General features: G+C 35.0%; 1 pseudogene; it reads right to left on the bottom strand.

The window, feature by feature from the left end:
* Positions 1-43,060: 43,060 nt before the first annotated feature.
* Positions 43,061-44,892, bottom strand: LOC100454027 (afadin- and alpha-actinin-binding protein-like; annotated as a pseudogene).
* Between the last annotated feature and the right edge of the window lie 27,197 nt (positions 44,893-72,089).

Raw genomic sequence — 72,089 nt, 5'->3', positions numbered from 1 at the left:
TGCAGTGATATTTGGCTGTGCAACAGAGGAGACTTAAAATATCTAGAGCCAAGGAGTCTCTGCAAAGTCTCAATAAATTCTTTTCTCTTGAATTGAATGAGTCTAGAGTCCTTTATTCAATTAATGCATATTATTTGTTACTGGAAAATTGTCATACATACAGCAGAGCAATTGCTGTTTCAAGAGAAAGTAGGTGAATACTATTACTATGTGTTCAAAGATTAGAAAGAAGACTTCCCAGGTTTATGGACAGTAGCAGTTGTGGGTTTAATATTAATAATACTGATAATGCAGAAAGCTTTCTTCATCAAAATGCTCAAGATGTTACTTTCTGGTCTCCTATATTCCACCTTTATTTGGGTCAAAATCTTTGTTATTTTAATTCTTATATTATCCCATAAACTAAGTGTCAAAAAGCAGTACTATTTATTAGAAGTTACTAATTTCTTAGTGCTGCTGTTTCTCCATCTTTACACTAGAATAACAACATTTAATCACTAAAAACATAGAATATTAGAACTAAAAACAATCACATGAATGTACACTCTTTTTGTAACCAAAATCTGGGCAAAAGAAAAATAGATCATTGAGTGCTGGCTTTTAAGACTGCTCCTCTGTGTTATATTGTCCCATCTGCATCCTATGCTGTATGCTTCTGAGTGTCACCACGATCCATTTCCCACTCCACCCTGTGTTACCTCAATGAGCATAATTTCAGATCTGTTACAACTAGAGTGTTTTGATGAATAAAAAATATCTAGAGAGAGCATAGAGAGAGAGGAAAAAAAAAGAAAATCTATGTTCCACTTAAAGAAATGCCTGCCAAACATTATTTAAAATACCAGCATTTCTCATCCATAAACCAAATACTTAAACTGAAATATAGATGACTTTAGTAAAGTTTAGTAAAGTTTCTTAATTCCATAAGGCAAGTAATGCTGAATTCACATTTAGTTTTGCAATAGGATAAACCACCGTATTGTGCAGGAGCATAGAAGTATGGTTGTAGCAAAAGATTTTCTAGTGTTTCTCTAAATATCTAATAGATTAATGTCACTGGTAATTGTGCAGTTAATCCTCAGGTGGCAGGAACTTTAAATACCTGATGTGACAAGTTATGCAAATACCAAGACGAACCACAGGAAATGCTTAATTTACTCAATTCTCTTAGAGAGAGGAATTACAGAGATCCATTGCTTGGGTTTCATAGAATTTTAAAATATTCTACAAAAATTCAATTGTATGAATGTTTTCTGTGCTAGCTGAATATAACCAATATCTTTATACCAACGTGGTTGTCAGAGGAAAAGAAAGTCAACGTTGTCTATAAGATTTTCCAGTGAAATTATGTTGATATAGGGACTGGAGCTTTCAATTGTTTTGGATTGTATTCCTTTGTTGTCTTCAGCTTAAAATGCTGAAGTCCCACGACCCTACCTGCTGTGAAACGTTAGGCTATGTAAAAAGGAAATTTCAAAATATGTTCTATTCCTGTACTTAGTCCTGTGGGACTGCCCAATTTGCTAGACTTGTTGAGAATGATCCCCCACTAATAGGATACCTCTTTAGCTACAGTAAATTTAAAACAGTTTCCTTTGGTCCTGTGGTAAGAAATTCAAGACCATGACTTAGAATTAAAGAATGAGTACTAGTGCAACCTTTACCATGCATTTTCTAACTCTGTCAGATGATTTGCTTTTGAAAGACAATTAGTTCTTCTAGCTTAATGATTTTCAGCTCTTTGTACCTGCCTGCAGCAATATTTTATAATACAGATATACTTTTAATGACATCCTCATTTTTGATGTTCTTTGACACCTCTCCCATAGACAGCTTCGTTATACATTGTACGGATGTGAGGACAGAACCAGAAGGCATATATTTGCTTATCCAATTTTACTGCAGCCCTTTATCAAATTTGCTCCTCTGGCTTTAGGTCTTCTTGCATGAAACAGACTCCACAAGTCACCACACACACTTGTGACGGATTTTCATTTATTTCATCTCAGCTCCTAATTCATTTATCATTGCAAAGAGGGCTTGGATTCTTTAAATCTTTTTTTAATTTTTTTTGTCAGCTGGAAAAATTGAAAACTTTTTCAATTTAAAGTTGGAAAGTGACATTATATCATTGACATTTTAAAACATAACTCAGAGACAATACAGGAGGACGAGGCCTCCGTTCCTGGTTCCTATGCATTCCTGGCAGACTCCTGCACACAGAAGTCTTCTTCAGAGTTTATTCTACAGAGTGCAGAAAGTTTTCTAGTGCTGGCTCTCCAGCACGAGAAGCTTCTCTAGCACCTAATGCAAGCAGGGTTCAAGTCTTCTCCAGCACCTGGCTCTTACATTGTGAGAGCACTTTTTCCAGCACCAGGCTCCTGCAGCACAGGTGGCTCCTTCAGTGTCCAGCTCCTGTAGTCCAGAGCAGTCAGCTACATCCAGTGACTAGTAGCTTCCCTGGCTCCCCTCTCTGGCAGTTCCATAGTGAAGTGCCTCCAATGTGACATAGATTTCTGTGGCAACATAGAGGACAGATTTCTAGTAAGATTCACGAGTGCAATAACACAGATACTTCTCTGCCATCCAGTGAGGAGTGGCCATTCATTCTTCAACAAGATCTGAATCTCAACCCTGGAGTAGGGATTTCTCTTTTGTAGTTGTTTTATCATAGTTCAAGTGGTACTGACTTCTCCTTATAGTTACTATTCTTACATTTCTTAGAGTTCTCTTTACTATACTTTCCTCACCATCATAATTAATTTTATGTGCCAACTTGGGTAGACTATGGTGACTAGTTGTTTAGTCAAACACTACTCTAGATGTTGATATGGAAGTATTCTTTAGATGTAACTAACAGTTGCAATTAGTTGACTTTAGGTAAAGCAGACTGTCTTCTATGATGTTGATAGGCCACATTCAGTTAGTAGAAGGTATTGAAAGGAAAAGCCTGAGGTTTCCAAAAGAAATTCTGCCTGAATTTTCTACCTTCACACTGAAGGCTGCAATAGTTACTCCTCTCTGAATCTCCAGACTGCTAGTTTGCTTTACTGATTTTGGATTTCCCATCTTCTGGAATCTGATGAGCCATTCCCTTAAAATAAATCAGTCTTTCTCTATATATGTCCTATTGGTTCTGTTTCTCTCAAGAATCCTAAGTAATACACTAGCCAGTCCCTCATTAATCAAATATTTTGTTAGAAGTAATAATTTTTATATTAAACTTTTCCTATACAGATTATTGTGTGGTTTCTGTTTCCTGATTGAATCCAACTGTTTCAATGTTCTTCCAAACCTACAGACAGCCTATAGTTCTGTGAGGGAAGTTTCTGGTAATAGAGTTAGGTTCCTAAAAGACAGCATTCAGTATCCGGAAGTGTTTCACAGTCTTCCTCAATATCCATTCCTGTTTGTCTTTTTCTAGGCTTCTGATCATCTTGGTTTGAGGTGAGGTGCTAAGTGCTACAGGAAACAAAATTCATTGACTAAAACAATTGTTACACCTATATGTTAAAATTTTATACGCCTGTTTTTTCAAGTGCATACCATTTTCCTTATTTTTGTCGTGAATATATTTCAAATAAAAGAGAAAAGATAAAGAACAGCAATCATTCACTAATTAGAAAGAACACCATATACTAATAATATAGATAATTAAAGTTATTAAAAGTAGTAGAAAAATAGGTCAGCTCACATTTAGAAACAAATATAGAAGAGAATAGTTCACAATTGAAAACAAACATAGAGAAGAGAATAAGTTTTATGGTGTTCATATTTCAAAGAGGTGATTTTGTGGAAAATGTAACTTGAGTTGCCACCTTCTTTTTCATCTGTATAAACATGCTTCCGGTAACCAGATACCTGGGAATGATTTTTTTGAATTTATTTCTGTTCATTCCCTCTAGCTAATACTTCACCAAGTTCTGTACTCATTGGCACCAAAATATATCTCAAATGAGTTTACTTTCCTCCGCTAGTACCCATTCACTACACTAACCCTTGGATTATTAGCCTTAGCTAATTCGCTATCATTTCTCCTCTCCATTACTGCATTGGTTTCCCAAATATCCTTTCAGATTTCACTATTCCTTCTTTCAATCCAATTTTTATAATCAGCCTAAGTTATGTTTTAAAATGTCAATGATATAATGTCACTTTCCAACTTTAAACTTATAGATGACAGCCCATGCTTTTGAAAATGAAAAGTAAATTCCTTAAAGTGAACTAAAGCAAAAAACTAACAACAATTGACTAATATGTATTGTGCTTTTATCTTAAGGCAGGAACCATTCTAAATATCCTGTACAGAGTACACAATTTATATTTCATAATAATCTGCTACTTAATATTGTATAGGAAATAATATTATTATTTTATAAATGAAGAAAATAGGCACAAGAAAAATAAATAAACCATTTGCTCCTGTGTCATATAACTAAAGACAAGTACAATCAGATTTAATACACAGAATTTCTGTCTAACTCTAGAATTGATAAGGCTAATCTGCATGCTTTCCCCAGATTTTTGTTCAGCATTGTTCTCCATAGGCATCAGATGTGGCTCCTCCACTTACTCACTATGCCATAACCACACTGGTATTTTAAACCTTTCTACAATGTACCAACTCCTTTCCTTTTCAGGCTTTCCCACATGCTGTTTTATCTTTCTGGTATGCTTTTCCTCCCACTGTCCGCACGGTTATTTTTATTCATCTTTTAGCATTCAACTTAAATGTCACTTCTCTAGAAAAATTACAGGATCACTGCCCAAACTAAAAAAAAAAAAAAAGGTCCTACATGTTATGTTACTCTACCATAGGATCTGTGTTTTTTATGAATTGCACTTAGGATAAAACGTGTATATATTTTTCTCTATTTGTATAATATCCCTTTTCTCAAATAAAGTTTGTAAGGACAAGGATTGAGTCTGTTTTATTCATCAAAAGGTTTCCAGTGCCAAGCAATAAATAGTTTATGGATGACAGATCAAGTGAGGTGTGGAGGCAGATCTCTTGATAGGAAGCTGAAGGGGTTTCCATCTGGCAGCTTCCTTTATTTCCGAATACAGGATCTTTTCTCAGTGAGGGATGAAAAATAGTCTGATGTGTGAGGAATATGGAAAAGTTTAATAACACTGTTGCATAAAGTGAAGAATGAATATATGGTGGTAGCAATCTGTCCTATGGAATGATTGATTTAAATATATATCAGTCACTTTAGGGAGCATGAAAAAAGAAAACAAAATGGTAAGTATTTGAGTTTGGTCATATTTGGGGTTTGGGCACATGATTAAAATGCAAAGACAGAGGTAAGGAATCAACTCTTAAGTGAGGAGCATTAGAACTGACACTGCATGTTATGGGTGTAATGCGGGTGCTAAGACAAAATGACCTGATGTTTCAGTCATTTTATGAAACAGTTGTAACAGGAGTGGCTGCAGAAACAAGCAGGGAAGAAATATTGTAAGATATAGAGATATTTGCATTCCTGAAAACAGTGGAGCTCTTTTGGATGTTGGATTGGAAGCAGGTGCCTGAAGTATAATGGAGATAGTCATTGGAGATGAGAACGTCAAGGAACTGAGAGGCCAGTGTGTGTGACCGACGAGTATACGGTGAGATTGAAACTTCCCAGGAGGAAGAGACAAGTTGGGATAGTGATAAAAACTATGAGGTAGAAAAGTTTTCCAATAATTTGATGGAACAGTGATCCCAAAGTGGCATCAAGGAGGAATTAAATCAGCAGTCTCAGCTTTGAGACCTAGGATAAGAAAATAACTTCCCTGATTTTCAAAGGGCTGAATCAGGAATAATCTTTGAGGTTCATGAAAATTTATTTTTGGCAAATAGAAGAAAGATATTTCTGAGCGATGTCATGGCTATAAAGGTCTTGGTTAATTAAAGAATAAGAGTTTTAGAGAGTAGAGTGGGGGATTTTGGGAGAGAAGGGAGAGAATGAAAGTTTTATCAGTATCAAAAGCCAGAGAATTGTGAAGATAATACAACAGAGAATGCTTAACTATCATGGAGTGGAGGGGTTTTAAACTTTTTTTTATTTATCTGGGAAAATAAGTATGCTAAGTAAGGTAAATTCCATCTTGACATATTCTGGTGAATTTATGAATCTTTGAGCATAACCTAATACAGGTCTAGTACATAATTTGAAGAAGTTCTTGTAACTGTGGTATAGGACTAGATATTGCCTTTTTCATAAACACAGATTCAATAGCTGTCGTATTTATGCATGTACCTGCACCTGGTATATGGGAGAGGGGAATCTTAAGACAAAAGGTCCAAAAATGTATCAGATTGGTACTCAGTGTACTTTGGTTGGCACTTTTGCCATACTAGCAATAAGGGACACTCTCTGCACTTTCTCATTGCGCAACATAAATCTTATTTTCACTAAAATATTCAGAATTTTTGGAAGTTTGTAATATTCTAAGTCTCCCATTCCAAAATGTATGTTACTTTTCTTGTATAAAATATCACAAATAGGCCGGGCGTGGTGGCTTATGCCTGTAATCCCAGCCCTTTGGGAGGCCAAGGCGGGCCGATCACGAGGTCGGGAGATCGAGACCATCCTGGCCAACATAGTGAAACCCCATCTCTACCAAAAATACAAAACTTAGCCGGGCATGGTGGCACATGCCTGTAATCCCAGCTACTTAGGAAGCGGAGGCAGGAGAATCCCTTGAACCAGGGAGTTGGAGGTTGCAGTGAGCTGAGATTGTGCCACAGCAGTCTAACCTGGCGACAGAGCGAGACTCCGTTTCAAAAAAAAAAAGAAAAGAAAATCACAAATACACCTGTTTCATCCTGTATCAAAAATAATTTTTAGCTTTTCTACAACATGATAAATCTATACCTACAAAGCCATGGTACTTTCTCACTCTCTTATTATTTATTCTCTATTAATAATTCCTGGCTGAAGGGATCAGCCACATTATAAATTATACTAGGAAAAGTTCTTTCAACTTTTCTTTCAGATTGAATCTACCTTTACTATTATTTACACCACAGGCCGAGTTCTTCAAATCCTCTGGCATCTCTAAGAAGGAAGATTCAACCAAATATACCATGATGGGATTGGTTAAGACAATTGCTGTGGTGTTCACGTTTTACTTCTCTGTAGTTGTTGTGGAATGCACTTTTTCTTTTGATGGAAATAGCAGTAGATACTAGGCCAGAATTCTTTTAATGCATTATTCGAAGTTCTTTCAAGAAAACCAAAATTATCAACAACATTCATAAAGTGTAATATGGCAATGGTGAATGTACCTTACATTATGTCAGTAGATATAACTCGGAAATCACAGAGGCAGACATTTAATAATGTAAACTAATTAATTAAATATTATTTGTTAATTTCTCATACTATCCATGTATCTTTACTACATATATTTAGAAGGTAAAAATCAACATTATATTAATTTTGCATATTTATGTAGAGTATATATTTCAGTATAATTAATTTAATGTAAAACTAACTTTGAAAGAAAATTTTGAAATTCAAAGCAAAATAAATTTTAGCATATTATCAGAAATGTATACAACATAAATGAAGACAACAGAGCTTATCATCTGTTTCCAAAGTAGACAGCTAGTTACCAGTAGAATAAATATGTCTAATATTCCTTTAGAATTTAGAGCTATGAGTATAAATAAGGCCATTTATTTTTCAGGACATAGGTAAATGGTCAATAGGAATAGATGTTGATGTTGAAACATGCACATGTTTACTTAAATTCTGGACAATGAATATGACTTAAATTCCATGTATACAATTTCAGGTTACCTGCTTCAAATCTCTATTAGCTAATATTGGGAGTTTACCCAAAATAATTTGAAAAATTTCTTTAATTTCTACTTTTCTTCTCACATCCAGTTTCTTTCATTTTCAGGCTCAATCTGTGAAACAGTGATTCCAAATTCCAGAAGCACAGAAAATGAGTTAGTTTATTATGTGATCTTCTAACTTGCAACATCAAAAAACTATTTTCAAGGTCACCATTTGAAAACTGCATTCCTAAGACCATATGGCTCCACTTCTTTAAAATTTCACAGAAACTTATGATCACATTCCACATTAGTAATTAACATCAGATCTTATGCCACATAAATGTGAAGTGAAGACATTTGGTTAACACCTTGGTTTTAATATAGTGTAATCTTTTGCCAATTTATTTAATCGTGAAATGCTTTAGTTTCCTCAGCTACAAAAAGTGACTAGAACTTCTAACACATAACTCTGTTGAGTATGTTGAAAAAAGGAAATGTAAGTTAAAGAACAACACAAATAGTTTTATTAGAAAAATGTTTAAACCTTACTACCAATGACACATGTCTTGGGAATACATTTGATTGAGAGAGGAGTTATATCTCACATATAAATCTTACTTAAAAGTGAAAAAGGAAATAAACACATTTGTTTTATTTATATTAATACTTCAGAAGAAAAATTCCAATGGCCCTAAAAATAGCAAAGAAAAGAAAGATTCTACTTAATTCAATGATAATAAAACTAAATTAAGAGCTTTGGGCTTCCATTTTGCATGTGGAAGACTAGAAAGAGGACCATTCTTATCCGCATGATAAAATAAGCCAGATAATCTGAAAATATACAATTTTTTTGAATTTACCAGAGAGCAGAGATCCTAAGTCCTAGAATAATCAAAACTGTTCCTAAGAACAAAGTCAAAGGAAAAACACTACAAAATTCAAAGGCTTATTATAAAGCTACAAAAATCAGTTGGTATTAGCCAAAAGAACAGATGCATATATCAGTGGAACAGAACAGAAAATTCATAAAGTTCGTCACATGAATATGGTCAATTTACTTCTGACAAAGGTTTAAAGGCAATTCAATGAGGGAGAGTATGCTTTTCAACAAATGCTACTGGAATAATGGCATATCCATATATAACACACAAACAAACAAATCTTAACATATACACTACAAGAACTAATTCAGAATAAATCATAGATTATGATGCAAAATGTAAAATTTAAATCTAGTAGAAAACATAAAAGAAAGTTCATGTGACCTCAGATATGGAATAAGTTTTCAGAAATAAAACCAAGGATACAATCAATGAAAGAAAAAAAGGTTGAAAAATAAATTAACTTTATTAAAATTAAAAAGTATTTTATCTGTGAAAAATATTAAGAGAATAAAAATACAAGCAATAGACACATAGAAAAATTTTATATTACATATCTGATAAAGTACTTTTTTTCTAGAAAACATAAATAATACTTACAAATTAACAATAAGAAAATGAGCAATTTAATTTAAAACTGAAAAAATTTAGAAGAGACTTTTTAAACAAAAGACATACAGATTGCAAATAAATATATTCAAATACTCCCAATGTCATTAGTTATTAGAGAACTGCAAATAAAATCCATAGTAAGATACCATCCCATATCTATTAAAATGGCTAACACCAAAGTAAGCGATAATATCAAGTATGGATGAGGATTCAAAGCAACCAAAACCTCCATACAGTGCAAGGTGGTACAGCTACTTTGAAATGTAGCTTGGAAAATTCTTATGAAGTCAAGCAAATACCATGAAAACCAGTAATTTATGAGGAATTACTCAAAAAAAGTATGATTTTTATAAAAACTGATATTCAAATGATTACAGAGTTTTTACTTATAAGTGCCCCAAACTGAAAATGACCCGAATGTCCCTCAGAAAGGAAGGATATACAAACTATGGTATAACCATATGATAGAATTCTACTCAGAAACATAAATTGGCAATCTATGAATCTGTGCAACAACAGGAATGTAATTTACATGAATTATGTGAAATGTGAGGAGACATTTTTAAAGTGACATTCTGTGTGATTCCATTTATATGACATTTTGCAAAGGCAAAATTATAGGAATCAGTAGTTTCTACAACTGAGGATACGAGTAATTGAGTATACCATGGCACACAGGATTATGAGGCCAATGGGACTGTTGTATATCTTTATTATGGTTGTAACCCCAAACATTATATGTTTGTCAACACTCACAAAATTATTCACTAAAAGGGTTGAATTTTGCTGTATATAAATTATGCCCTATTTTTAAAATAAAGTAAAAATAATTAGAAACAAAATCTTTCTATGTAATTAGTAAATGTACTACATGAAAGTCCATTTATTTATAAGGTAAATGAAACGATTTTCTAAGAAGCAAGAAAAACATAGAAAGAAAATGATGTACTATTTTTATAAAATAATCACAGCCACAACTAAAACATAACTTTGTTTATGGAAACAATTATGACAATGATATTAATTCCGGCAAACACAAGTAATAACACCTAAATGAGGTCTGTTTAAAAAGTTAAGAATACCTCTACATATGTTATTAACAGATACAAGAATCGGTTCAATTTGTCACAGTAAAGGATGAGGCTGTAGCAGTAATAGAAAATTTAAAAAAGTAAAGGGATAAGAAATGAAATCAAACTCAGAGGAGGAGAAACAAGTGGAAGTATTTGAATGTTCCTAAATAAATGGGCACATCTCCAAAATATGAATAACATAAATAAAATAAGATATGATAAACTAAAATGAAGCATAACTAAATACTGACATGTTTCTAAAACCAGTGTGTCCAAATGTTAACAACTAACAAAATAAGAAAAGATATGTTCTACAGTCCTCTAGATTTCTGTGAGAAGGACTATGACAGACCAGTACAAAAGATTCAATTGCAACTTCTGCCATTTCAGTCCAAATCTGGGTGCATGTTCTATACATTTCATGCATCTTCTCTAAGATTCATCAGTTCATAGGCGTATATTATCTACTATCTGTTGATGTCCTGTGCTGGGTGCTATGGCATAAACAAAGTATTACAGGATGTAAAGGCCAGAGTTTATGTTTGTGGGAATTTAAGTAATCTACAAGAGACACTTCAAATCCTTTCTCTGTAAGAAGAAAATACACGCCCACATCCACACACCCTTTCACTCTCACACACTCACATACATACACACACATACATATATATTCACAGACATATACACATATACAAATGTATAAATATGACCCATATCATCAGTTGTAGCATATGTATCAGATACAAAAATAATTATAGTATGAGTACCAAGATACTAACTATACCTTATTATATATTACATATTTAGCATTTTACTATAATCTTATCTGGTTCACATACATCATCTAATTTAATCTTTATAAATTTTCTGTATTTTGATCATTATTTTTGATAGTCATTTATTTTTAAAGGTCATCCAATAAACATACATGAATAACCCAAAATAAACCAAATACTGGAATTCTTAGTCCATTGTTCTCTTCACTCTGCTACTTAGCTTGATACAGGCAATAAGCATCATATGGAAATATGGAGGAGAAAACTGCAAACAGGAAATAGTGACTGGCTAAAATTTTGTCATTAGAAATGTTCAAATTTCTAACGGTATAAAAAAAGAGAAATATGAGGAGATGACAGATACTATAGCAGGCTTGGAAGAGAAACAAAACTGCTAAGCATTAGAGAAGCTATTGGAAAAAAGTTAAGAAGGAAAAAATATACTATTTAATGATGAAAATAAGTACAATGAGGAAAATGGAATAATAATTGGTTTTGGTGATCTGGCATCATTAAATATTTTTGATAGAGTTGTTAGAGTATTGGGGGAACCCGCCCCCAATATTTCCACATAGGTTCTTTCTGTTTTCCGTAACTGTCAGCAGGCTGAGAAATAAGGAGAAAGAGTACAAAGAGAGGAATTTTACAGCTGGGCCTCCATGGGTGACATCACATATCGGTAGGACCGTGATGCCCACCTGAGCCGCAAAACTAGCAGGTTTTTTTTAAGGGTTTCAAAAGAGGAGGGGGTGTACGAATGGGGAGTAGGTCACAAAGATCACATGCTTCAAAGGGCAAAAAGGAGAACAAAGATCACATGCTTCTGAGGCCAATAAAGATCACAAGGCAAAGGGCAAAATCAAAAACTCCTGATAAGGGTCTATGTTCAGCTGTGCACCTATTGTCTTGATAATACAACAACAGAAAACAGGGCTCAAGAGCAGAGAACCAGTCTGACCTCAAATTTACCAGGATGGGGGTTCTTCCCCACCCTAATAAGCCTGAGGGTACTGCAGGAGACCAGGGCATATTTAAGTCTTTATCTCAACCGCATAAGACAGACACTCCCAGAGCGGCCGTTTATATACCTCCCCAGGAATGCAATTCTTTTCCCAGAGTATTATCAATATTCCTTGCTAGGAAAAGAATTTAGCGATACCTCTCTTATGTGTACATCCATTTATAGGCTCTCTGAAAGAAGAGAAATATGGCTCTATTCTGCCTGACCCTGCAGGCAGTCAGACCTTATGGTTGTCCTCGCTTTTTCCCTAAAATTGCTGTTATTCTGTTCTTTTTCAAGGGGCACTGATTTCATATTTTTCAAACACACATGTTTTACAATCAATTTGTGCAGTTAGATACAATTATCACAGTGGTTCTGAGGTGATGTACATCCTCAGCTTATGAAGATAACAGGATTAAGAGATTAAAATAAGACAGGTGTAAGAAATTATAAAAGTATTAATTTTGGGAACTGATAAATGTCCATATTAAAATGAAATCTTCACAATTTATGTTCCTCTGCCAGGGCTCCAGCCAGTCCCTCCATTCGGGGTCCCTGACTTCCCACAACATTAGAGCAAAAGATGGTTGCCCAGATGATTTACTAGAATATGTGAAATGGAGGCCTTTGCTCCAAAACTAGCAATACACATTTTCCAAGTTTTTGGTTTCTATTTGGTATTTTCTTCTGATTTAGTGATTGCATTTAATATTTGTGTTGATTACATTTTATAAATAAAAATAGTGGTATTGGTGTTCATTCATATTCATAATATATGTAGATCTCTAGTCCTACAATTAACCACTCTTTGTTTCTCCATACAGCAAGATTCCTCCATTATCTCATATCATGTTTTAAAAGAGAAACTAAATGAGGAAGTTAGTTATAAGGGATTATCTAGAGCAGTAAAGATGTATAAGAATGCATAGGGATCATGTATGTGCATCAGGTATTTTTTTTTTTTTTTTTTTTTTTGAGAAGGAGTCTCACTCTGTCACCAGGCTGGAGTGCAATGGCGCATCCTCGGCTTACTGCAACCTCTGCCTCCCAGGTTCAAATGATTCTCCTGCCTCAGCCTCCTGAGTAGGTGGGACTACCAACATGCACCACCAAGCCCAGCTAATTTTTGTATTTTTAGTTGAGAAAGCATTTCACCATGTTGGACAGGATGGTTTCAATCTCTTGACGTCGTGATCCACCCACCTTGGCCTCCCAAGGTGCATCAGGTAGTTTTTAAAATTCCACATTACTAGTTCTCTTATCCAATATTCAGAAATCAAAATCAGGTTTGGAAGGTGTGAATACCACAGATTTTTATAAAATTGACTAGGTGATTCTAACACACAGTAAAATACTAGCAGCATTGCTCTACTTTATTTCCTCTACTTCCACAATTTCCTTCGGAGCTAAGAATGAGGTTGAAAGATCCAAAAGCATTATGAGAAATGCACTTCTGAGATTGCCCAAACGACTTAGTATGCATGAATAGAAAAAGTAGAGAGAAACTCTAAATATCCACTTTCTCCGTTGCAATCCCCCAATGTGTATTCTCTAAGCAAACAGTTATGGTAACCTTAGTGATTAGAAAAAATAGTATGCTCTGAAAATATTCAGCTCTTTATCTAAAATGGAATATGATGTTAAATTTGATGTTTGGTTTGGAAACTTGAATGAAAACGAAATGAAGCAAGTCTATGAAGATTTTCTGCTAAGGATTCTCAATCAGTGAAATATATCCTCCATGTTTCTCTTTTACTCCATTTTCTGTATTCAGTATTGCCCCAATTTAAAGTTTTAATGAGTTGATTGTATAAGGGAGTTTGAAAATATCATTATGATAATGGGGGACCAAAGGACAAAAAAAACCCGTCAGCTTTAAGGCTTATGTCTACAGGATGTCAGTAGACATAAGACCTCAAACTAATTTGCTGTTCTTTCAAGGTTTCTTTGTAATGAATCTTTCATAGACTTTTCCTGTCTCCTCACCCATCCATAGGAAGGAATTAAGCTGTTGAGACTAGGGATCATCTATGTTTTGATCTTTTCAAAAAATACACAGCAACTTTATATTATGACATGATATTAATAAATATGTACTTAATTATTGTTACTGTAAAATGTTTACCTTTGTCACATCTTGAGTATAACAATAAGAGGTAGAATAAAAAAGTAGGAATTTTAACAGTGCATTACTTCTAAAAGATAGAATTATAAATTCTTAAGCATACTGATTCGTTTTCTAAATAGGAGTTGAAGGGATACTATATTAATGTTAAGAGAGAGACGTTCTCAGATACTTTCAAACTTTCAGGTTGTTCATTAATAATTATTCTAGCGTTGTGACATATAAGAAAATGTTCAGCAACATTTTTGTCTTCATAATGGCTTGAGTACCTCCCAAGACTATTCATATCTTATAAGTGGATAAATAAAACCCTATCCCAAAGCATGGAAAAACAGCAAACACATCCTGTATGATTCCCCAAAAGATTCTCCCTTTACCAGTTTTATTTTTTAAATCTTGAAAGAAACAAAAGTTGATAAGCTGGTTTCATTCCAGCCTACATGTTACTGCAATAAACCCTACCAGGAAAGACACATCAACACTTGTGCTATGTGTTTCCCTGTCCAATAATAAAGATAATCTGTCTTAATTCATTTGTATTAAAGCAATGGTGAGCTCTGGAGTTTTCTGTTAACTAACTAGCTCCACAGATTTTTGCTATATCAGTGCTAAAAATAATTTGAGACCATCTTCTCCTACCATTTTGCATGTGGTGTAAGAAGGTGAAATTAAGAAATTAAGTAATTTATTCAAAACTTGATAGATAATCTGTGTTAAAGAGTAAAAGTTTATCAATAGAGATTTTTGTTTCCTCCATTTGTCAAAACGTGTCCATTTTAACCTACACATCTGGAGCCAATGAAGTCCCCTGTACTTATATTCTAACTCAAAGGAATGTATTCCTTCATTGGAAATGTCAGGCCAGTTAGAAAGAGAAGATGGTTATAACAAGCTGTTAAAGACATAATACCAGTAATCACCGAACTTTCACACTCGGCTGTTGAGAAGCTGTAGGCCACTGACATTAATTATTTCCTAGAAACAGGATTAATTTTCAACAGAATGCTAGAGAACAAGCTCAAATATGCAGAGAAATCACATTGTTTAAGGATACTTCCAATAGATTTGCCTAGATTCTCTGTTTCCTAACTTTCTGCTTTAGGCTCTTTGTCTTTCTTTTTCTTTTTTTTTTTCTGGAGATGGGGTGTTGATTCTGTCACCCAGGCTGGAGTGCAATGGTGCTATCTGGACTCACTGCAACCTCCACCTCCTGGGTTCAAGAGATTCTCCTGCTTCAGCCTCCAAACTAGCTGGGACTACAGGTGTGGACCACCATGTCTGGCTAATTTTGTATTTTTAGTAGAGACAGGGTTTCACCATGGTGGCCAGGCCTGTCTCGAACTCCTGACCTCAAGTGATTTACCTGCCCCGACCTCCCAAAGTGCTGGAATTACAGTTATGAGCCACTGTGCCCCACCTATCTTGGCCTCTTCTTGATGTCCATATTGTGAAAGTTATTTAACCTGTCTTAAATTCCTTATCTGGAATGTCAGCACAACTATATCTACTACATACAGAATTGTTGTTAGGATATAATAAATTTATTGAGACAAATGTATGAAGTTATTACCATAATGGCTAGCACATATTAGATGCCTAATAAATGTTATCTGTTGTGATATGTCTTAGTTCTTTCTGGCATTCAGCCCTTAGCATAATGCACACATTAGGTCCTGGCTTAATGTGCACTGATTATATGAATATATCTCACAACTATTTCTCCAAACATGTCCTCCTTATTTTCCTGTGTAATTTCTAAAAATATTTCTTTTATCTGGCAAACTGTTTTGTAATGAATCCTAAGCAAAACAGTCTGTTGACAGTCTTTATGATCAGGGACATTGTTTTAAAATTACTTTCATTCTGTGTGGTACTTTAGTTAGACATCCCATTATGTAATTGCTTATCATGAAAAGAATTCCAAAAGAGTTGAATTACTTCTGAAAAGATAATAACTCTATAGGAAAATATACTGTCAAAACATGTGTGTATGTATGTGTGTGAGTGTGTGTATTCTGTTCGCACAAAGGAGTATATTGTCTGGCTTACATGCTATTATTTTTGGGAAATTTTTGTTTGGAACTCACAAAATGTCATCTTTATTATGTTATCTAAATGTTAAATTTTTAAGTTAATTTTTGGTATCTTCTCATTGTACGTTTGCTTTAGCTAACTGCTCAGCTTTCTTTTTATTGCTTTTCAAAGCCCATTTGGCATGTTTCCATGCTCAGAGCTTTAGTTCTGTTCAAACACACATTCACAGTTCCATGTGTTTATTTGAGTTTTCCATAACATGAAAATATATGCCTTTATTCCTCTTACATAAAGCATACTTTTACTTCTTAAAACATATTAGGTTTTAGTTAATTTCTCGGTCTTTGAAATTTTAACTCCCAAGTTAATTGATCTTTATTTTCTTTTACTTTGTTTTTTGATCTTGAAAGAAGAAATGTATATGGATGAAACTATAATACAGAACATTTATCTTTCATTATCTCATTTCTTTCTTCTTTTCTTATATCATTACCAAATTAAATTAAAAATCTGTAACTTCTTTATTTTACTTTATTCAGAAATATTTCATTCACATTATGTTTATTATTAATTATCATAATATACTTATTTAGTATTATGATGTTATAAAAAGGACCTGAGATAAAATTATATTTAAACTATGGTAAAGGTTACAATTCTAGTCATCCGCACTGACTATCTATCCATGTACTTTTGAAAATATTGTAGTAAATTAAAAGCTTATTTTAACTGGAGGCATAGAGAAAGGCTAAATTATATCTACCAGCTTTTTACGACTATAACAACTTTTTAAAGGTTATATAGTCAAAGAATTCTGATTTCCTGCCTTCAATTCTATCATACGAGCAAATAAATAGACAGAAGGTAAAAATTCTATTGTTTCCATCTCAACTTACCTCACAGGGTTCATTCATCTTGCATTAAGGGAGTTATACAAATTAAGCATGATTGTGGTATGTTAGTCTTATAATTAGTATTTTTTAATTCTATTCAGAAGAGCCAACAACCTAGTGTTCTTAGTCACATTTGATCTACAAAGCAAGAAATTTACATGTGGTAAATGGCAGCACTTTCCAAAAGCAGTTAATCATTAAGGGAGAAGAAAACCTCTTGGCATTTATTGTTCACAGCACAAGAGAAAGGTATTAATATGGCTCTAATTTTTCCATTCCAAAGGAATTTCTCCACAGTTTAACACAGATTAATGTCCAAATGCCATTAAGTGTTTCTATACCTTTCTGTTAAAAATTGGAGCCATTATTATACAAACTGATGAAAGTTTTGTGCTGAAAATACAGGTCAGGTAACAATTGAAAGTACAAAGAAGCAATCAGAGATTTATAACTATTGCTTTGTTATCCTGCAGAGAAACAGGAGAACTTCTATGCTAGGAACTAATTAGCCACTAAATGAAAATGTCAGTGACAGGTTGTCAGTAGTACCTTCTGCCTCTAGTTACCTGAAAAGAAATGGTCATGTCAACCTTAAATAATGAGATTTTGAGAACATAATTAAATATGGAGTTTATTCAAGCACAAAGCTTGAGGATAGCTGCCCAGAAACACCAACTCCAAACGAATAGGTTCAGCATTTCAAAGTGGAGAAGTTAAGTTTCACTTATATAGGCAAAGACAGAGAAGCTCCAGCAGGATTACATTTTCCACAAAACCAGTGTATATGCCACAGCGATTTGATTGTTCACCAATTGCTACATTCCAAGAAATGTTACTTGATTACTCTGTGAGGAGAGGCAGTGATCTGAGAGGGCCTTGTCTCTGCCACCATTTGGAGAGGCAGTGATCTGAGAGGGCCTTGTCTCTGCCACCATTTGGTCCTCCTAATTATTTACAAGAAAAAAAAAAAAAAAGCAAAAGTGGCAGCCACATGTCAGGTGACTCTGGCAGTATAGCCACATTCCTCTCAAGGCTCAGAATAATTTAAAGTTCCAACAACTTTATATTAGAATTATTTTAGGTTTGTGTTATTTAAATTCACACCCATCATGGATGACTTTAATTTTTTTGAGACAGGTAAAGACCATTTTAGCAACTTGGACAAGCAGGAATTGCCCGATTTTTTCTGTAGCAGGAATTGAAACAAATGAAAGACTTACCATCAACCTAGCTATTACCCATGTATATAGCAATGTTAGCCATTGCCTTGTAAAATTAAAGTGGTAAAAGATGAAAGTAAGAGAATATACTGCAATTGGGAAGAAAAGTAAGCACTTCTGTAACAGTAAGCGATATTTTGAAATGAAACTGAAATCTGATTACTTTTCATCTCTCCAGGTTTCAGACTTTATGGTCATTTTCAATTGTAGTATTATGAGGCCAATTTTTTTTTTCTTTTCGTTTATTTTCTTTTACCACCTCTTGCTTTTTTTGTCTTGTGTCATTAGTCCCATTTTTTTCCCCTATCCAAATGTCTACATTCTCCCCAAAGTAATGTCAGTGGCAATGTTTAGGTATGCTACTCTGTGAATCTGTTTTATAAGTAAAAAGTTCAATCACACTTTAAATAATGGTGACCTCACATAAGTCATGTATATATATATATTATATATGTTATGTGTGTGTGTGTGTGTGTGTGTGTATAGAGAGAGAGAGAGAGAGACAGAGAGAAAGAACAGTTTGGCAGGTTGGACACAAAGAAAAGAAATGGTGGGACAAATTTTCATACTAATCAGCATTACTATTTAATGCTGATAATAATCAGCTTTAAAGATAAATATCTTTTAAAATCAAGATGTCAGTCTTCCTCCAAGGACTTTTTGTGAAAGTGCTTTAAAAGCCTATTTAAATATAAGTGGTGTAAACTCAAAATAAAATTCTAAGCCCCTAGTTGACTAAAGAGACCATCTCTTAGCAAAGGGAACCCGTGGAGTAACCTTGAAAACTGAGTCATCGGCCATGATGCAATGGGGGATCGGAACAACCTCATTATACCCCCACCCTCCCTACCTAACCAGGATTAGCCTTTCTTGCCTAAGGACTTAACGGAAACCAGCCCTTTCAAAAGACTACACCAATGATACTAACAAACTACCTGATGCCACTCCTTTTTTTGCCTGATAAGGGACCACTGACAATGGAGTGATCCTGGCCAGTCTGTAGACCACTGACCATGGAGTGGTTCTTGCTAGTCTGTAGCGAGTAGGGAGTATGCAGTAAGGGTTTTCATGTTGCACCTTTTTTTTTTTTTTTTTTCTTTTTGAGATGGAGTCTCGCTCTTTCGCCCAGGCGGGAGTGCAGTGGTGCTATCTCAGCTCACTGCAAGCTCCGCCTCCCGGGTTCACGCTATTCTACTGCCTCAGCCTCCTGAGTAGCTGGGACTACAGGCGCCCGCCACCATGCCCAGCTAATTTTTTGTATTTTTAGTAGACACGGAGTTTCACCATGTTAGCCAGGATGGTCTCGATCTCCTGACCTCATGATCCGCCCGCCTCGGCCTCCCAAGTGGTGGGATTACAGGTGTGAGCCACCATGCCCGGCCCATATTGCACCTTTTGATGTCAGAGGGCTGAATACTCCCCTCTCAGATTATGCTAACACCATCACTTTTTGTACATGGGATCTATGAAGGGGCATAAAACTCAATTGCAAATGCACACATTTCTCTTTTCATAAATATTCCTGAATCCTCCTATAGCTTATTAAATTAGTATATTTGTCCACCTTCTGCAGCATAAATTGTTGTTCCCTTTGTCCATCCCTTACAATGTCATTTCTGGCTTCAGGATGGAGGCTATGCTTTCCAGCCTGTCAGAATGTCCACCCTGCAGGCTGCATACCTTTAAAGCTCTCTTTTCTAAATGTATAAACCTCATCATTTTTTAGTTCAGAGTAGGAATGTACATGTGCTGTTTCTATTATTAGTATTATTATTATGTCCCCTGATGCAAGCTAAATATATGATTTCCTCCCTTTTAACCATGCTCCATTTACATGTTTTTCTACATTGTAATATCAACCAGTTTGTAAATAAAGGCAATAAGGAAGTAGCTCCCATCTTATATTTCAGTATTTTTGCAACTATTTAATAAAAAAATTAAAAAATATTAAAGCAAACTAAGAAGAAAATGAACATTAGATTAACCCTATGTTTTGGTACAGAAGTAAAGCTTGCTATTTGTGTTATTGAACAAGATATTTGATCTTTACAACCTTTAATTTCTTCATTTGTAAATATAGAAATTGGCAGAGCTCAGAAAGCACTACCCCAAAGGACGTTGAGCTGAAGGAGATTGTGACGGCTTCAGAAGCAAGAAAGTCACTCTGACATTTCCCCACCTTTCTCTGTAAGAGCTGGTCATAAAGGAAATTTCTGACCTACTTTTCCTGAAATTTAGCCATTCCAGAGGGACCCCGTGCATACCCAGAGGGAAGGAATGCTACACAGAGAGGCCAAGAAGAATCTGGTTACCATAGGCTCACATAGGTAAGGGTAGGCAGGGCGAAGGAAGGGATAAAGACAAGTTGGTTAATGGGTACAAAAATATGGCTAGGTGTAAGGAATATGTTGTAGTGTTCAATGGCACAATAAGGTGACTACAGTTAAAAATAATTATTGTATACTTCAAAATAGCTAGAAGAGAGGTGTTGTAATGTTCCCAACACAAAGAAATGATAAAAGTCATACATACTGGATATTACTCTTATTTGATCATTACGCACTCTATGCATGTATCAAAATAACACACGTACTGCCTACATATATACAATTATTATGGAGCCATAAAAAAGGAATAGAAATAGACAGGTCTTGCTATGTTTTCCATCCTCAGTCTACTACCATCAGATTCTAACTTTAGTCTAATCACATCTCTACATGGCTTTCCATTCTTCATCAATCCTAAGCATACATAACATTTTCTCTAGATCTTCGGGTCTTCATTTCTGAAGACTCCCATGTCAAGTAAAATTTTGATTGAATAAATTTGCTGTTTTTCTTTCGTTAGCTTGCCTTTTGTTGTATGAGTTGTGCAATGACCCTTATGATGGCTAAGGATTGGTATCACACATTTTTGCCCCTACAAAATAATACCTGACTCAAATTCCTATGAAGCAGATTACATATGTTGATTTTAAAATTATGCCAGACACATAATAGGTGCTTTATAAATACCACTAAAATAGGAATCAACCAATATTTTAATTTAATATATGCAATATCGACATAGGGTGATTCACTACCATTTTAGACATTTGCTTAAAAATTTTTGCTTACATTGTTGGACAGATGGAATCCAACAATTTCAACTGTATTTTCTAAGCACTGAATGTAGAGCTCCATGCATTGGCTTTCAAAATCAGCTAGTAAATATAGCTCTTTGAGTATTTTAAAACACATACATACACACGCAATGCAAGTCTTTAAGAAGAAAAATATGAGTCTATGCTTCTTAAAAATATTATTTAAAAGAATATAAAACAAAATGTATAATAAGGATAACTTCAACCTGGTTAAGAAATCAAGAAACATTTATAATATCAAAAGAAAATAGTATTTTAATTTTTCATTTTAATGTTAATTATAGTCTTGTTTACCTGTTGCTTTGCTTTACCCTGCAGGTTGCTATCCCTGACACCTATTGATTCTTTTTCTCTGCTAGCATCTGATTTTACATTGTGTAACTAATTTTTGAGAAAAAATATTTGTTTTCTATAATATAATCATGTTGCCTCTTTTTATTCAAAAAATAAATTCAAATGGGCACTGGATAAGATGAAGATTAAGTATAAATCTTTAATATTTCTATTTCTGAATTTTACTGGAATCAAAGGACAAAAAGAGAAGGATAATAAATTCTATAAAAATAGCGTTACAATCACCATCTGCTCTTAAAACTAAGAAAGAATGTCAGTTATATGCTAGATACTGAAAAAAAATGCTATCAATAATTACAACTACCATCAGGTTAAAGGAAGTATTAAGCAGACTGTTAACATACTATGGTCAACAAAATTAATATTATTTTGAGAGGTAAGTAAAAAAATGTGGTAAAAGAAACTTACTAACAGTCTTAATCAGGTAAAGATCACACTGCTGAGCACTCCATAGATTAGCCCATTCCCTCGGGCAACAGAGAGCTTCTCCAGTAAACAAGGATCAAGTATATGCCCAGTGATGTTGGCCACAGCAAGCTCTTATCCATAAATACCATCTACTGGTCTGTAGCTTGGAAACTGTGGCCCAATATAAAACCTGCCAACAGAAATGCACAAGACTGCAAAAGCAAAGTCAATACATCTTAATCAGCATTCTCTTCAGTCACACCCTCCAGGGAGTGGGGAAAGGGAAAGAAAAACATATCCTATCTGCACTGAAATAAGTACAAAAGTTAGAAATACCAGTGTCTACAAATGAGAAGGAACCAGCACAAGAATTGTGGCACTGTGAAAAATCTGAATGTTGTGACACTACTGAAGTATCACACTAGCTCTCCAGCAATGGTTCCTAAACAAAATGAAAATGCAGAAATGACAGATAAAGAATTCAAAACATGAATTGCAAGGAAGCTCAATGAGATCCAAGACAAGGTTGAAAATCAACACAAAGAAACTTCTAAATTAATCCAAGGAATGAGGGAAAATATAAAGATCTTTAAAAGTAGGCAATCAGAGCTTCTAGAATTGAAAAACTCACTTAAGTAATTTCAAAATACAGTTGAAATCTTTATCAATAGACTGGACCAAGCAGAAGAAAGAACTGCAGAGCTCAAAGACCAGGGTTTTGAAATAATTCGCTTAGACAAAAGTGAAGAAAAAAGAACTTTTATAAATGAACAGTCTTTGAGAAATATAATATCACATAAAGTGACCACACTATGAATTATTCGCATTCCTGAGAAAGAAGGAGAAAAAAATGAACAACCTGAAACACATATTTGAGGGAGTAATTCAAGAAAAGTTTTTAATATTGTTAGAGAAGTGGACATCTGAATACAAAAAATTCAGAGAGTACCTGTAAGATACTACTCAAAATGAATATCACCAAGGCATATAGTCACCAGACTGTTCAAGGTCAACACTAAAGAAAACATCTTAAAGACAACTAGTGAGAAAGGTCAGATCATGTATGACAGGAACCACATCAGGGTAACAGTAAGGTTTCAGCAGAAACCTTACAAGCCAGAAGATATTGGGGAGCTTGTTTTTGGCATTCTCAAACAAAAGAAATTCAAATCAAGACTTTCATACACCACCGAACAAAGTTTCATAAGCTATCAAAAAATAAAATATTTTCCAGATAAGCAATAGCTTAGATAATTTGTCATCACTAGACCAGATCCTTCAGGGAGTTTTAAATATAGAAATCCAAGAATTAAACCTGTTACCACAGAAACACATTTAAACATATAGCCCACAGACCCTATAAAGCAAATACACAATAGAAACTACAATGCAACCTGCTAACAACTTTATAATGGGATCAAAACCTCACATATCAATATTAATCTCCAATGTAAGTGATCTAAACGCCCCATTTAAAAGTCTCACAGTGGCAAGTTATATAATACAAAAAAGACCCATCCATCTGCTGTGTTCAAGAGACCCATCTCACATGTAATGACACCCATAGACACAAGGTAAATAATTGAAGAAAGATACATCATGCAAACAGAAAACAAAAAAGAGCAGAAACCACTATTATTATAACAAATAAAACAAACCTTGAACCAAAAAGAAATAGTAACAAGGGAAAAAAAAAAAATTTACCTGATGGTAAAAAGATCAATTCAACAAGAAGTCTTCACTAACCTAAATATATATGCACCAAACATCAAAGGACCCAGAGTCATTAAACAAGTACTTATAGACTTACAAAAAGCTGTAGATAGCAACACAATAATAATAGGGGACTTCAACACCCCACTGACAGCATTAGACAAATCTTTGAGGCAGAAAACTTAAAAAGAAATTCTAGACTTCAATTGTAAACTTGCCCAGTGGAATCTAATAAACATCTACAGGATACTCCACCCATCTACCACAGAATATACATTCTTCTCATGTGCACACAGTACATACTCTAAGCTCAACTACATTCTTAGCCATAAAACAAGGCTTCATAAATTTAAAAAAAAATGGAAATCATACCAACCATACTCTCGAACCAATAGAAAATAGAAACCTATTCCAAGAAGATCACTCAAAATGATACAAGTACATGCAAATTATACAACTTGCTCCTGCCTTACTTTTGGGTAAACAACAGAATTAAGGCAGATATTTAAAAATACTATTTAAAATAAATGAAAACAGAGACACAGCTACCAAAATCTACAAGATGTAGCAATAGTAGAGTTAAAAGAAAGTTTATAGCATTAAATGCCTGCACTGAAGAGTTAGAAAGATCTCATTTAATGAACTAAAATCACACCTAGGGGAACTAGAAAAACAAGAGCAAAATAACCCCAAAGCTAGTATAAAAAAAGAATTAATTAAAATCAGAGTAAAACCGAATGAAATTGAGACCCCCAAACTCTTACAAAAGATCAATTTAAACAAAAGTTGCTTCTTTAAATAGACAAACAAGATCAATAGACGGCTAGCTAGGTTAACAAAGAAACAAAGAGAGTAGATCTAAATAAGCACAATCAGAAATGACAAAGGTGACATTGCCACTGATCTCACAGAAATACAAAAGATCCTCAGTGACTATAATGAACACCTCTAGGCACACAGACTAGAAAATCTAGAGGAAATGGATACATTGCTGGAAACGCACAAGCTCCCAAAATTGAATCAAGAAGAAATTGAAACTCTGAATAGATTCTGTAATTTAATCAGTAATAAAAAACCTACAAATCAACAAAAAGCCCTGGACTAGATGACTATACAACTGAATTCTACAAGGCATACAAAGAAAAGCTGGTACCAATTCTACTGAAGACATTCTGCCCCCCCACCCCCCCCACCAAAAAAAATAAATCAAGGAAGGACTCCTTTCTAAGTCATTCTATGAAGCCAGCATTACCCTGATTCCAAAACCTGGCAAAGATACAACAACAATAAAAAAAACTGCAGGCCAATATCCTTGACATATATGCAAAAACCCTCAACAAAGTACTAGCAAACCTAATCTAGCAGAATATTCAAAGTTAATTTATCATGATCAAGTAGACTTTATCCCTGAGATGCAAGGTTGCTTCAACATATACAAATCGATAAATGTGATTCACTCTATAAATAGAATTAAACCCAAAAATCCTATGATCATCTCAATGGAAGCAAAACGGTTTTTGATAAACCCCAACATCTCTTATCTTTTTGACATCTTTTATCTCTTCATGATAAAAACTCTCAACAGTCTAGGTATTGAAGGAATATACCTCAAAATAATAACAGTCATTTATGACAAATCCACAGCCAACATCATACTCAATAGGCAAAAGATGGAAGCATTCCTATTAAGAACAGGAACAAAATAAGTGATGTTTATTCTCACCACTCCTGTTCAACATAGTATTAGAAGTCTTAGCCAGAGCAATCAGACAAGAGAAAGAAAAAAAAGGCATTCAAATAAATACAGAAGAAAAACTATCTCTCTTTGCAGATGATATGCTTGTGTACCTAAAAATACTAGGGACTCAACTAAAAGGCTTTTAGAACTCATAAACAATTTCAGTAAAGTTTCAAGATTTAAATTTAATGTACAAAAATTTCTATATTCCAACAGGGTTGAAGCTGAGAGCCAAATCTAGAATGAAAACTTATTTACAATAGCCGCAAACAATAAAATACCAAGGAATGCATTTAGCCAAAAAGGTGAAAGATCTCTACAAGGAGAACTATAAAACACTGCTAAAAGAAATCAGAGATAACACTGCTAAAAGAAATCAGAGATGACACAAGTAAGTGGGAAAACATTTTATGCTCATGTAATGGAGACACAATATTATTAAAATTGCCAAAGTTCCTAAAGCAATTTATAGGTTCAGAACTATTTCAAAGGCATGACATTACCCAATTCCAAACTACATTATAAGGCTATGGTAACTCTAACAGTATGGTAGTAGTACTAAAACAGACACACAAACCAATGGAACAGAACAGAGAACCCAGAAATAAAGCTGCACACCTACCACCAACTGATTCTTGAAAAAAGTAAACAAAAAGTAACAACAAGGAAAGGACCACTTATTCAATAAATAGTACTGGAAGAACTGGCTAGCCATATGCAGAAGAATGAAACTGAATCCCCCCTCCCACTTTTACCATAGACAAAAATTAACTCACGATAGATTAATATTTAAATATAAGACCTCAAACTACATAAATCCTAGAAGAAAACCTGGGAAATACCATTCTAGATAGCTTAGGCAAAGAATTTATTGCTAAGTCCTCAGAGGTAATTCTAACAGAAGTAAAAGTTGGCAAGTAAGACCTAATTAAATGAAAGAGGTTTTGCACAGAAAGAAACTGTCAACAATGTAAACTGACAACTTATAGAATGGGAGAAAATATTCACAAACTATGTATCTGACAAATGTCTAATATCCAAAATCTATAAAGAACTTAAACACATCAGCAAGCAAAACCCAAACAAACAATAACAACAAAACATTTTAAAATGGGCAAAGGACATGAACAGGCACTTCTCAAAAAAGACATACAAGTGTCTAACACACATATGGAAAAAAAAAGTTCACCATGAGAGAAATGTCAGTCAAAACCACAATGAGATATCATCTCCTACCAGTCAGAATGGCTATTGCTAAAAAGTAAAAAAAAAAAGTAATAATAACAGATGTTGGAGAGGCTGTGGAAAAAAATGGCATGCTTACACACTGTTGGTGGGGATGTAAATTCAACCACTGTGGAAAACAGTTTGGAGATTTCTCAAAAATCTTAAAGCAGAACTACTATTTTACACAGCAATTTCATTACTGGGTATAAACTCAAGGGAAAATAAATCGTTCTGCCTAAAAGGCATGTTATGACATGTATATGTTCATTGCAGCACTACTCACAATAGCAAAGACATTGAATCAACCTAGGCACCCATGAAAGGTTGATTAGAAAAAGAAAATATTACACATGTACACACGGAATACTACCTAGCCATAAACAAGAATGAAATCATGTCCTTCACACCAACATAGATGCAGTTGCAGGCTAGAATCCTAGGCAATTAACATAGGAACAGAAAACCAAATACTGCATTTCTCACTTATACGTGGGAGCCAAACACTCAGTACACATGCACATAAAGATGGAAGCAATGAACACTGGGGACTAGTGGAATAGGGAAAGAGAAATGGGATGAGGCCTGAGAGGACTGCCTATTGGGTGTGCTCACTGGGTGTCAGTGTCATTTGTACACCAAACCTAAGCATCACACAGTGTCTTAATGTGACGGGCCTTCACATATACACCCTGAATCTAAAATAAAAGTTGAAATTATTTTTTTAAAAAAAGAAAATGTGGTATGTATACACACAAGGGACTACTATTCAGCCATGAAAAAGATGAAATGTCATTTGACACAACTTGGATGAACCTGCAGGATATTATGTTAAGTGAAATAAGCTAGGCACAGAAAGACAAATACCTCATTATCTCACTCATATTTGGAATCAAAAATCTTCATCTCATTGAAGTTGAGAGTAGAACAGTGGTTACTAGAGCTGAGGAAAGTGGGGTAAGGGGAGATGAAAGAAGGTTGGTCAATAGGTACAATGTTACGGTGAGATAGAAGGAATAATTTCTGGTACTCTTGCACAGTATGGTGACAATAACAATAATGCATAGTGTATTTCAAATAAGGAGAAGAGAAAATTCTGAATATTTTAACAATAAAGAGATGATAAATATCTATGGTGATGTGTGTGCTAATTATCGCGATTTAATGATTATGTGTATATACATATTGAAACATTACATTTATACCATATAAACATGTATAATTATTATGTGACAATAAAATATATTTTCAAATAATATCATTTCATATATTCAGGGGTAAAATATATTACTAAAATTAATTTTGCTTGTTTCCTCTTACTTTTTTAAGTAACTTTTTAAAATTACATGTGTGGCTCTATTTTGGGACTCACATTGTATTTCTATTGGATGGTAGTTCTCTAGAAAACAAAAACAAATAAAAATTGTCATGAACTTGATTGCCCCTTGACAGGATAGCAATGTCAGGTAGAAAGCATGGGATGAGGATAGCAATGTCATCTAGAAAACATTGCTTCCAAGATGTCTTAGTGATGCAGAAAGCAAATGAGCACAGGGTCCTGGCAAAGCAACCCTGGCTTATCTAACTGTTTCCATTCTTCATACGGGTGTTAAATACTCAGGACAGGAAACAACAGTATTTTACACATTTCATCTGAATTTCTAACGTTGTGTGAGTGTAGAATTCCTTGTATAAACATGAGAAAACAGAATGTAATTATCAGATATATGAAAACATACAGCAATTCAAAAGAAGACACCATGGGAAGAACCAAATCAAATGTCCAAATATCTTTTTATTAAATAAAATCTCTTCATTCACAAACAAGAAGATCCAATAGAACATTGTATCTATATAGCTAGAAAATGCAGACAAAGAGAAAAAAATGGACCAGGAGAGAATGTGTGAAGACAAAAATATTTAAAACTAATATATCAAATATAGTGAAAGCAGAGGTGAATTTTCCAAAGAAATAGTAAAGCTTAAGCTTTGGGGGCACCTCCCTAGCCAAGGCTTCTTCCAAGACTCTGGAAGATGCCTTGCAAGTTTGTATTAATGTCTTAATATTTGTTTAAAAAAAAAAGAGCGTCCTCCGTTGTGTAAATATGAGGCTCTGCAATGCCTGTATCAGACCCTGGTACAGTGAAAGGCTAACTGTAATCTGCAATAATATATCTACCACTACCCACAGATAGTCACTGAACACCTGATTTATACCAGGTAATCTGAGGAAGAGGTGGTGAGCCAATACACTGCTGACCTAGCCCCAATGGAACATGCTTTCTATTAGGTTGGTGCAAAAGTAATTGCGAGTTTTGCCATTACAAGTAATTACAAGTAATAGCAAAATCCACAATTTCTTTTGCACCAACATAATGGATGGAAAAAACAGATTATTAGACTTGTTATTGTAAATAAATAAATAGAGATCTACAGCAAACAAAACTATTATAAAGAATTCACCCACCCAATATATCGGCTCATTCCATTTCTAATTGCCCAGTAATTAGAATATCCAATTGGGCTTCCAAGATATAATACACAAATAAGCTAGTTGATTCAATTTCTCACAGTAGACTATGTGTTAATTTGAGAAATGAACACCATGAGTGACTCTCATAGTTTATGTATGTAAATATAAGTACACATGAGTGCACAAATACACACGAGTATACACATATATGCACACATAAAGCTTCAATTTTATTATGGGGTTTTGGATATTTCATTTATCTTCTTTGAACTTAACCATGTTTTCAATAATTTGGGTACTAAATTGGTATTATGCTTTAATCAAAAGAAATATTATTAAAACCCTAAATTTTCTTCATAAAAAGTATTTTTCCTCTCAAAATGTCCTACTAGAGGAGTAGTGTGAATTTGTAAACATTGCTTGGAGTTGTATAGGTATGCAGGCAGAATTTCATAGACCATATCACAGTTACAAGCTGGCCATGATTCCACAGCCATCTTCACATGCACTATCAATTTGCCTGGCCAGTTGGAAGTAATAGATATGGAAGAGAAAGGAGGGTGGTGCTCCTCCTTTTCTGCTTCTCTAATTGACTGCGAAAAATGGATTCCTGCAACAATGTTGATCAAACTTACTCTATGTGATATTATTTACCTGAAGAAGGAGACTTCTGTCAAAAACAAAGGGGAAAATGTAATGCAAAGGTAAATATATCACCGCATATATTAAATATTTTTATTTTATTTACCAAATAGAATAAAAGGAAAAAAGAGGTAGGCTAACGACACACCAAAGAATAATTGAAAATACGTTTAATTGTTTGTCCACAAAGCAAAGGACAAATGCAAATTTGATTATGAAGAGTGGTGAAAAAGGTAAACAACAGTTTGGAAATTATTTCTAGTTATTCTTCAGAATCAATGAATAAAGAAAAGAAGTACGAAAGTAATAATGAATTAAAATGTGTGTTTCCTTGTTAAAGTGAAATGATTTTGGGGTGCTGAAAGTGAACCCCATATTTCTCCCCACTTTCAGATAATTGCCTGATTTATGGCTACTGATACAATCATTGCCATATCCAGGTTTTAGAGTCAAATAGTTTATGACTCGGTACGGTGTGCTGCCAGGCTAATCTTTCCTGTTGGCAAATCTCCACATGGTTTGACTGAGGGTCACCAGGTAGCTTTCCATGCTCAAAATTTGCCTGCTTTGTAGGTGTCAAATAACCAGACATTCTATTAGGGTGAATTCTTTCCTATGGAATAAAGTATTAAACGCTAATATGAGGAAGTAGAAAAATATAAAAGCACCGTCCACATTTAATACATGATTAAAACATACTGAATACTTTCCAAGTGGTTGATAACCAAGAGCAAGAACTCATTTGGAATCAGGGTTACAGCAGATAAGTTTTGATAGGCAACATGTGGAGAGACCAAGAAGTGCCTCACTGTGATGGCAAAGTTGAGATGGAAGAAACATGCCAGGGATAGGATGGGGACCTAACTGTATAAATGAGGATAATGAAAAGGGAAAGAGGTTTTATATATGGGAAATAAACTTTATCTATAGCTAGCAGTAACTGAGATTGCTAAGTCTAATAAAAGGTGACTGGAAGTAGGTGATTGGTAGAGGTTAAAAAATAAAAGGCAGTCTGGTAGAAAATGGAGTCAACTGTTTGAAAGTCCTACAAGATAAATTCAAAACGAATATAAACAGACTATATTGAGGCAAGTAAATATCAGACTAAAAAACTCAATTAGCTTACCAGTGGCTTCCTTTTCTATCACATATATTTCTCCTTTTCCTCTAGACTTCTATATGCACATAGCTGATCTCTCTGTGGGTAGAGGGAGACTTATCTGACCCTCTTGAATTTCTCTCTGATTCAATGATGGCAATGAAAAATGAAACTTAATATCATCTTTAGAGGAGAAAATACCAAATGATATCAATTTGTATATGTCTCATGTTGGGTCCTAGAGAAGCAGATGCTGAGACTGAGTTTTTAATGCAAAATGTTGGTAAGGGATCAACACCAGTAAGCAGAAGGGATGAAAGCAGATTGAGTAGAGGGAGGAGTGAAAGTGCATCTAAGGCCAAACAAATAATCAGAGAACTTGGTGAGGAGTTCTGGAGCAAGGATTGTCTACAACACTGTCACACGACAGGCTGAAATAGATGAGATCTTTTTACCAGGGGTCACCAGACTATGGTCAGCCTGCTACATGTTTTTATATAGTCTGGAGCTAAGACTATTTTTTTTCATTTTTAAATAGTTAAAAAAGGCAAAAGAATATTTTCTGACATGAAAATTATATGAAATTCAAATTTAAATGTGCATAAATACAGTTTTATTGGTACATAGCCATGCTCATCCATTATGTATTATCCTTGGCTGTTTATGACCTACAACAGCAAAATCGAGTAGTTTGTGGCAGAGTCTCTACTGCTCATGTACCTCAAAACACTTGCTGTTTTCTTTTTAATGGGAAATATTTGCAAATTCCTCCTTAATTCTCCTGCTTTACTGGGTCACAGGTAAGGGTAACTCTTGGGAGAATCAGCCCTCTGCTACTGAGTCAAACCCTGAAAAAGCTGACAACCAGAGACTATTTTCAGATCCCACTCCAGAGCTGGACAGCCAGCCCTTCTTTTAAAAGGTTATGCTGCCATAACCTGTCTACCATAATGCTAATTTCCACAGATCACATACTAAATGCCAGCTATTTCAACTAGCTTTTGACAAATACACTATTGTCAAATAAAATCTGTTTTGCAGTTATTCCAACATATGACGTGATCAGAGATTTTAATGTAATAGAAAAACAAAATTTTTATTCAAGATGTCTTTCATCAAAGAATTTGGACCCTATTGGCAATGGTTAGCATTATAAAGACTTAAAAATCTGCTTTCCAATTATATTATTTTGAAAGAGATTTATTGAATAAGTGCAGAAGTTGTTATAAAAAATATGTAAACATATTCATCTTCAACAAATATTTAATTATTACACATAAGAGTGTAATAAGACTTGTCAAATATCAAGTATTCTACTGTTTTTATTGAAGAACTGGCCTTGCACATTTTCCAGAGTTCCAAAAAATGTCTAATTGCTTCAGAGTTTTCCTTCCCTGATTATTATTTCCTCTTGTTCCCTTAGTTACTTTCATGGGTTCCATTTCAAAGCTTTTTCCTATAATAGATTGTGCTTTTGTCATTATTTCCTCTGAGAAATCAGATTTGGCTCTCCCATTTTTACCCCTAATTAAAATTGTTGGTCTAATTGCAGTATATTTCACTAGTTCTTACAGAACACATGAGCTTGAAAGAGGGTTTTCACTATTGGTTTAATGTTGAATAATATGCAGGCATCTAATAAGCACTGTCCATGTTAAGACTATTTTGTCAAAGTTCTCATTAGCCCATTTGCACATTGGCCAAGAAGACTGCACCAAATTCCAAGGAAGAGTTTGGATTGCAGGTCCCAAGATCTAAAAAGTTAATTCTAAAAGTTAATTTTCACTGGATTAAAAACAATCAAGAATGACAAATAATTAGGTTATTTAAATGCAAGTCTGTCAAAGACTGAGTTAAGAAGTATTGAAAGGATTAAAAAATTACCTGATAACTAAAACAGTAAGGTCGTATTATTAATTTGTCTTTTGAAATCAGCAATTTAATTCAACAATATAATGTGGAAATTTGAGAAGAAATAGTTTGTAATTGTGTTTACTTTACAATTGGCCAGTGTTTCTCACTGTTCCTCATTCTCAATCTGTATTTTCTTCTTCTCTTCAGAGGTAATTTTTACATAAACTTCACGTACAATTAGGCGCAGAGAGCAGCTTTATTGCCTAAAGAACATGCTCCCTGCTAGAAAAGAATCAGCCAAGTCAAATAACAGAAAAACTTTACAATGTTAATGAGATCAACAATGACCTAGTTTTCTGATTACACATATTCTATTTGTTGATTCACCTGATACTATTTTTTTTTCATTTGATGACAATGTATTAAGTGCCATGTGCATGTTTGAGAGGAAAGCTTTTCAAGAAAGAACAACTACTGCAAATTTCCTGAGGTAGGACTAGGAGTATCCTAGGGAAAGCAAAGGGACATTGTGGATGGAACTCAGTAAGTGATGGAACTCACAGTAGGACATTGAAGAGGACATGAGAATGATCAGTGAGAGAGTCAATGAATTAATTCATGCACAGCTATAGGTGATTATAAGGATAGTTAAAGACTGCTAAGAGTTAAGATTTGACTTAACTTACAAACTAGTAAGTGAGCCTGCCTCAGTTTCAGTGGTGTTGAGAGAAGCAATGAGACTTCTGCGTAAGAGAAAATGGACTATTACTCACAGAAAGGCAGGCAGTATGTACTTCATGTTCATATCTGTGTCTTATGCTTCCCAAGTCCCACAGAAGCAATACCAAGTGGCCCAGATGGATACTACAAGCACCGTATCATAGTAGCTACAGATGAGAAATCCTGAACTTAGAAAACTTCTTTCTTAGAGCTCTCCAGAGAAATAGAACCAATAGGATATATACACACATAAATGTATATATCCTATTGGTTCATATATACATAATTTTACAGATATGGTTTTTACATATATATTATGATTTTATATATTTATGATTATATGTGTGTAAATACAATCTGTTTTTATATATATATGTGCAGAGAAGAGAGAGAGGATTTATTATAATCTTGTAGGATTTATTATGAACACAGAGGCTAAGAAGGTTCACAATCTGCTGTCAACAAGCTGGAGTCCTAGGAAAGCTGGTGTTGTAGATCAGACTGAGTCCGAAGACCTGAAAACCAGATGACAGACAGTCATACGCTGAGAGCAGAAGACTGATGTCCCAGCTCATAAGTTAGGCAGATAGCAAATTCTTCCTTCCTCCACCTTTTTGTTCTATTCAGGCCCTCAACAGATTCAATGATGCTCACCCACATTGAGAAGGGTAGTCTGCTTTACTCAGTCAACCTATTCAAGTGCTGATCTCGTCTCAGAAATAAGGTTTAGTCAATATCTGGGCACCCCATGGTCTAACAAAATTGAAACACAAAGTTAACCATCAAAACTTCCTATCATATGAGGGGGCAGCTAGCAAACTGTGCCAACTTTTACCCTGAAAGGAAACAGTATCTTTTATTGTCTTGTTTCAGAAACAAATATTTCCTCTGCCCTAGAGGAAGACATTATCTCTATCATCCAAGAATGTTTATTATGCAAACAAGAGATCCATGGACAACTGTTTTCACAAAAAGGATTTTAGTATTTACTGTGGGTAAAATGAATAGCCATTGCAAGCATTTTCTTTAAAAAAAGGGTGACATGGTGTGATTTTCATTTTAGAAGATTTACTCTGGCTACTGTGTTAAGAATATACCCATGAGAATCAATGGTAAAAGCTGTGAGATTAGGGCAAAAGATGATAGCACATCGACCAGATGGTAAAAGCAGCAATAGTAAGAAGTACTTTGATTGTGCGTATAGTTTGAAATTAGATCCCATAGGATTTCTTGATGGATTGGTCATGGGGTATAAGAAAAATAATGGAGCAAAATTTGAAGTTCCTACTAAACAAGATTGGGAGGATTTTAGGTGAAGAGGATTTGCAAAGGGAGTGAAATAATTTCAGTTTAAGTCACATAGAGTTTGAGATGTGTATTAGATATCCAAGTGAGATATTAGGTAGAGAGATGAATATGTTAATCTGGAATTTGGAAAAGAGATCTAGGTTGGACACACACACACACTCACACACACACACTCACACACACATACGCTATTCTGCTTATCTACTTCCTGTCTGCTCTGCTGCTCTCATTTTATTGCTTGATAATCAGTTCTCATGGCTCTTAATCTACCACTTCTCTGTGTGTTCTTTGTGCTTCCTCCTAGAGTAGGCCCTCTTCAGATTATTACCTTTACATCTAAAGGACAATTATTTATTTTTCTCATTGATCCTCACAAGTTTGAGCTCTCTCGAGTACAATTCATATTAATCAAGCTCATCTGCTTCATTCCAGACTGGGCCAGTGGAAAGCTGGAAAATAGATCACTTTCACAGGCCCATATTTTAGGTAATGGGATATAATTATCTTAAACTCAATATGTTGGCATTTAGCTTCATTTCACTCCTGTTACTCCTCTGTTCCTGGGATTTTTGATTGGTATAAGTGAATTCTGTTCCTCTGGGATTTTTGATTGGTATATAAGTGTATTTCTGATTAAGTTCCTAGTAGCCATCTTGAACTCCTATTTTATAACCAACTTCTTCATGTCCTTTCCTATTTTTTGTTTGTTTGTTTGTTTGTTTTGTTTTTTGAGACGGAGTCTCGCTCTGTCGCCAGGCTGGAGTGCAGGGGCGCAATCTCGGCTCACTGCAAGTTCCGCCTCCCGGGTTCACTCCATTCTCCTACCTCAGCCTCCCGAGTAGCTGGAACTATAGGAGCCCGCCGCCACGCCCGGCTAATTTTTTGTACCTTTTAGTAGAGACGGGGTTTCACCCAGTTAACCAGGATGGTCTCGATCTCCTCACCTTGTGATCTGCCTGCCTTGGCCTCCCAAAGTGCTAGGACTAGAGGCGTGAGCCACCGCACCCGGTCCTGTCCTTTCCTATTTTTACCTTAGATTCTGATTTAATTTTTAGGGTTTTGTTAGTTTCCTCAGGAGCTACATTCTGATGCTGAACCTGAGTCCAGTTGATGGGTCAATGCTATTTAAAAATTTCGTAATTGTTTATCCTACCTAAAATGTTTTCAATTATTATTTAATATTAATGTATGCAAACTACTCATGTCTCAGTTACCAACATAATTTGCTATTGCAAGTCAATTCTCTAGATTTCCTGTTGACTTTTAGTACTAATTGTTTTCTAGCACTATTATCTGTCATCTAGAACGTGCTATCTACTTGTCCGAACTGCCTTACAAAACTTTGAGGTAGACCTGTACCTCTAGTACCATCCCATCCCTCTGGTAGAGAATAAAAAGGAAATTGAAATTTAGATTCTTCTCTTCTCTAATAGTTGTTTGGGGATAAAATGATAAAGAAGATACGTATTAGTTTTATCATCCCAGGGATTGATTTGTTTTTTTTTTTTTACAACAACGCAACTAGACAAATAAATCAATACATTTATTGAATATAATTGTTATCAATACTAAGAATTAGATCCAGACTGTGATGAAAGCTTATGACAGAGATTTCTTACCTAGGGATATTGAGGCTGAGATGAGTGAGGGATAGTTTCTGGCAACTGTCAATATAACTTGAAACAAGGAGAAACAGAAGGTGGCAAAATAAAAAGAAGGGGAATGATTCCAGATTTCCAAGTAGAGTAAGTAACTTTAAGAACACTATACAATATGGATGACTAAGACAAATGGAAGCAGCCAATTATAGTGGAGCAGAAAAAAACATAAAGAGTGCTGGAGAGACTTATATGAGATAAGCTAAACCTAAGTGGTAAGTAGGGGACCCAAATATACGGGCTTTGGAGTCCAGCATAAAAATTTTGAACATTATTAGGAAGTCCTAAATAATTTTAAACATGTCATAATCAGGATTGCACTTGTAAAATTAATCTGGTTATATCAATAGAGATTAGATTAGTTTTTTTAAAAATCCCCTCAAAAATAGTGGGTTTTGCAGAGAATCAAAAGAGAAAATGTGAGTTGCACTTCTATTACGGTACTGGCTGTTGAGAGAAATGGATGGTTTCAAGATGACTCAGTAATTACAATAAATAGTATATGGCCACGCATGGTGGCTCACACTTATAATCCCAGCACTTTTGGAGGCTGACATGGGTGGATGGCTTGAGCCCAGGAGTTCCAGACCAGCCTGGGCAACATGCCGGGAAACCCAGTCTCCACAAAAATTGCAAAATTAGTTTAGTCAGGCATGGTGGTGGGCACCCCAGCCTGGGAGACAGAACGAGACCTTGCCACACAAAAAAAAAAAAAAAAAAAAAAAAGAGAAGAAGAAGAGGAAGAAGAAGGAAAAAAAGGAATAGCATAACTGACTAATGGGATATATGAGGTGAGGAAAAGCTAAATGTCAGATTTCTTCTTTGAGATAACTTCTAAAAAGTTGTCCCTGACATTTACTAAGACAGGAAACAGTAGAGGAGGATAAGATTAGAATATGAAAGATAATTTACTCATGGATGTATTCAAATTCATATGAATGTCTCAACTTGAAATTCACTTCTGAGATTCCCTAATATCCAGATAGAAATGAAGATTAAATGAAAATGGCTATACACTATTTTTAGGAGAAAAACATTTGTTTATTGCTAGACTTAACAATCACATTGCCATCATTTATATTGAAACATTCATCAATCTCCTATTCTTTTATTCTAAAACAGTTATTATTAATAACCTATTCATTTACTCTAAAGCATTTATCAATTTAGCTATCATGTTTAATTCATAACAATAATACTATGTTATGACATTTTACTAAAATATTAGACTACTTACCTGCCCATTTTTTGATAAACTTTCCATTTTGAAATAATTTTATATTTTGCAAAGATAGTTGCAAAAGATAGTACAGAGTTCTGTTATATTATTTTATTATACAATTTCTATTCATAGAACTTATCATTCATTATTACAGGCATATTTTTATTTGCACAGTTTTATTGATTCAATGTGTTTTTTCCATTAAAGTATGAAGGCAACAGTCACACTGTCTTGCTCACCGTTTTATACCTAAAAAATAGCAGGTATTCAATAAATATGTATTGAATTAACAAAAAGCTAAAAATATAAAGTTGTAAGCCATTTGCGGCTGGGCGCGGTGGCTCAGGCCTGTAATCCCAGCACTTTGGGAGGCCAAGACCGGCAGATCACGAGGTCAGAAGATCGAGACCATCCTGGCTAACACGGTGAAACCCCGTCTCTACTAAAATACGAAAAAAAAATTAGCCGGGCTTGGTGGCGGGGGCCTGTAGTCCCAGCTACTCGGGAGGCTGAGGCAGGAGAATGGCGTGAACCCGGGAGGTGGAGCTTGCAGTGAGCCGAGATCGCGCCAGTGCACTCCAGCCTGGGCGACAGAGTGAGACTCCGCCTCAAAAAAAAAAGGTGTAAGCCATTTGCTTATAGATAATATTTGAGACCTCGGAATATATGAAATGACTGTGAACCCCGAATATCTGAGACGGGTTTCAGTTAATTTAGATAGTTTATTTTGCTGAGGATGAGGATGTACCCGTGACACAGCCTCAGGAGGTCTTGATGACATGTGCCGAAGGTGGTCGGGGCATAGCTTGGCTTTATACATTTTAGGGAGACAGGAAACATCAATCAATATATGTATAAGATGCCCATTGATCACGTCCAGAAAGGCGGGGCAACTCAAGCAGGGAGAGGGCTTCCAGTTCATAGGTAGATGAGAAAAAAGCAGTTGCATTTTTTTGAGTTTCCAATTAGCTTTTTGAAAGGAGGCAGTCAGATATGCATTTATCTCAGTGAACAGAGGGATGACTTTGAATAGAATGGGAGGCAGGTTTGCTCTAAGCAGTTCCCAGCTTGGCTTTTCCCTTCAGCTGAGTGATTTGGGGAGCCCCAAGATTTAATTTGCTTTCACATGACTTAACAAGGATGTTAACAATATAAGCATGGGTAAAAGAATATAAGCCACAAATACAAATAAAAATTACAGAAGGATCTGCCAGAGCAGGAAGGAAATAAGAAGCCTCTGTATCCTAAAAATGAAGAGTGTTTTAAGAGGTAAATATTTGTGCCAAGCAATGCAGAGACTTAAAAGTCATGCAGGAATTTCTATATTCCTGAGAATTGTAATGATGTGAAAGTCACTGTTTGTTTGTTTGTTTTGTGAGATCTGATTTGGCAAAGTGATGGAGACAGAAGGCTAATTGTCGTGGGTTCAGAGTTGAGTAGGAGGTGAGGAAATGGTTGCAGAAGTGATTATGCTTTACAGTATGTGGTTATAAAGGAGAGGAGAGAGGTAAGGAAGCTACTCAAGGAAGCTACTTAATCAATCAATGACTGATTAAGAGCTTCTTCTTCTACAGTTTGCCTATACCTATTAAGACCACTTTTTACCTATTAAAATACATTTTATTTCACACTGCAGCTAGTGCATTTGAACAAGTTTCTAGCATCTGATCTTGAGTGAACAGAACCTTGATTATGACTCACAGGGCCACCTATCAACCCTTAAGAACTTAATGGTTACATTGTGTAGAATTTCCCATAAAAACGTGTTATCCTTCAACATTTTCCTAGAAAACACAAATAATTAAATAAATAAAAACACTTCACTTTGCTGCTAGTTATGAGGCAGGAGAACAAGGTCTGGAGGCAGGGAACATAAGTCTTACTCATGCTGACTTTCTAGAACTAAATCAAATGGAAACACTTCAGCTATGACAGAAAATAGCCTCTCCAGTTACCTAGGGCTCACACTGAGTAAATGACTTTGCAACTTTACTTCATCCTCTTTATTTACATAGGATGTAGACCAAGTAAACAAAGGAAACCTCTAGAGGGTATTTAAACCTCAGAAAATTCTGTAACAATCTCTTGGGCCCCTATGCTCAGACCTGCTCCCACCCTGTGGAGTGTACCTTCATTTTCAATAAATCTCTGCTTTTGTTGTTTCCTTCTTTCCTTGCTTTGTTTGTGCATTTTGTCCAGTTCTTTGTCCCAGATACCAAGAACCTGGACACCTTCAACAAGTAACAGACACGAATTTAAACTTGCCTTGAGAAAGTTCTTCCTGTAGCACTAACATCAATAAGGATATTTTAGAGCAAGGCAACATTCCAAAACATTGTTCCCTATGCTCTGAGAAGATGCAGAATTAACCAACTTTTTGTTTTAAATAAAGACACGTAAAATATCTGAAATCAAGTTGTTATTTATCAAGGAAATTGTGTTACTTTGCAATGGTGTCTTCTTAAAAGAGAAGGCTAAAATCATCTAATTATTTTCCATTAATGAAATGGAGACATTTCAGATTAGCCTTTGAAGAAGAATGTTACGTGAACAGCAACACACACACACACACACAATCTCATCAGGAATTTCAGTAGTAAAATCACTTCTAAATCAGATTAACCCTAAATTAGAGGGTCCCATGTTTTTCCAGGATAGATCTAGAGTGAACATTTTGTTTTTGACAGAACACAGTTAGCATGCTTCCTGAGATCCTAGAGGATTAGAAAGAAATCTCTTGAAAAACGTATTCACTCATTGTGATATGCAATGATCCTCACCTTATACTCGACTGGGTAACAACTTAGTTGTTGATGTATAGCTGACTACATGCATTATTGTCTAAATTGGGCACATTGACAATCAAAAGGAATTACATTAATTATTATGGCAAGAAAACAGGGGTAAACTGGGATTTTTCCAGGCAACCATTTTAAGTATAGTCACATAAATTATTTATGTACTCCTATTTTCTCTTCTAATGAGTGAACAATAGCAAGCTAAGATAACCTCCCTCAGCCTTGGTTTTACAATTCGTAATATATGCACACTTCCTAGAGTAATCATGATGATAAAACCTGAAATTTATTAAATAACTTAGAGAATACTAAAACTCTCCGTATTTGGATTTATATTTGTGTATGTGTTTTTGTATCTAGACTGCATAATTTGTTATTATTTTTATTATTTAAGTTGTAAATACTAAAAGGGCAGTAATTTGTCTTAGCACTGAAACTCTGTAATATTTAGTCATTCATTTTTAGATTACTGACAATTTTCTATTTCTTTTCTTCTAAATTCTTCAATGTCCTCAGGCATAACTTTATCATTGAAATGAAAACTAACTGAATTTTTTTATGATTTGCAGTGTCTGAAAACTGGCAGTTTTTTTTTTTGGAAAAAACTTAGAAATGAAAATATCAGGAAAAAAGAAAAAAGAAGGAATATGAAATAGAACAAAAAAAGTCTTAAGAGAATGTTGAGCTATTGCTCACTATACAATTTATTAATTTTTGTGAGATATTTGAGAAACACGTTTATTCATTGTTAGGTGTTCAATAAAACAAATGTGAACAATGTTAGACATTTTAAAATCAAAAATATATAATTCTGGCTCCAGATAATGATCCAGGGTATAATTTTTCCACAAGTTTCTTGAAGAGGACAGTATGTTTCATGACGAAAGGGTTCCATTGCCAAGTAAATTTGAAAAATCTTAATTAAGCAAATGTAAAGAGGTTAAAATTTGTTATTTTTGTTTGACTTTCTCCTATATGATTTCTCAAAAACTTTAATGTTTAATGTATGTTGTTAATTTCCAGAGGGAAATGAAATACGAGTCATTTTTCAAACTGAGTTAACTACAGAACACATTTTAAAGAATTCTCATTTAATGACTTGCAGTGCCCTTAGGAGTTCTCACTGTGGGCATACAAATCATTTGCCCAGACTTTGAAACTATGGCTGGGTAGAGGAAACCTGGATCATTTAAATTCTGTTTTCTCAATATATAGAAAGTTGAACTCCTTCAACTTCTTATTCTAAGTTATGAAAATGTTCAGTTTTATTATTCCTTACCTTTAAATTGTGACTAAAAATATCCAATCACCAATCTATAAAAACATCCAATCACAACCTATATTTATTTCCATGACACCCAAACATTAGGAATAGTACTCAACATATTGGCTATATGTGTCAGCTTCTAAATAAAGCAAGAATATATATTTTCTTTTGCAAAACTTGTAAGTCATCATAGGTCTAAATCTCAGAATATGAAATGCCCAAATAAAGAAGCTCTTCAGAGGGATTATTTACTTATGTCTTAGATTTTTATTGCTTGGCATTTTCCTATTTGCTTATGCTCTCTCTTATCCTGGAAGAAAGCAAAAGCATGACTGGGTGAGATTGTGTGTAAACACTCTATAAAATCTCTGGCCTTGCTTTGCAAAATGTCTTCAGTATTGAAAGAGGAAAGACACATTTTTCCCTGGTAATTATTTGGTAAATAAAGTATTCTCTTTCGGGTGTAGACTCTATTTATGATGCTAAAATTGCTCTGTTTGGGCAATGAATCAAAATATACAGGGGTGCTAAAATATTAATATTTTGGCTATTCCAAGATTATTTTCTTCATGAAGGAGTCTAGCATGCCACAGAGAGTTCTGCTTCTTGGGCCACAAGACTGTCCGTTAGTCCTCAAACCCTCAGTACCATGGGCTGCAAGAATGGATCAAGTTCTGCTGAGGTAAGGTTTTTTGCAAACATGGCTTTTCACAAGAAATTTAAATTGTTAGTTACTCTGTAGATATGTTCAAATCTTCTCTGCTGCCACTTCGGCGTAACTGGTCTTCCTGCCACTGAATGTCTTCCCCTCAAAGCCAATATACTGCTAAGTTATAAGCAAAGACCTGACCATGTAACCCTCCCCCTTAGCTCTGGTGCCTTCTCATTACCTACAGAGCAATTATATATCAAGGCTTGGCTTATATTAATAACTTTACACAGCTTTTTATTTCTTTTTTTTTGTATTAGTAGATATAATTGACTTCAACTTAGAAGTGAAATGTGGTGAATAGGTTAATGAAAAGAAATTCCAGTCCCCATATCTAAGGTAAGTCATCTTTTTCTCCATGAGAAATTGTGTAGGTCAGGGATCATGTAGTATGGTAATCTTCCTATGATGCAGGTCTTGCTGTCCTGCTTCATTTCTGGTTTGTAGATTCTCTTTCAACATGATTTGGTTCAGTTTATTCAGGAGTTATATTCAGTACATTTATTGAAGTATGTTCAGATAAACAGGAATGCAACTGAAAAGAAATCTTCAGTAGAAGGTGAAGCAAGAAGACATTCAGTAGGTTTAGACATGCAAACTGGAGACCATTACGCACGCTTTGAGGTTTCCTTTCCATTGCCTAGAGCGCGCTGTAAGATTGTCCCGATCAGAACTTCCTCAGAAGACACTGAAAAGTTTAACATTTTTTGAGTTCTGGTGGTAAACGGTAGTCATATCTAAAAGCTGTTGCTTTAATCAACTGGCTCTTTTTTTTTTCCTTTTTTTTTTCAAACACCTTTCTCTCCAAACCTAGGTGAATAGTGGCTTCTGTAAAGCTTCATCTTTCTCTCTGAAAATTATTTTTTTTTTGCTCTTTAAAAAGGGACCATTGTTTGTGGCATCCCTTTCCTTCCAAATAACAGTCTCATAATAGTGCAGTGGTATCATCATCACAAGCAGTAGTGAGGGGTTGTTGTAAAAGTTGCTGCTGAGTTTTAATCATTTCTTTACATTTCTGAATTTCTAATTTGAGTTTTTCAGCTTCCTGTGCATGGTCTTGTTTTGAGATTAAATCTTCATCATTAAATTTTCTAAGTGTATCTTTGAAAAGTGGCTACCAAGTTTTTCTCCGTGACTTTTCAAAATTCCCTACTGTTTTCTGATGCTGCTTGTAGGCCGTTCTCTCACAGTTTCACAGGAAAGGTCCCAGATACTGTCTCTGCTCATTTCCCCAGCATCTTCTTCAACATCTGAGATGACAGTTCCTGTACTACCATCTTCTCTTTCTCTAGGTTTCTTTTGAGGAGAAAGAAGAAAAAACATATCCTTTTCCATTTGGTGAAGAAACTTCTTCATTATCAGCATTTTCCATTAGGAATTGTTTGTGACAATACTCATAATCATTCAAGATAATTTTATAAATTTCATCTCATTCCTGACTTCTGTCTTACCAGTTTTCCAGAGGCCTCTTTTTCCGTCAGCTCTCCCCACATTATTTAAAATGTCTAAAGCTATTTTTAATTCTTTTTTGCTCATAGAAAGTTGATGTAGACTTTCCTTCAGTTTGTTATGTTCACACTCTTTTTATATCATATCATGATAATACTGAATAGCTCAACTTACAATAATATTTTGTAATTTCTGTACCTCATCCTTCTCATTTTTCAATAGCTGATTCAAATTCCTGTTCTTGCATTGTAACTGTCTCTTTCCTGAAGTTCAATCATTTCCCTCTTGGAGGTTTCCAGTTTCTTAAGTTTCATGTAGCAGTTCTGTAGATGGTCCATGTCACCTCCCAGTTTCAGGTTCTGTGTTTCCTGAGCTACAAGGTTCTTCTGCTGAAGTAGTAGTAGCTCATTCATATAATTTAAAAGAGCTGCTATATTTAATTATTTCTATCTCTTTACCTTTGGATCCTTCACATAATTGAGGAAAGCCAAAAGTAGTCAATTCTTGATCAAGATATAAATACTCTGTTAAATATTATCCTTCATGCAGAAGGCACCAACAAAAAATGTGCACATTTTAAAATAAAACTATTGAGGAACATGACACTTGCTATAAGTATAAACTTGATGGTGATATCTTTGCTTCTGAGCTATACTTAGAGATAGTTTTGCTTTGTGAAGACAGACCTGGGTTTGTAACAGCCATCCAGTCTCTCATGGCTATCTCTATAGCCAGGATTCCTGAGGAACTAGTTCAGCAGTGAAACATGTCGTCCAGCTGTTGTCAGTCTTTTATGCGGGCATCTCTTCTTATGTTTCCCCTGAGGATTAAGCGAGATAATACATAAAATATTTAGCACACTGCTTGGTTTATGGAACACAAGTCATTAATACTAGCTATCATCATCATCATCAGCTAGACACAGATCAGCTAGACACAGGACTGTTTAGTATAAATGACAGGATATTAACACCTCCACAGCCCTCAGAAGTGGCAGTGAGTTGCTGCTGGGTGTCCTAGCCCACCTCCCACAGCATTGAAGGGTCAGGAAAAGCACAATGCGATGCAGGGCCTTGCACTGGTGGCTCCTCCTTCCAGGCTTTTATTTATTTTAGAAAACTATTACTCCAAACCCAGCTCAGAGGTTTTTGTTTTGTTTTGTTTTGTTTTTTTGACAGTTCCCCAAGGCTGGAGCGCAGTGGCGCGATCTTGGCTCACTGCAACCTCCACCTCTCAGGTTCAACCAATTCTCCTGCCTCAGCCTCCCAAGTAGCTGGGATTACAGGCGTGTGCCACCACGGCCAGCTAATTTTTGTATTTTTAATAGAGACGGGGTTTCACCGTGTTGGCCAGGCTGGTCTTGAACTCCTGACATCAGGTGATCCGCCTGCCTTGGCCTCGTAAAGTGCTAGGATTACAGGTGTGAGCCACCATGCCCGGCTGCTCTGAGGTTTTTATGTTCTTTATCATTCATGCAATCAAAACTTTTCAGTTCATATTATTTATATTTATGTCTTTATTCAATGAATGTTCATTGAACATCTCTTTTGTGCCTGGCACTTTTCAAGACACTGAGGATATATTGAGGAACAAAGGAGACCTAAAGGAAGATAAAATCCTCTGACTTCATGGAGTTTAGCTTGTATTGGCATAGGAAAACAGTAAAACATATAAGCAAAATACATAATGTGTTAGAAAGTAAATACTGCAGATTAAATGTGAGGAATGAGATTGGAGTGCACAAAGAAGTGCTTAAAGTTTGGTTTAATTTTATACTGGGTGGATTAGGATAAGTGTCCTGAGATGGTAGCATTTCAGCAAAGTTTGTGGGACAGGTGGAGGTGGGACACGTGGGGAAAGCTATATGGCTTTTTAGAGGAAAGGCCAGTGCAAAGGACTTGGGGTGGGAAAAGGCCTCAAATATTTGGGTAACAACTAGAAAATTAGTGTTTCTACATCAGGATCAGCAAGGAGAGTGATAAGAAAAAAAATAAGACTCAAGAAGTAAAGAGGACCCAGATGACATAGTGCCCTCTAGGTGATTAAAGCACTATGGGCTTTTACTCTAAACGAGATAGTAAGATACACCCAATGAGATGATAAAACCATAGAGTATTTGAGCAGCAGTGAGGACTGTTTTTCTCCATGTATTTATATTTCTTCCTATTTTGGTTCCACTAATACTTTGAGAAACATACAACAGTAGTATGTTTCTCAAGATTAGGTTCCTTGAAGAGGAGATTCATTTCTTGACACATAGTAGGGATTCCATAAAGCATTTACTATATGACTATCAGTCAACACATTTTTATGAAGGGCAATTTCACATATTCAATTACCAAAAATCATGGAGTAACATTCTAATTAGATGCCTAAACATCAATTGAATGAGAACAAATTGTTTGAAGCACTCTATTTAACGCATTTTATCTGTAGCATTTTTTCCCCAGATATCATACTCTGTTAGGATTAATCACACAACAATCCCAAAGCAGTTTGCACTATATGAAGTACTTTTAAAATAGTTTGCTGTAAAAGTTACATTTTTTTCTGTTATAAATTATTCTAACTTCACAAAAATGCCCAAAACACATTATCTAATATTTTGACCTGTAAACATAAAATTGCCATTTTAGAAACATTTGGAGGAGTGTTTACAGTTAAACTAATTTATTTTTTCATGTATCCTATTATTACTTATTTATTTATTTATTTTTTATTTTAAGTTCCAGAATACATGTGCAGAATGTGCAGGTTTGTTACACAGATATACATGTGTCATGGTGGTTTGCTGCACCTATCAACCCGTCATCTAGGTTTTAAGCCCCGCATGCAATAGGTATTTGTCCCAATGTTCTCCCACCCCTTAACCCCCAACCCCTGTGTTTTTCCCCTCCCTGTGTCCATGTAATTATCCTTGTTCAACTCCCATTTATGAGTGAGAACATGTGGTGTTTGGTTTTCTGTTCCTCTGTTAGTTTGCTGAGAATGACGGCTTCCAGTTTCATCCATGTCTCTACAAAGGGCACGATCTCATTCTTTTCTTTGGCTGCATAGTATTCCATGGTGTATATGTGCCATATATTCTTTATCCACTCAATCACTGATAGCCATTTGAGTTGGTTCCAAGTCTTTGCTATTGTGACTAGTGCGGCAATAAACAGACATGTGCGTATATCTTTGTAGCAGAATGATTTATAATCATTTGGGTATATATCTAGTAATGGGATTGCTGGGTCAAATGTTATTTCTGGTTCTAGATCCTTGAGGAATCGCCACACTGTCTTTCACAATGGTTGAACTAATTTACACTCCCAACAGTGTAAAAGCATTCCTATTTCTCTACAACCTCACTAGCATCTATTGTTTCCTGAAGTTTTAATAATCACCATTCTGACTGGCATGAGATGGCACCTCATTGTGATTTTGATTTGCATTTCTCTAATGAGCAGTGATATTGAGCTTCTTTTTCATATGTTTGTTGGTCGCATAAATGTCTTCTATTGAGAAGTGTCTGTTCATATCCTTTGCCCACTTTTTGATGGGGATGTTTGTTTTTTTTCTTGTAAATTTGTTTAAGTTCCTTGCAGATTCTGGATATTAGACCTTTGTCAGATGGGTAGATTGCAAACATTTTCTCCCATTCTGTAGGTTGTCTGTTCACTCTGATGCTAGTTTATTTTGCTGTGCAGAAGTTGTTTAGTTTAATTAGATCCCATTTGTCAGTTTTGGCTTTTGTTGCAATTGCTTTTGATGTTTTAATCATGAAGTCTTTGCCCATGCCTATGTCCTGAATGGTATTGCCTAGGTTTTCTTCTAGGGTTTTTATGGTTTGGGGTTTTACATTTAAGTATTTAACCCATCTTGGGTTAATTTTTGTATAAGGTGTAAGGAAGGGGTCCAGTTTCTGTTACCTGCATATGGCCAGCCAGTTTTCCCAGCACCATTTATTAAATAAGGCGTCCTTTCCCCATTGCTTCTTTTTGTCAGGATTGTCGAAGATCAGATGGTTGTAGATGTGTGGTGTTATTTCTGAGGTCTCTGTTCTGTTCCATTGGACTCTATATCTGTTTTGGTACCAGTACATGCTGTTTTGGTTGTTGTAGCCTTGTAGTACATTTTGAAGTCAGGTAGAGTGATGCCTCCAGCTTTGTTCTTTTTGCTTAGGATTGTCTTGGCTATATAGGCTCCTTTTTAGTTCCATATGAAATTTAAAGTAGTTTTTTCTAATTCTGTGAAGAAAGTCAATGGTAGCTTGATGGGAATAGCATTGAATCTATAAATTACTTTGGGCAGTATGGTCATTTTCATGATATTGACTCTTCCTATCCATGAGCATAAAATGTTTTTCCATTTGTTTGTGTCTTATTTCCTTGGGCAGTGGTTTGTAATTCTCCTTGAAGACATACTTCACATCCCTTGTAAGTTGTATTCCTAGGTATTTTGTTGTATTTGTAGCACTTGTGAATGGGAGTTCATTCACGATTTGGTTCTCTGTTTGTTATTGGTGTATAGGAATGCTTGTGGTTTTTGCACATTGATTTTGTATCCTGAGACTTTCCTGAAGTTGCTTATCAGTTTAAGTAGTTTCAGGGCTGAGATAATGGGGTTTTCTAAATATACAACCATGTCATCTGCAAACAGAAATAATTTGACTTCCTCTCTTCCTATTTGAATACACTTTATTTCTTTCTCTTGCCTGATTACCCTGGCCAGAACTTCCAATACTATGAAGAGGACTGGTGAGAAAGGGCATCCTTATCTTGTGCTGGTTTTCAAAGGGAATGCCTCCAGCTTTTGCCCATTCAGTATGATATTGGCAATGGGTTTGTCATAAATAGCTCTTATGATTTTGAGATATGTTCCATCAATACCTAGTTTATTGAGAGTTTTTAACATGAACACATGGCCTATTATTACTAATAGCATATGAGTCTGTAGTTTTACAGAACAAAAGAAACTATTTGTAAGTTTGAACATTTTTCATTTTTATGTTTTAATTGAAAAAATTAAAAGAAATAAGCATTTCTCCCTTGGGATTGAAAATAATGAAGAGTTTAAAGTAACATTTAGTAATTAGCTTGGGGGTGACCAGTTCTGAAGACATGTTTTAGTCATTTTTGACTCTCTGACATAGATCTCTGTGATACCTAATATTTGTGCTTGTGTTTCTCTCACAATTAAATCATATATTTAGGCACAGAGTGTATAGCAAGAGAATATCTGTTATGTCCTCATTCATCCTGTCAACTTCACACTCAGCACATGAAAATGAGAATGGTTAATGTCATTGAAAGTCCAGCAGTGAACAAAGCAAAAACAATATGTTTTCATAGAATGTATGTTCTCGTGGAGGGAGAAAGAGTAAAATGAATAAATTATATTACTGAATTGTGTAGTACCTTATTTTGGTAGTATGTTGTTAATTATGGAATGTTAGTACAGGTTGGTCCAGGAATTGTTTGCTCCTATAGAGGTTACTAAAGAGTTATAACTTGGACTTGTAAAATGGCTCAGGGCCATTTCTTAGGCTGGGATTCCCTGAAAATAGAGTCTGAAGCAAAGGCTCATGTGTACTAACCTATTGGAGAGTGTGATCCCTAGGAGCAGGAGTGAGCGAATATCAGAATAAATTAGAGAAGGCGAGGGAGACCTAATGTGGGGGTATATTGCTTAACTGGATATTGCTTGATATCAAGAACAACTGATTTCTCCCTTAGTAAAATCATCTTTGGAGAGGCTGTTTAAATGGCTTCTCTGTGGACAGTTCCTCCAAAAGAAGAAAGAGAGAAGAATTTATCCAGTGGTTTCCATATCCAGCAGACCAACATTTTTTGCCATGGTTACTCATGACTTGGTGTAAACAGGGAAGACCAGAGCTAGAAGCCAGTGACTTATGGAGTGAGCAGAGTGAAGGCATTATCTGGTGGGTCTGCATCATTGTAATGAGAACTCATGTAAAGCTACTCATCAGGACAACTGAAAAGAGAAGAGACAGGTGAGTCCAAAAATGTCTGAGATGGTGCTTAAGACGTGTCTGAGATAGCCTTCAACCCTACTTTAACCAGACAAACAGGAGGCTCTATTGGTTTTACATATATGAGTTTACTATAAATTTTGCCAAAAAAAGGGAAAAGTTAAAATGACCGATCTGTCTCAAGCCTGTTATTTTAAAATGAAGAAACTGAGAACTGGAAGAGTAAATTGACTTAGTTTCAGCTAAATCAATGAACTGTCAGTATTGAGTTTTCCTCAGCAATATACAGTTTGATGTTTACTGAGAATGTGTTCTTCATAAAGCCTTTGTTGTTTGAATGATTTTTGTTTTTTTTTCTACAATATCCATAGATTATAGGTAAAAAAGGAATCTTCACATTTATTTGAGGCTTCAAGGGCCCAAAGTCTAATGCTTCTTTAGTTTATATGATTCACATAATATTCACTAGGCAAATTGGCATGCTAATGTTAATTGTAATTAAGATTCCCAGACTGAAAGTTTTATTAATTGCACAGAAAGAACAACATTGATTGTTTTAATTGAAATGAAATATTTCCTGCTATCTCCAACTGGACATGAGTTCTCTTCATTTCATGTTATTTGCAGGCCAGTTGTGGCCTTTAGCTACTTACTTATTAAGAAAAAAATGGCGATTTTGGAGTTGTCTTATTCTTCCTATAAACTTGTGAGCACCTGTATGCTTCAATGGAAGAACAGTGCCTGGTTTGGCAATATACAACACAAGCTTATGTCTCTACACTCCTATTCATACTGCAGATTAAATTATATTGTTTCCCTGAAGCTCACTCTTCTTATATGTAAAATTGTATAATACACTCAACACAGGGTTCATAAGCAGATCTCATGTATTAAACTGTGGAAAGCAGTTTAATACAAGCTTTGGAAAGTGTTTTTAATGTGCTATTTGAATACTAATTTTCAAAGATAACAGCCTAAATAATATTCCATATAAAATAGATATTTTTGTTTGATAAATTGAGGCAAAGTAATATAAACGAAAAAACAGTGAGATTAGACCTTGGGCTCTGGTAGTTATTGACTGAGATTTTATTTGGCCAAAATGGAATAAAATTTAAAAACTTAAAATTTTAGAAGTATCTGCAAATGTCCTCTGTGGTTCTGAATGTAAAGGCCCAATTACAATTTAGTTATAAAACTTTTGTGTTTTGGTAATCCTTCCATAACTCTTAGGCAGAATTAAGTATTTTAAGTAAATATGTAATGTTTTGTGTATAATTTTAAAAATCAGTGCAATAATTATCAGCTAAAAATTAAAAGTAAGCCATTTTCCAGGTGAAACTAAATATTTAATCAGTTTTATACTTAGACCATTTCTAGTGGATTACAAGTTATCTATATATTCTTTTATTAAAAATAACAATAACTGTATCTTTTTATATCTGCCAATTATTCCACATGAATGTAAATAGTACACTGACAATCTTAAGATAGATCACTTCTTGCTGAATAAATTTCATCTATTTTCCTAAATTTAGCAGATCTTATTCTTATGCAAAATAATGCTCTGCACATATCTATTCCTTCATTACTTAATTCATATCAGAGAAATGATATTTTGGTGATTTAAAAAGTTATATGTTTTAAAGAGTTTATTCTAATATACTAAGTCAGTGGTTTTTTGCTAACAGGTTTCTTGCTAATGTTTTTTTAATCTGTACTTAAAGGCAAACAATAAATTAATCAGATTAAACTCTCTTCCTTCCGCCTTTTGGAAAGTTGTGTCCTTTGGAAGGATGTAGATTGCCATAATCATCCATCAAGGAACTACACATACCAGAATAGAGCAATGGTCTCAAACCTAAACTTTCTATAGATAGACCAGACACAAAAATTTCACTTCTGGTGGAAGGGCATACATGTGTTTTAAAATCTAATATATCTTTGAAATATTGTCATTTATTTGCTATTAATTAAATAACAAACATTTATTGCATATCTACTTCCTGACAAATATTGTGATAGATATTGTGAATAAAGGTAAATGTGATCAGGGCCTCTGCCTCATGGAATTTCTATTCTATACCAGGGACAGAAAAATAGACAAATGACTACAATATTGGGTGATAAGTATCACAAAATATTTAGCATAAAGTTTCATTTGATAAGTAAAATTCATTTGATTACAAACATTATAAAACAAGATCTTTATAAACTTAAATGTATATTTTTGCTTAAAGCTTTCATAAGGGGTGTGTGTGTGTGTCTGTGTGCACGCATGTATGTTTTCTACATAGCATGTAAGAATTATTTTCCCGTCTCTAAATGCATACACCTATCTTGACTCACTCTGTTTTTATTCTTCCTATTTTGTTGAGTGACAAAGGATTCGGTCTACTCTTATCACTCTACTTATGTTTTGCAACTACCCTTTCTTATTTTCTTGCAAAACTCACTCTTGTGTTATCTTCTCTATCTCTTAAATGAAATATCCACAAACTTTTTTTTTTTAAAGGCCAGATAGTATTTTCCTGTAAAAGGCCAGTGTTTTAGGTTTTGTGAGTCACGGAATCTCTTTTGCAACCATTCAGCTCTGCTAGTGTGGTACGGAAGCAGCAATAGGCCATATGTAGATGAATTAGTTTAGTTGAGTTCCAATAAAACTTTATTTATAAAAACAAATAGCAGCCTGGATTTGTCCCATGAATTGTAATTTGCTGATCCTTAGTTTAAAGAACAAAATCCTCTGTCTGTTGGATTATTTTTAACTTTAATCAAATGTATTCTAATATCAACTATCAAAAACGGAAAGTTTACAAAAAGTGGCCCATGTAACATTAGTTCAATATTTTAAAACTGTAAATCAAGGTTAAAAAAATAAAACCTGTCACATATATAACTTTCGTCCAATATTGATAAATATAGCTTGGTGAACACCATGTAGGCCAAATTTGAATTCAGAATTTGGGGCGTTTTTGGAGTTCCACATCAGAAATGATGGCAGAGAGACCAAATGACATTCCTATTCTCTTTCATTTGTTACTCCCTTCCTTTCCATCTGAACGACATAAGTTCTCACCTCCTCAGGACTAGAAGGGTTTGATTTGCTTTTAGGAAGGTGAAATTGGAGATTAATTTCCTTCAAGTTCTGGACCAAGCCTGAGACCACGTAGTCAGACAAATCTAGGTTCCAAGGTACCAGCGCATGTTTGAGAAAGGGCAGTGCAGTGCTTGGGTGGGCACATTCTCTTGGCTACATGGTTTCCTTACTCTTTAGGGAAAGGTGAGACTAGAGAAGGGCCAGAGTTGGGCCTGCTAAAGTGCAGGGTCCAGGGCAAGAACCCCTTTTATTGGGGTCTAGATGCACTGAGCCCAGGAGAACACTTGTGTCTTCATTAAGGAAACTAGATCATATTTTTTGGCTTTTGTTATAGGTTGAATTGTGCCTCCTCCATACCTCCAAATTCCTGTGTTGAAATTTTAATCCCTAGTACTCTAGAATGTGACCTTATTTGGAAATAGGGTGATTGCAGATGTAATTATTTAAGATGAGGTCACACTGGAGTAGGATGGGTTGCTAATCCAATATAACAGATATTCTTATTAAAAGGGAAAATTTGGGCATGGGTCTACATACAGTGAAAATGCCATGTAAAGATGAATGCAGGGTTTGGGGTGTTGTTTTTAATAAGACAAGGAATGCAAAATTCCATCCCGAAACAAACAGAAGCTAGGCTAGTGGCATGGAATAGACTCTCTCACACAGTCCTCAGAAGGAGCTAACCCTTCTGGCACCTTGATCATGGATTTTAAGACTCCAGAATTGTGAGACAACAAATTTCTGTTGTGTAAGCCACCCAGTGTGTTGCACTTTGTCATGGTGACTCTAGTAAACTAATACATTTCCATAAAGAGCTATTCTTGACAAGTGCTTCTAAATAGTTACCTTTCATTTCATTTTAGTTATTGTACTCTTATTTGTTACTCTTGGGAATAGCAAAAATTGTAATTATATCTTAGCTATTCTTATATATTCATTTGTTAATGTATGTCTCTGTCACTGTATAGCATTTCTACATTGTAGCTGCACCTGGGCAGGATCAATGTCTGTTTGATCACTACAGCCTTAACAACACATAGTAAAATGATGAGCATTAGACAGAATACATGCAACAAACATTTTGTGAATAAATAAAAGAATGAAAAAGACAAATGAAGGAAGAAAAGAAGAAGAGAAAGAAGAAAATGAAAAAAAGACGTTTAGGAATACTATATGACTTCAACTCATTTATGTAGAACCATCCATTGTTCCTCAACATTTAATATTAATGCATCATCCTATAATTCTGGAAGCAAGGGAAAGAGCCTTGGGTGTTAAGACTTTATTAAGTGAAGAACTGAATAAACAACTATCTCAGTGTCCTAGAAGTAGTTGGATTAAAGGATTCATCAAGGGATCAATTTGAGCTGAAATAAGTCTACATTAGCCAAACTGCCAAAATCTTATATAATTTTAAATTATGTAACATGACCTATGTCATCCAAGCTACACTCATGCACTTATTAGCTCATTCATTTTTCCTTCATTCATTTGAGAAATATTTTTAAGTTCTCAGATACTTTCAGATATGGAATAGATGAGTGGAAAAATAAAACAAAGTTTCTTGGAATTTATATTTAATATAGGTTAGGGCAAAAATATTATACATAAATAAGTTATATAATAATTTCAGAGGTGACTATTCCTATATAAAATGAAAAATAGTAGGACAGGATAAAGAGGCAAGGTAGTGTGGTTTGTGTTAAAATTTTGAATATGGTAGCCAGCAAAATATTCCTTTTAAGGAGCTGATAATCAAAGATGTGAAGGAGGTGACACAGTTACCAATTTTTCTGAAGGAATCAAAGTGAAGACCCTAAGGTGGAAATATGCAGGCATGTAAAAACAACAACAAAACAGTAGGGAGGGCGGTGTGGTTGAATGGAATGAAGGAGCAGGAGATCGCTGAGGTGTGTTCAGAGAGGTAATAAGCTTGGTGGGGAGAAGGCTGATCGTGTAGGGTCCCACAGCTCTTCAAGTATCTACACTTGGCAATATAAAAATAAAATTCATCGGAACATATTTGTGTTTGAGGGACTTTAATAGTAGTTTAATCTCTCTCCTTTTTTTTTTTTTTTAACTTTATAAAGAAAATGGAGTCAGAGACATTAAGATGAATGCTAAAAGTCACATGGCCTTGACTGGGCACAATGGCTCAAACCTGTAATCCCAGCACTTTGGGAGGCTGAGGCAGGCAGATCACCTAAGGTTGGGAGTTCAAGACCAGCCTCACCAACATGGAGAAAAACCCATCTCTACAAAAAATACAAAATTAGCCAGGCATGGTGGTGCACGCCTGTAATCCTAGCTACTAGGGAGGCTGAGGCAGGAGAATCACTTGAACTCGGGAGGTGGAGGTTGTCATGAGCCGAGATCATGCCATTGCGCTCCAGCCTGGGCAACAAGAGCGAAACTCCATCTCAAAAAAAAAAAAAAAAAAAAAAAAAAAGTCATATGGCTAATTTGACCAGGCACTGGAAGCTGTCTGATAGAACTGTGTACTGTCCCAAATATTGTCAGTACTGGTGCCTCTAGCACAGTGATTGCCAAAATACAGTGTGATTAGAATCACCTATAGGGCTTGTTAAAACACAGAATGTTCAGCTCCATGCTTGGTATTTCTGGTTCATTAAGTCTTGAATTGGATCCTGAGAAGTTTCATTTCAAACAAGTTTCCAAGTGTTGCTCTTAATGATGGTTTGGGAGCCACGTGTTGAGAATCACCATCTAGAATGAATTATAAACTGACATGCTATGTCAGCAATAGAACAGGAATTACATGTTTTGATTTCGTACAAAATTGTAGTCATTTAAATAAATTGTAATGTCATGGAAGTGGAAAAATCTTCCTTGTATGTCCTGTGCTAATCTAATATATCTTCCTTCCAGGTCTGGTATTCTAGAGCTTGCACCATCTGTTTCTTTTCCACCTATCTGACCTCTTTACCATCTTCTATTTTCCTAATTACCAATTTCCAGCTTCCTTTTAGAATTTTGTTTTTTAATCAGACTGATATATCCCAGAATTGATGGCAGAATGAAAAAGAATATATGACATATGAGTTACATGGTATTGAGCCGCAATTAGTTCATTGTCCCCAAAGCAAGTCAATATACTTTTTTTTCAATTTTAGAATTTTAAATTCTCTTGGAAATGCATTAGCATGAGAACATCTAATAATTTTGTCTACAGCAGAGTATACAACACAACTTTTCCTCAAGATTGGAGAATATCCAGCCCTGTATGGATTTTTATGTCATTATATAAATCTATAGGAGCCAAACGTCAATAAACAACATTAAAAAAAAAAAAAACAGTCTCGAGAATTATACCAGTGTCGTCCAGATAGAAAGCAATTTCAAACCAATCTGGGAAAATTGTTTTCCAGGCTCTTAAGCAGTTTCAAATTTTCTTGGCCAAACACTTTGGAGGACTTTTCTGACATTCTTCTACATTAAAATCTGGAAAGTCAGAGGAATAAAATAATTTGAGTAAATTAAATATAGACACTACTTATCTAATGGATGTACAATAAATTATCAGGTCTTGTTATTTATACTTCCTAACCATTTTTAGGATTCTTATCTTCCTAAATATCCCTGATTCTCTTATCTTTTTCTTGGATATTTGTAGTATCTTCCTTCTTCAAAACAAATTATTCAGCCAATTTGAACTACTTCTGTATTCTTGAATACACCATACACTGTTTAATGCTTCAGACCCTTGGTATAGTTGTTTACTCTCCCTAGAGCCCCCTTCTTCTGTCTTCATAGAAAATCATTATTCTTCCCTCAGTTAATACTGGTATATGCTGGAAGGCCACATGTGCCGTATTCTATTTATCAAACCTAGTCCCAAGATCAACTATGACTTCAGGAGGTTAGAAAACTAGATCTCAAAACTCTGAGTATAAGGAGTATTGCAAGGAGTGTGTATACCGCAATGGGACGGATTTTTAGCCTTTAAACAATCTACTACTATCTTAGTCTGTTTTGTGCTACTACAACAGAATACCTGAGACTGGGTAATTTATAAACTGTAGAAGCTTATTTGGTACACAGCTCTAGAGGCTGGGAAGTTCAAGATCAAGGGGTCACATCTGGTGGGAGCCTTCTTGCTTCATCATCCCAGGGTAGAAGGCTGAAGGGAAAGAAAACAGGTACAAGAGAAAGAGGAAAAGAGGCCAAAGTCATCCTGTCATCAGGAATCCACTCCCACAATAACTAACCCACCCTCACAATAATAGCATGAATCTATTCATGAAGGCAGAGCCCTCATGACTGAGTCACCACTTAAAGGTCCCACATCTCAAAACTATTGCATTGAGGATTAAGAGTTCAATACAAGAACTTTGCGGGGGGTGGGGTAGGGATCGTCACTTTCAAATCATAGCAATCACATTCTGCTCTTTGGATACAAATTATTCAAATTTACTCCACAGGTAATAGTTGCTAAACCTTTCCCAGAACACCTCCTAATATCATCCTAATTATAGCATTAGGCTCAATATTCACAATCTTATAATCTCCATCATATTCAGGTATGGAGGAGATTTGTGTATGGGGGGGCGCTGGGGGGCTTTTCTTTGTCTAAAATCTGTGAGCTCAATAGCAGCATACCTTTAAATATTTCTGAGTTAAGAAATTGACTGGCAGCCATGTTGTTAATTGCTCTTTACCCTAAATTCAATTCTCACCTTGAAAATCTTTCTGAAATATATATATATATATTTTTTTGGAAGGCTTACCTTAAAAATTCATTCTTACAATGAAAAGTATGAGATATAGTTTTTATTTTCAAAGAAAAAGTACATATGGAGCCTTCTATATTTCTGCTAAAGTCTACTTTCAAACTGAATAGGAACTTCTTCAGTTTAACTCTGATTTCCCATTCTTATTATACAAAATGTAATTAAATGAATAGAAGGCAAAGGATTCTTCAACCACAGGATGTATTTTCTGCCTTCCAATTTACTATGTTCAAGTGTTGAAATCTTTTCCACTTCTATATAATACAGGCCTTTCTTTTTCTAACCTTCAAATGAAGTTTTCTCACTGTTCTTCCTGATTACCCACCTCCCAGTTTTCATTTCTCTCTTTTTTCATTTATTACCAGTTTTTTGCTTTTAGGGTTTGTTTGCATGTTTGTTTTACCAATATCCCAACTTTTGGTACCGGTTTCTATAACAGTTATCTCTACCAAACCACTCCAAAACCTAGTTTTAAAACAATGTCATACTATCTCTCAGTGTCCTTTGAATTACCATGGTTCCTTATTGTTTTTATCATCACTGTTTCATTTTTACCTGGGAAGCTGCATTTAGTTGAAAGTTTAGTTGGGCTGGAAAATTCATGATAGTGTGACATATATATTTGGTCACTGGTGCTGGCTGTCATCTGTAATGACGTAGTTATTCATATGGCTAATAATTGTAATGCTTCAGGTTCTTGCCTAGCCATGCCAAAGAATTGGTGTGGTGGCTGACCGCGGCGAGTGATAGAGACACGGATCGATAGAGAGAAAAAGCTGTAGGCTTTATTGAGCAGAGTGACAGTGCAAAGCTTCCACAGTGTGGAAGGCGTCCCGAACAGGTAGCCACTGTTGGTTTTAGGTGATCGCCTTTTAAACTCTAAAGCGGGAGATACGTGAGGCGGGAAGCTGTTACCAGAGCAAGAAACAAAGACAATTAACCATTTGTGACATGTCTTAGATCTTGAGGAAAACCGGAATTGCAACTTAGGTTTTATCTACTTTATGACTTTGCAGTGGCATGGCAAAAGAGACAGGATCTTACAGGACTTTACAAATTATATTTACAAGAATCGGAATTGGGAGCATAGACAAGGTCCACTGGTCACAGAAAAACTGGCAGTTAACATTCTGTTAACTTTAGCTTCAGGGGAGGGGGAAGGGACAGAGGACACAGGGAAACTTACGGGAAAATTTTCGGTGTTTATAGCTTTCTTGGAGAAGAAAACATACACAAATCCTGGTGTTAGGAATATTTTAAGCATATATCTTCAATATTATCCATCCAGGACCGAAGTAAGTCCTGATGCAGGAAATGAGTGAGTTTCACAGCTTTCTGAGCCCCTACTCGACCCAGGAAGCCCCGCTGGCCCCTCCTGTCATAATCTTCCAATAAAAGTGACCACTTCCCTTACATGATCTTCTTAAGAAAGCATTCCAAGAAGAAGAAGGCAGAAGAAGCAACGCCTCTTGATGCTAATACTCTGGAAATTGCACAGTATTACTTATGCCAAAGTCTATTATTTAAAGTGTATCACAAAGTGAGCCCAAAATGAAGAAAATAGAGGAAAGGATTAGACCTCCGGATAGAAGTAGCAGAGATATACCATTATACAAAAGTGCTTTTACTGAAATTGTAGGAGTTTGTGGCAGTAATAATGTACCACAACCCCATTAACCAAAACTAATCTCAGTAAAGAGCCCTATTAAATAATTGACTAAATAGGTGATAATTTTGTAGTTTAGGACAAATTCAGCTGAAGCCTAAAGCATTCTTTTAATGGTAATGGTCTGACCCAGTGTTTTCTTTCTTTTTTTTTCTAGCTTTACCGACGTATAACTGACAAGTAAAAATTGTATGTGTTTGGGAATACACATGGTATTTTAATATATGTATACATTGGAAAATAATTACTGCAATCAAGCTAATTAACATATCTATAATCTCACATAGTTACCTTTTTCTGCATTGGTATAAACCCTTAAGATCTATTATCTTAGCAACTTTCAAGTATACAATGCATTGTCATTAGCTAGTATTTTCTGTCCGCTACTCAGGTGTGGGCAAAGCTTTGTTATCAATCTCACTGCTTTTATCTCTTGCCCTAAGCTATTATGGCACAAAACTAATGCAACCATTTTTAATTCTTATAACGAAATAGTATAAAAAGTGTGCCTTAAAATTAAAGTATGTTAATAATATTTGTATAATAGAGTTGAAGCATAAATATATATATTTCAATAGCTTTTGGGATACAAATGTTTTTGGTTACATGGTTTAATTGTAATGGTGGTGAAGTCTGAGATTTTAGTGCACTGGTCACTGGAGTAGTGTACATTGTACCCAATATTTAGCTCCCCTTCTACCTTTCTCATTTATGAGTCTCTGATATCTATTAAAGCACTTATCTATCTTGATTCTCACTTATGTGTGACAACATGTTGTATTTGTTACTTCACTTAGAATAATGGCCTCCAACTCCATCAAAATTGTGTAAAAAATATTACTTTATTCTTTTTCATTGAATTTATTCTTGATTAGTCAGTAATAGAGCCTCCTGTGTTTGTGTGTGTGTGTGTGTGTGTGTTTGTGCATATGTGTATTTTGAGCTTATTCACGTTGCAAAATCAATAATAATATTAACTTTGTAAGTCATATTTATTATCTGCAAGCATAAAGTCATCATGAAAAGGACTCAGATTTTGTATTATAAATGAAATGTTTTTAATATTCGGTTGTTGTTAACTTTAATATGGTTTATGTGGTACAAATACATGAATCATGGGAGTAGAGCTGGAAAGAAGTCTTTCCCAAAGAAATGTTACAAATCTTCCTCCATATAAAATTCACTTTTTAACAAGTAAAATTCTGATTACAAGTTAATGTCTCCTTTTAAACTGTGCCATTTGTGAAATGATCGACAACGACTTGATGCCAAAAGCATTTTAAAAGGATACAGAAGCATCTTGCTGTAATCTGAATGTCTGTGTCCACTCCAAATTCATACGTTGAAATCTTAATTCCCAAGAGGATCATATTAGGAGGTGGGACTTATGGGAGGTAATTAGGTCATGAAAGTAAAGCCCTCATTAATGGGATTAGTGTCCTTATCAAAAAGGCCCCAGAGCACACCGCCTTGCCCTTTCCACCATGTGAGGACACAGTGGAAAGGCATTATCTATGAAAGCGGGCCCTCACCAGACACCGAACCTGCCAGTGCCTTGATCTTGGACATCTTCACTTCTCAGACTCCAGAAATGTGATAAATACAATTTTGTGGTTTATAAACTACTAAGTTTATGAATTTTTTTTAGCATCCTGAATAGACTAAGACACATCTCTTTTTTTTTTTGATGGAGTTTTGCTCTTATTGCCCAGGCTGGAGTGCAATGGCGCAATCTGGGCTCACCACAACCTCTGCCTCCGGGGTTCAAGCAATTCTCCTGCCTCCCAAATATGTGGGATTACAAGCATGTGCCACCATGCCCAGCTAATTTTTGCAGTTTTGGTAGGGATGGGGTTTCTCCATGTTGGTCAGGCTGGTCTCAAACTCCTGACCTCAGGTGATTCGCCCACCTCAGCCTTCCAAAGTGCTGGGATTACAGGCATGAGCCACTGTGCCCAGCCAAGGACACATCTTTTATATAAAACATACTTTTACTTCATATTCTTCAAGATTATATATTGTGATTTCTTAGAATTCCTCTTGATGAACTGCATTATAATAGTGAATCCTGAGATAAGAAGATATTTTAATTTCTTAAGCAATACTTTTATCAGAGAAAAAGGTACTAATATTTAAGTTGGTTTTGAGCATCTTTCTAATGTTCAGAAGGATCAATACCACCCTTACCCACTGTTGCAGGAAGTCAGGGACTCCGAACAGAGGGACTGGCTGAAGCGGTGGCAGAAGAACATAAATTGTGAAGATGTCAAGGACATTTATTAGTTCCCCAAATTAATACTTTTATAATTTCTTATGCCTGTCTTTACTGCAATCTCTGAACATAAATTATGAAGATTTCATAGACATTGATCACTTCCCCAATCAATACTCTTATAATTTCCTATGCCTGTCTTTAATCTCTTAATCCCGTCATCTTCATAAACTGAGGATGTACGTCACCTTAGGACCGTGTGATGACTGCGTTAACTGTACAAATTTTTTATGAAACCTGTGTGTTTGAGTAATATGAAATCAGGGCACCCTGAAAAAGAACAGAATAACCGTGATTTTCAGGGAACAAGGAAAGATAACCATAAGGTCTGACTGCCTGCGGGGTTGGGCAGAATAGAGCCATATTTTTCTTCTTTCAGGGAGCCTATAAACAGACGTGTGAGTAGGAGAAATATCACTGAATTCTTTTCCCAGTAAGGAATATTAATAATTGATAACCCTGGGGAAGGAATGCATTCCCGGGGAAGGCCTATAGACGACTGCTCTGGGAGTGTCTGTCTTATGCCGTTGAGATAAGGGATGAAATATGCCCTGGTCTACTGCAGTGCCCTCAGGCTTACTAGGTTTGGGAAATTCCAGCCTGGTGAATTCTAGTCAGACCCATTGTCTGTTCTTGGACACTGTTTCCTGTTAAGATGTTTACCAAGACAATGCGTGCCCAGTGAGACATGGACCCTCACCAGTAATTCTAATTTCGCCCTTGCCTTGTGATCCTGCTCTGCCCTTTTGCCTTGTGATCTTTTATTGCCTTTTGAAGCATGTGATCCCTGTGACCCACTCCCTATTCGTACACCCCTCTCCTTTTAAAATCCCTAATAAAAACTTGCTGGTTTTGTGGCTTGGGGTCGCCATCACAGTCCTACCAATATGTGATGGCACCCCCGGAGGCCCAGCTGTAAAATTTCTCTCTTTGTACTCTTGCTCTTTATTTCTCAGACCGGCTGACCCTTAGGGAAAATAGAAAGGACATATGTTGAAATATTGGGGGCTGGTTCCCCCAATAACCCACCATCTTTAAAGTCTAAGCTAAAATTTCCCATTTTGGTTGCAGTGGTTGAATTTAGCTGTCTCAGATTTTTAATTTGGTATATAAATTATTCATTTCTCAAAATGCATAGGCCTCCTTTTTCTTCAGATATTCATATCAAGAGTACAAGATCTCCCCATAGAAGCATGTTTTTATCCAAACCAAATCAAGCAAACTAAGTTTCAGAGTTTTTCTACTTAGACAGATTTGCTTAGGTAGATTTTGAATCTAATTCCAATATCAAAGTGATAAATAGCTTCAGATGGAAAAATTCAGGTGATTAAGCCTTGTCAAATATTTACCAAATAGGTTGTTGATGAACTGAATGCTTTTAATGAGTTGTTCTAAACCAAAGATTAAAATTGCAATTTGCTGTGATAAGTAGAAATCCTACAAAATTCAATATTAATACTAAATCATCAATTTAAGGAATAGTAGAAGTTATTTTGCATATCATTTAGCGAATAGATGATTAGAACAGAATTGTATAGTTTACCTCTGCATTTGCTGCTATTTAGCATTTTTTAAACACCCACTGTGGGCCAAGAAATGCACTGGAATGTATAATAAAATGAGCACCCACAGTTTTGCTACATGTAAATGGAGAATTCAGCAAGATACATAGAGTTTAAGGAACTATCATTTGTATTATTTTTAAAATATAATAATTGCATTTTATATCCTCACTGAATTAGATTTTCATATTTTGTAAACTATATTAAACTCCTGAATATATAGTTCTGGAACTCAGCAAAAGGTAATATATAAAACTGAAGATCAGGAGAAGGCAAATGATACAGATTTAGTTGGAGGCCAAGATACAGTAATCAGAATGGATATATAGATGTTTTTAAAATCCATCAAATATTATAATATTTAAATCCACAGCGGTAAATGCGACTAACATGAAATAATATGTACGGTAAAAGAAGAATGTTAAAAAAAGTATTTTGGGGATAACATCATGGGCAATGGTTTTATTGCTGTGAGAGAAATAGAACTACAGAAAGGAGACTAAGATGGAGAATGGGCAGAAACTGAGGATAGAAAATGAGCTGAGATGTTGTCACTGAAGGAAGGAAAAGAGACAGCTTCAAAGTGGATGAGAGTCAGCAATGGACTGCACTAGTTTAAGTTAAATAGAAAGAACTCATGTTGACAGCAGAGAGCTGGGTGATATATTGATACAGTTTCAGTGGAGTTCTTGCCTACAGCTATGATTAACAAGCAGTGTGAAAGAATGAATAATGAATGGCATATAAGAATGTTCGAACTGGATAAGTACACACTTCATTCAAGGGTCGTAAGACAGGGTGGTAGGTAAAGGCCAGTGTGAGGAAAGATTTTTGTTTGTTTATTTGGTTTTGTTTTGTTACTTTTTATATGGGATAAGTTTGCGCCTGTTTAAAATCTGAGTGGAAACATTCAGTTGTGAAGAGTGCTTGAAAAGAGGGTATAACTGAAAAATCAATGACCTTGAAGTACGAGGGGAAGTAGCGACTGATTGGTGGACAAGCAAGAGGAACAATAAAAGGGAATATCTGCATAAATGAAATCTGTCCCTTGCTTCTGGTATAAGTATAGAGTCCCGCTTGGAGGGCTCATATTTTCTTTAGAAAGTGGAGAATTGAAGGGTAGGAGACGTTGTCAAGAATAAATGACAACAGAAGAAGTGTGTGTGTGTGTGTGTGTGTGTGTGTGTGTGTGTGATGTCAGCAGACTAGTTTACTTTTGGAGTGAATGAAAATGTACTATTATAATGTGTCAGCTGGGAACTAAAATATAACGGGAGAGAAAGAGGATCCCTTCCAACAGCAGTGTTGTGGTGGGGAGACAGAACTTTATAACAATGACTAGATGCATGGAGCAATCTTCTTAATAGTTCTAGAAGTGATGTGATGTGTGTGTGTGTGCATGTGTTCTCACGTGTGCATGTGTTAGAGAAAAGAGAGGATATTATCTATCAGCTTAAATACACAGTAAATGATTTAATATGATTTTATTCAATCAAAATTTTTGATACAATGACAAATATTTTCTTTTTTCAGCGAAAATGAAATACTTTAGTTTGGATGCAAGCATTGATTATATACTGGTTGTTTAGTGTCTAGGTAGAAATAAGGTTGAAATATAAAGTGTCTTAATATCCAAACAATATTCATCCAAGTAACTTAGTTGTTCATTTCATTTCAAAAATGAAGACGAATACATCTGTTCAACTCTGAATTTTAGCCTTGGGAAAACGTATTTTTGTATAACACATTTTAGATTATACATGTTACCAATAAATTGTACTTAATAACTCAATCTAATATTTTGGAAATATTTTTGACTCTACTTCCTTGAATCTCACATCTATTTTTTCTCTAAATCTCCTGTAACTTTTCAAACATTTTCACACACTACTGCCATCCTAACTTGATTGTGAATAACCTCATACCTACAACCTTATACATATAACTCTTGTTAAAAGTTTCCTAATTGATTTCTGTAGAATCAGTCAAAGGACACCTGTTACAAATAACCATCAGATTAATCTTTCCAAAATGTTTGTTCAAACATGATACTCTTGTTTGGAAACCTTTCTTAAGTACTCACTAAAATATCAGAATTTTAAATCCTGAAGGTACCTTAAAGATTTGGATTTTGATATATATGTATTTTATCCTTGGGAAAATGTATTTTTGTAGAACACATTTTAGATTATACATGTTATGAATAAATTGTACTTAATCACTCAATCTAATATTTTGGAATTATTTTTGACTCCACTTCCTTGAATCTCACATCTATTTATTTATATATATATACATATATGTATGTATATAGAGAGGGAAATGAAGCCTATAGAAAGGAAGTGAAATTCCTATTAAGTTCCTGGAACTCTTTTAGTTAGGTACTATGTATAGAGCATTGGTAAAAGAAATAAAGTCCTAATCCAGTCTATCATTGTTGGACATTTGGGTTGAGAAAATGTGGCACATATACACCATGGAATACTATGCAGCCATAAAAAATGATGAGTTCATGTCCTTTGTAGGGACATGGATGAAATTGGAAATCATCATTCTCAGTAAACTATCGCAAGAACAAAAAACCAAACACCGCATATTCTCACTCATAGGTGGGAATTGAACAATGAGAACACATGGACACAGGAAGGGGAACATCACACTTCGGGGACTGTTGTGGGGTGGGGGGAGGGGGGAGGGATAGCATTGGGAGATATACCTAATGCTAGATGACCAGTTAGTGGGTGCAGCGCACCAGCATGGCACATGTATACATATGTAACTAACCTGCACATTGCACACATGTACCATAAAACCTAAAGAATAATAATAATAATAAAATAAAATAAAATAAATAAATAAATAAATAAAAAGTTAAAAAAAAGAATTAAAGTCCTTAACCTCACAGAGCTTATACAAAAGAAGGCGATAAGCAATAAATAAATTAAAATATATAAACAGATAAGATAATGACAAGGTGTTATTAGTGCTATGAAGAAATTAAAACTGGGCAAAGGGAAAGGGCATGATATTTGAGTGTGTGTGTGTGTCTGTGTATGCCTCTGTGTATGTCTGTTTGTATGAGTGTATGTTTGTATGTATGAGAGTGTGTGTGTGGGGGGGGCGGCGGGGGTGTCAGGGGAAGCTTTTCAGAAGAGGTACTCTTTGAGTGAACATGGGTAGTGAGCCCTGAGGGTATCTGTGAGTGTTCGGGGAAAGAGCATTTCCATGAGAGGAAAGTAAAATACAAGGCCCTGAAGCAAGAAAATAATTTACCTTTAAAAGAATAGCAAAGAGACTAGTGTGGCTAGAAGAGATGAATCTTGGGGGTGACGGGCAGGAAGAAAAAAAATTATGTCAGAACAATACCTGGGGGTAGATTATATAGGTAAACCATGTCAAAAATTTACTTGTATCCTATCTTTGATGGAATGACATTATATGATTTCAGGCAGGGGGTGATATCACTACACTTACTTCTTAAATATTGCAATGAACTATGGCAGGTAAGAACGGAAATCTACATGAGAGGTAATAGCAATAATGGTGGTAGTGCTAGAAGTGGTTAGATTTAGGTATTATAAAATTTTTTTTGCAATCATATGAAGAGTTTTCAGGAAGAGAAGGATCAAGAGAGAATGCAAAGTTTAGGGGCAAGAAATTGAATAAATGACATGGGGAACAAGAGTAGGTTTCTGGGTATAACTTATGATTTTAATTTTGGCCAAGTTTGAGTAAAACAACCATTGGCCATCTAAGTGGAGGTGGCCAGTAGGTAGTTGGAGGTATTCAGTAGGTAGCTGGATGATCAGAGCCAAATTAAATTGGAGCCCTCAGTATATAAAATGTTATAGTAAAATTATCCATTGTCTATTGGATATCCACTATCTAATTCTACTTAACCATCAGAATATTCTAATTAGTGGAAATAATATGTCCATATTAAATATAAGGCATTTCCTAGCCTACTTTCAAGATTGGGGTGGTCGGTGAGATGTACCCATCACTTGTCGGGTGAGGCTTCTACGAAGACCCTTTAACAGAGTTAATATTGCAAGAAAGCTTACTTATGTGGTGTATTTTTTCCTCTACCTATCCACCCCGCAACTGAACACAGGAAGGTCCAGTAGCCAAATTGTGACTTTGAGGATGGAAGAAAAACTGTAAGAGCTCAGGTCACAGATAAATGTGAAGCTTCCATGCCTACTCTAAACTGGCTACTTGGGGGCTTTTTTAGTGAGAGAGAAATATTTCTCTTACTTTAAGCCACTTTTTGTGGCAAATTTTTGTTTGTAAGAAGTCAAATCTAATTTAAAACAGGCAGAATCCATTTAAAGTCACAAGACTGCATGAGGTCCCCAAGCAAGTGAACGTAAACAAGATAGAAGAATGCTGAGGGACAGCCCTGGTGCATCCTCATTTAGAGGACTGAACAATGAAAGAAATCCAGCACTGAACACCAACAAAGAGCAGAAAGGGAATGACAAAGAAAAGAAAGATGGTGTGATGTAGCAGGAGGCAAGTGCAGAAAGTGGCCAAGAAGGAGGCAGGAATAGCTATGTCAAGATGCTGAGAGGTCAGGTAAGATGAAGTCTGAGAAATTACTACTCAATTTAGAAGTGGTAGGGAAGCAGAGTTATTTAAAAATCATGTACAATTATATATATGTGTGTGTGTGTGTGCATATATACGCACATTCATTATATATACTATATATGAAATTGTATATATATAATTGCACATAATCACAAATACTCAAATTACATATATATTTACTTATCTGTTTAAGATCATTTTTTAAATTGGAAAACTCGTGAGGAATAAGTAGCCCTAATAGAGACTTTTATCTTTATCTCATTATCTAGACATTTCATTTACAATTTCTGACATCGTCTTGTTTTGTTTTTATTTGTTTCAGGAAATTTGCGTTAGAGAAGGAGTATACCAGTTAGAAAAGAAAAAAGAAAAACAGAAAAAGGTAAAATTGGTATCCTACTGTATATACCACTTTGTATTATTCATTTTAAATTTCAAAATTTGAGTAGACATTTTATATGTCATTAAATTTTTTACTAAACCATACTTTTAATGGATCACATTTACATATGTCATATGGATATATCATAAATTATATTAGCTTAAAATAAAAATATTCATGAAAAAAATAAATTCAAAGAATAAAAATGAAAGAGATTTGAAACATTGTCATTCTTAATCAAATTGATGTATAATTCTCTGAGTAAAATTCTACATATTTTTATAACACAGCTTACCGAGTTTAGAAGAGCTCTGAAACTACTTGGTTTTGTCTAATGATTTCAGAATTTAGAGTAATTTTCCCTAGATGTTCATGGATATTTTTATCTAGTTTAATGGAACTTAGTACAATGCAAATATTCTTAAAGATGAAAAGTCAAATTGACTTTGCTTTTAGTTTTACAAAGGGATTTAAGCACCATAGCTTTAGAACCCAGATCCTCATCTGCAGTATACTTATTAGAGAATAGAAAATTCGCCATTTCAAAAGCAAAAATGCACAGGTAGTCCCATGTAGGTAAGAAGAGGATGTTATATAGTCTATGCTGGCAAATTATTTCCTACTTATATAAATCATCTCTGAAAATTAATCCCCATTGCCTTGATCTTCCCTAAATCCATCAGCTTTACAAGTTCCAATGCAAGCTGCACCTACTACCTTATACGTTCTTCATTAATTATAGCCAATAGTTATCTTTCTACCTCTGACTGTTGTCCTGGTTGACCAGGTAACACATATTTTGATATTATATTTTATTCTCTTCCACTTTATCTTTAAATTGTTACACTTAACGCAGGTCATGATACCATACGGAACTCCTTTTGTTCACGCGTGTCAAGTCCTCATGTTTATTCATGGATATGAAATAATGTCTTATTGTTTATAATAGTTTATTTGTTATTTATTTCTCTGGCATTTTCAAGTGTTGGTTGAGAAAAATGTTCTTCTGTAATAACTCATGAAATAATTATATCTTATGAAGATATATAAATTATTCCTTTGTAACGCTCAAGTTAAAACATAGGCATTCCTCAATGATTTCATTTTTCAAACCATCAATCACTACCAGAGAGAAAGACAGAGAGAGGGAGACAGAGAGAGACAGAAGGATGAATGATACCTCCAAATTTTGCCAAATTTGTTTCCATGAAAAGTCTCTGATCATTATCATTAGATGATTTGCTTTTTCAAGCTACTCCTAGCCATACCTAACCATGCCAACATGTTACTGAGAATGCTAATCATTGAATCACATTTTCTTAACAATTCAGCAGTCATTATCTGTGTGTATCTTGAAGTATATGAAAATCTGGTCTTGATTTATCTTATTAATTACATTAGTAGAATAATATTAATTATTGGTTCTTTTTCATAGTTTCCATTATTATTCTGATTTCTAGCTCTTCTCTGTCAAAAATAGTCTGAGGAGATCACAGCTTTATTTTGTACAAATATCTTTCTTTAAAATAAAGGATACTAATTTCCAGTAGGTTGTTTGGCTGAACATAACAGAAGCTAGTTACATAGTATTTGGTAAAATAATATATAATATATCTATATTATAATATTTTGAAATTTTGATGTATCCATTAAAAGGAAGTTTCAGCAAACCATTTAATGTCATGAGAATCTATATTACCTTCTTTTATAAGATAAAAAGGAGGTTAAAATGTTATTGTAGTATAATTCCAAGTTTATAAATAAAATGTAGATTTAAAAAATATAGAAAGAAATGATAGTCAACTTTAGATCTAAAAACATATTCTAGTTTCCACAGTGTATAAGTACTACTTTTACATTTAAAAATACTATATATATATATATATATATGATTAAATAAAAACAAAATAATTCAGTGTGCTAAACAGTTCTGGATCATATGATTTTGGAAATAACCATCCTTACTGCCTCTGAATCTGATGATCTGTTTTTGCTTTTTATGTACAGAGCAGAATACATGTCTTGAATTCTCAGAGAGTAAGGTTGGAATGCATGTGCAGATGGCACAACCCACAGAGACATTTGTTTCCTCAGGCACCTTTGTGTCTGCTTTCAAGATAATGTCAACTTGCTATTTTGGAGTAAAATCCAGATATCATTTTCAAATGATGATGTCACATGTGCACAAGGTCTCACTATTACTGCTTCTGACTAATTATAGTAAGCGTCAGTGATGCTTACAGAATGTAATACATATGTAGACACATGCCTACACACACACACACACACACACACACACACACACACACACACACAGATGCACGGTAACTTAAATCAGCAATTTACAAACAGGTCTCCAGTCTCAGGGGCACTGTATGCAGCTTTGAAATGTTGCTTGGGATTTGGTGAAACAAAGGCAGCATTAGGCATTCTATGACACACGGCTGATCCGTCCATGTAGAGACTTATCTAATTTTGATGCTATATTTTACTTTTCCCTGAGTGTCTGAAAATCAGAGAGTGTGAAAAAATGCTCCTGAAGATTGAAATTCAGTGTAGAAAATGGCACAATAAATAAAACTCTTTGCCACCTATAAACAGTTTTGATCATCCAGAGCACTCTTGCTAATGGTTCCAAGATTTAAGACCCAAACCATGGAAGGCATTTTCCAGAAAGAGCCCTTGGCTTTGATATTCCCATTCCATCCTGATACAGTTCTAATTTACAGATGGTCAGAATTTGTGATATTTCTACTTCATGTATCACTGTCTAACTGGCAAAGTGGATTTTCTAGGATAAAGCGTCTTATAAGCCTGGAGGTTTCTTTTTTTCTTTTCTGGACAGGAAACCTAAAATATGTATTTATTTAGAGTTTACAAAACCTATTCACTTAAATATTTTGGAAAATATGATTTTAAGATGAGTTTACTTCATCATTATAATAGACACAATAAAATTAGTAGTTTTATAAATTTCTGTTTACTTCATTTTGAATTTAATAAGACTTCTCTATGTGAATGAGGTTCTAAAATGTTATGTTTCTTTGTAAAGAACTTTTCCAGAAATATCGTATCTTTATTCAAAAATGTATTTTATTTAGCCTGTCAGGTATCTTGCAATAATGTAGGCATTTGCCTACAGCAACAGAATCCATTTAGGGAATAAATAATTGACTGATCTTATTATACTGAGCGTTTTCCTTCAAAAAGTTTATATCTCTGATATTTACAGTTACTAAGAAAATTGACAAGTCAATTAAGTTGTGTCATCACATGAAAAGAATCCATTTTAATCAAAATGTTTCATCCACATGTTACAAAACCTATAAACACTTAGATATACTTAGATCTAATAATCTCCAAGGTGGTGATTTATTGAGTACTTAAAAATTTATGTACTGAACAGGCCTTTTATATATGTCATCTGTGTCACTACAACTCTACAAAGGGTGCTGGGTTGGGTTTATTTGTTCTCATGTTTGAGGTTTTTGTTAGCACTTAAGAGCTATTTAAGTGTTTTATATCTGTTATTGACTTCAAATTACAGCAAAGCAGCACTTTGAAGATAAGAAAAATGAGAATCAGAGAATTTAAATGAGTTTTCCAAAGTC

Source organism: Pongo abelii, chromosome 2, assembly GCF_028885655.2.
Source record: "Pongo abelii isolate AG06213 chromosome 2, NHGRI_mPonAbe1-v2.0_pri, whole genome shotgun sequence".
Lineage (NCBI taxonomy): Eukaryota > Metazoa > Chordata > Mammalia > Primates > Hominidae > Pongo > Pongo abelii.
The sequence above is the reverse complement of the archived record's forward strand: the minus strand, read 5'-3'. Positions and strand labels throughout refer to the sequence as shown.